Source organism: Thamnophis elegans, chromosome 5, assembly GCF_009769535.1.
Source record: "Thamnophis elegans isolate rThaEle1 chromosome 5, rThaEle1.pri, whole genome shotgun sequence".
NCBI lineage: Eukaryota > Metazoa > Chordata > Lepidosauria > Squamata > Colubridae > Thamnophis > Thamnophis elegans.
In genome coordinates this window covers 25279119-25350781 of record NC_045545.1, presented here as the reverse complement: position 1 = coordinate 25350781, position 71663 = coordinate 25279119, and the positions used below count along the sequence as shown (strand labels likewise).

Here is a 71663-nt window from a genome sequence, read left to right as displayed (position 1 = left end):
TTTTAAACTTTTGTTGTCATGGATGAAGCCAGCCTGAATGTTTTGTCCATCATTAATTAAATAATCTTTGGGAAGACTGGCTTTCCTTTTAAACAAGAAGATGAATAATCACTAGACAATCAACATTTAAATGAATAATACTGTATTACTAGTAGTTAATTCTTAGTTCTGCTTAGATAGATAGCAGGTGAAAACCACAACCAAGGGACATGCCTTTGTTGGTCTCCAGCAAATGTTTCAGTTGCAACCCTAATTGGGCTAATGTGCTATGATCACCTCACAGTTGGATTACTGGACTATACTATACATGGGTTGGAGACAAACTCTACAGCTAGCAGAAAATACAATGGAAGACTGTTAATTCATCAAGTTAGAATAAAAACCTATTTTAAGTCCTTATTACCTGTTGGCTTTTGAGCCCAATTTAAAAAAAGCTTTAAATCCCTGGTGTTGCAAAACATCTGGATATGTTAGGCAACATCTTGCAAGATCTGCTGGCCTCACCCAGTTACTAAGGGAGGGCTTGTCTCAACTTCCTTGACCATAGGACAGTTTCTGAACAATATATTTATGTATCCTCAGTCAGCAAGGAGTAGGTTAGGATGCTGAGTGTTTAGCAAGGTACATCCTTTTTCTTCTCAGCTGTTCTTTTCTCTTGAAAATAAGTTTGCCACATTGAATCCATCATGTGTAGGGAACATGATATCTATATATTGTTTTTTTTTTTAAATCAGAATGAACTTTTGTGTGCATTTTTAATAGAGAGCTTCCACTGTATAAATAATATTGGAAACAGGAATACTTTGTCACATTTGTACAAATCACAAGAAAAGCCTACAATTAAATACAGTCTTTGGCTTTCAAGATGACAGCTCATTAGAGAGTTGTTTCAGTGGATATACTGTTTCAGATTTCTTCTTTCCGGACTATAGAAAAATATTTTTAATCATTAATTTTCAAAAATCTGGCAAAACAGCAATTTTCTTTCTGTGGAAGACTAGAAAACTATACAATCGTCAAATATTCTCTGAAAGCCCTCTACAGTTTTGGTAAGTGGTGAGCAATGGCAGTCAACTAAGGTGCCTTTCAGGTTTTAATTAAAATGTCCATTTATTTTTCCTTTCATTATATCTCTTTTGAAGTCCTCTCTTTGATTTTGAGATTTATGACTGTATGTTTCTGGGATCTCAAACTGTAATTAACTTTTCAAGCTGATTCTGGGTTTATTTTTTTCCTTCTGATTGTTCAATTATTAAACAGATCTTTGTAACAGCTTTAGAAGTGCATTTACTTATAAAAGGGAAAAGGGCTGTTGTGAGTTATACAGTAATTGATCAACATACATAACAAGGATTTTTATGAGGAGAAGCAGGGGTGGGTCCCTGCCAGTTCTAACCTCTCCTATAGAAGAGGTTCCACAAATCTACAGTGCAGTTTAGAACCGGTTCCAGCTCCCTCCCCCCGCCCGTCTGCACATCATCAAGATGAAGAGCGAAAGGAGGAATTCTGGGAGTTGAAGTCCACAACTTAAAGCTGTCAAGTTTGAATACTCCTGGGATTTTTTTTCCTAAAGGGTTAGGGGTGCAAGGATCTTGTAACTTGACAGCTTTAAGACTTGTGTGCTTCAAATGCCAACATTTGGTTAAGCAAGAGCATTGTTAAGTGAGCTTCACCACATTTTACAAGTTGGCCACGCCCACCCAGTCACATGACTGCCATGGTCCTCCCACCCAGTCACATGGCCAGCAAGCCACTCCCACAAAGTAGGCCACACCTACAGAAGAGGTGCTAAAAAAAATTGAAACCCACCACTGAGGAGAAGGCAGTATTCTTTGGTTTTGTTTTACTAATTTTCTGTGTGAAAGCCAAAGAGAGACATGGATTGATTAAAAAAGACTTCAACTATACACTATTAAAACTGTCCTGTGGGGGTTACCTCTGTCTATTTGTACCTTCAAGTTAGCCCAAATGGTACATTATACTGCAATTATGTTTGAATCACGGTACCTAAAATCCACTAACTTAAAGAATGCATAAAAATTCAGAACTTTTAATTTCTATGGAATTGAAATTTCCATGTTGGTCAGACCAATTTTATACATGAAGTCATGGCTGTTGTTCTTCCAATATTTCTTGTCAATTTCACACAAGCAAAGTCAATGGGAAAACCAGCAGGAAATAGGACATCATTCCCATGTCTACTGGTCATTCTGTTTAGGTAAGTAATTATTGGCTTACTATTGAAGCCATCACATTATTTTTATTTATGCTATGTGCTCTTCTTAAATGATCTTAGATCTTCTTAGAAGGTTATGGGACCATCCAGCATTGGGGTTAAAACGAAACTTACAATCAGCCTAAATGTTAACATATATTTCGATCACATCCTGTATGAGCTTTCTCTCAAATAATAACACAGCAGATCACATAGTTATCTAAGGTTCAATATTATACCAATGAGAATTTTACCCATCTGTATTTTGGTTATGATTCTCTTTGCCATATTTGGATTTACTTTCCTACATTAATCATCCCTGCTGTCTGTTGACAACTTCTATGTCTTTCTATTTTTAACTGCAAGAGGGAGCTCCAACATAAAGAATTAAAATTTTCAACATTGAACCTAAGAACCTTTGCACTAGAAATGGTATAAAGAATGCCAGCTTTTGATGTAAAGAATGCCAGTATTTAAAAAACTTCTTTTAAGAGTTTAATGGGTATAACTAGGGTGTAGCGTTAAGATCTGAGGAATCAGATGTCAGAATTTGCAAAAGTGGCAAAACTGACCTGTTTGATCACAGAAAAAGCAACAAACTTTTTTGAAAGATTTAAAACCTTATAAGAACATTTTCTTGAAGAAGAAAGAAATGACATCATGATCTATTTCTCCAAATCACCTGAGAGCAAGACAAAAGTAATGGGATGGAAGCTTAACAAAAAGAGCCAACCTAGAACGAAGGAGAAATTTGCTACCAGTGGAATGGCTTGTCTTCAGAAATTGTGGCTGTTCCATCCCTGGAGGTTTTTAAGAAGAGATTGGACAGCCATTTGTCCAGAATGGTATAGGATCTCCTGCTTGAACAGGGGGGGGGTTGGACTAGAAGACCTCCAAAGTCTCTTCCAACTCTGTTATTCTGTATTATGGATCTGAAGACTATGGATTAAATAAGGAGCTAAATGGATTTGTTTAATACCTAATGAAGGAAGGACAATAAGAATCTCATTATCTGTTGAAAAAGTCAGAAGTCACAAATTTCTTAACTTTACTTTTTTAAAGTCTTGCACTTTTTGTTTGTTTTCCTTTTTTGATTTGTCTTTTATTTCTATATAAACAAAATGTCAGTTTCTTTTAACATTAAGTCTTAATATTCTAGCTTTCAATGCTGTGTTAAATAAGAATAGACTTCAATAGCTAAGAGAAAATTATTATAAGTTTTCATTTTATTTTATGATTTAGATGTGCTGATTGAAGGGAAGGGAAAGGAAAGGCTTTCTTCACAAAACTGATGGAGAGATGATGTCACAGACTTTTCTACTTTTTATTCTACTTTTAAATATCCTTGTCAATAAAGGTAAAGGTTCCCCTCGCACATATGTGCTAGATATTCCCAACTCTAGGGGGCGGTGCTCATCTCCATTTCAAAGCTGAAGAGTCAGCGCTGTCCGAAGAGGTCTCCGTGGTCATGTGGCTGGCATGACTCAACGCCAAAGGCGCATGGAATGCTGTTTGTCAATACAGAAGGCCTAATAAGCTCTATATTTTTAATAAGAATTGTCTAAAATCTATTTGCTATAATAGGCATTGGTTTTGCCTTGAAAGAAGCACAATATAAATGATACCTGAATTCAGGATTCAGCTAATTAGTCCCAGAACTATTGCTTGTTCAGATAAGATTTTCAGGATTTATTTATTTATTATGAGACACCATGGCTAAAGATAATTCTAGGTGGCTTACAATCCTAAACTTACATTTACATGTGTAAGTAAATTGTGGGGCTTGCAAGGTTGTTGTTGTTTTTCTGGAAAGAGGAAATTAAAGAAATTCCCATTTCCTTTTAGAGCGGGACTGTGTCTCACTGTTTTTATATCGTATCCTTGCCAGTTCCTTCCCTCTGATATGGGATAAAGAGCACCACTCAAATATTTCTACCAGTAAACATAAAAATAAAAAAATGATTTACAGCTCTCATTTTAAAGAAAGATTTTTTTTTCTAATTATGGTTAGTTACCTTTTATCCTGGCCAATTGACCGCAAATGATCTTGAGTAGGATCTCTTCTGGCCTCAGCATAAATAGCAGCTTGATTTATTATGTCATCTGAAACAGGAGATTTTATTTTAAAAATGCAGTGCTATCAGCAAATAGAAGCCATTTGTTTCTCTCTCACACAAAAATGCTTAGTGTAATCATTTCAGTTGGACATTCTCATCCTAATGCCTTTTAGATACCGTGTTTCCCTGAAAATAAGACAGGGTCTTATTTTTTTGACACACCCCCCCCAAAAATAAGCATTTGGCCTTATTTTCGGGGAGGTTTTATTATTTTTGAGATGCAGAAGGCCAAGAGCGTGGTCATCTCATGGCTGCTGTTGTGTTGCAATATTTTCAGGAAGAGTTTATTTTCGGGGGAGGGCTTATTTTAGCACATGCATTCAAAAGTCCAATTGGGCTTATTATCCAGGGAGGTCTTATTTTGGTTCCACCACAAAACCGCGTTCGACTAAACTGCACTCGACGAAACCGCGTAGCTGACGTCATCAACAGGGCGACAACAGCGCGGAGACAGAAGCACGCTGTAAATGCTAAACCTAAAATTAACCCCTAAACCTAAACCTAACCTCCCTAAACCTAACCCTAACCCTTAACCTAACCCTAAACCTAACCCTAACCCTTAACCTAACCCTAAACCTAACCCTAAACCTAACCCTAAACCTAACCCTTACCTTAAGTTGAATCGGCTTGCTTTCAAAGCGCTATTTAAAGCACCCTTCTTTCTCCGCGCTGGCTGTTGTCACCCTGTTGATGACGTCAGCGACGCGGTTTAATCGGGCTCGGCTTATTCGAGCGCGGTTTTGACGGGTCACGCTTATTTTCAAGGAAACGTGGTATTTTGCACTACAAGTGATTTGAGAATTAAAGGGCCTGAATTCTAGTCTACCCAGACAGAAACCAAGTTAGGGAAAATTGGCTTACAGTTGGATGGACTGTTGGAAAAAAGTGGAGAAGATATAACTAAAGGGAAGCATAACTATGATTGAGATTGATCTGGGATTGATTCACATGCTATCACAATGTCCAAACTACAAGCTGTTTACCCTGTGGAGCCAGTGAGTCACAAAGACAGTTTCAGGCCTTTGGTCCATTTGTTTGCATTTTAAGATTAGGCTAATTCACATCTAAGAATGTTTTCATCCAGAATTAAATCTGTCACTTTGGGGAAATTTGTTTGGATTGGCATCTTGTTTAATGTTTGAGTTAGTCATTAGGAAATATTCAACATTATCAGTAACATTTGAACTGAAGAAAATCTCCAGCATTAGTTTATCTGTATTTGTTAATTAATTAATTAATCCATTCATTCATTCTCTTCTCTGGTCCACGTCTTGTGACTGACTCCTTCACTTCCAAACTTTGCAGCCTATTGTTGCTTATTCTTGTAACAAAATTACAAGCAACACACTTGTTTGAATCCATGGTGCATATTGAAATAGATGATTATAACAAAATATTATGTCTTTACATTTATTTTAAATGCATCAGTCATAGAAAATAAAGTACATTTAAATAAATCAAATTTAATCCAAATGCTATTTGTTCAGGAATTCAAGCTATTTTTTTTTCAGCCTTTGAAGTTCAATCTTAAGATATACAATGCTAAAACAATTCCTTCAGCTGTATTGAATATCTGAACCAGTTCTCCCATTCCTGAAATCTATGTGTTATTTGAATGCATTTGCTGGGGTTCAAGATGAGTATTTATTTTCTCCAACCTTTTCTCTCTCTGATAGATGTCTCTCCATCCCAATTAATATAGGTTCTTGCAGGCAACAAATTCAGCTGCAAAAGATGTTAAATGTAAGTTCAAAGTATCACTAGAGGTAGATGTAACGCTATCAAGCAAAGATGCTTTTACACATCATGAATGACCATGTTCAATTATTTACGATCATCTTACTTGGTGTTATGGGCAGGGAAGCTATAACTGTATGATATATGATTGCAATGAACTCATGTGACACATTTCTGGGTTATCTGTAATTTCCTTCCCTCAAAGTCCTTCCATGATTGACAGTGGACTTCACTAAAGTCTAGAGGCATAGATTTCATTACAACTGTTATCAACGTGTGCAAACAAGGCATCACTTTTTGATATTCCACTTTTCTTAATATGGGAAAATTCTCAGAAAATCTTTTCTAAACAGTTCTAAAATCATGGTTGTCATCAGCCATTCAATCGTGAACAGCTCTCGGCCACTCTACGGTTCTGATATAGCAGATTCTTATTTGCAGGAGCCTTTTAAAATGGCATTTTCCCAGACACATACTTGAATGTACTCTCTTATATAATTGCATAAACCCGCATTGAAATGGCAGTATTAGAACAGAGGCCCTGTACAGTGTTATTTTCTGTTTGCTTACAGGGACTGTTGAAAGAGTTTATTATCTGTTATTATTCACTTTTTCTGACTACTCATCAGATTTTTATCTTTCTCTTTCTCCTTGCTGTCTCCAGCTAATCTGTCCATAGCAAAGTTAATGAAAGCTTAACTGCTGGGATTTAAATCAGATTGTGATCATGTCTTTTGTGTGTGTGTGTGTGTGTGTGTGTGTGTGTGTGTGTGTGTGTGTTAATTACGCCAGGACTAAATGGGTAATTTCATTTTAGTTGCTATCTTATAAAGACATACAGTCTACGTATTAATTTCAATTAACAGATATAGTTGTTTGCATGAGCTATCTATTCAGGAGCGTTCATTGGGTATGCTCAAAAAAGTTAGGATGGCAGCCATGACTGAGAGCTTTGATCATACCATTACAGCCACCATCTTGACATTTTTTAACCACACTTTCCAGGAACTGCATTATCCAATCTTCTGTGCCTAAAACATCAACAATTTCCTTTTATTTAAGAAAGATGATGAAAAGGGAGAAATCTTACAGTTATTGTTACCTGTCATAAGGGGGAAAAATACCTCCACCCTTTTGAACATAAATATTTTCTACCATTATCTTTTCTCTTGGGAAAGAAATCCAAAATCTGTTCTTTTTGCTTCACGGTGTAATACGGGAGAGCCAATTTTGTGTAGTAATTAAAGGCTAGAAACCAGGAAATGTTAAGTTCTAGTTCCATCTTAGGAACAAAGCCAGCTGAGTGACTTTGGGCCAGCCACTCTCTCTCTCAGCCCTACAAAGCGGGCAATGGCATGCCACGTCTGAAAATGTTTAAAAAATGATATGCGTGGGAACCAAGACCGATGTGAAGGGACAAATAGAAGAATGGGGTAATCAGAGGCAAAATTATGGCATTTCAGCAAACAACTGAATATAAAACAAAACATTCAAAGGAGAATAAAGGAATAATTCATATTACCTCTGTGTATGCATGCTTTATAACTGATACATTGATTAGAAACATTCCACTGTCAATGATAAAACCTTGAATATTGCAAGTATGTGAAGATTTGATAGGGAGTTTCAGTTCAAAGGTAGTTCGATTAAACTCTTTGAATCAAATTAATTTTTTTCAATTGGTTCATTGATCCAGATCAAATTATTGAATTAAACTTGTTGTCCCTGGATTGAGTTGAAAGGTAGTAGCCTTCTCACATGTGTTGAAAGGCTCCGCCCTAAAATAGTCTGAATCAACAATTTAATTCAGAGATTTGAATCAAATCAACTTTGAGACCCAAATCAAGTCAATAGTTTACATTGGATTTCTTTGATTATTCAAGTCTAAACAATGTGAATCTGCTCTGAATTTAAGATGTTTTTAATCCCTGCCTCAGAATTTACTTTTTTGAATGTGGGGAGAGTCTTCTGCTGATTTGCATTTAAAGCTTTATTAACCCCTTCAACTATTATCCTTGTAAGTGCAATATTCCCTTTGCACCACTTTTCAGTTGCTTGGTGCCTCAATTTTGGGATTCAGTAGATTGCATTTTGGTTGTTGGCATGTGAACAAGATTATGTTGTTTTACAAGTAATTGCTAGATTAGACATGCCAATTTATGCATACAGTAGCAATGTGATAACCTTGGGGTAAAACTAAAATTTTGGATGAATTAGAGGAAACCTGGCCCAAAATGAGAGGCACTGACCTCCGCATTAGTATGGATAAAGGTGAAGGTTCCGCTCGCACATATGTGCTAGTCATTCCCGACTCTAGGGGCGGTGCTCATCTCCGTTTCTAAGCCGAAGAGTCAGCACTGTCCGAAGCTGTCTCTGTGGTCATGTGGCTGGCATGACTAAACATCAAAGGCTCATCGAACACTGTTACCTTCCCACCAAAGGTGGTTTATATTTTTTTACTTGCATTTTTACATGCTTTTGAACTGCGAGTTTGGCAGAAGGTGGGACTAGTAACAGGAGCTCACCCCATTACGTAGCACTAGGGATTTGAACCGCTGAACTGCTGACCTGTCGATCAACAAGCTCAGCATCTTAGCCACTGAGCCACTGTGCCTCATTTTTATTAGTATGGATAATCTAAGCTATAGCTTCTTTATCTTATTATGAATCTTTAGGTGGAAGCTTTGATAGAATGAAGCTGTGATGAATGTTATTACTTTATATCTTTCTGGGAGAACAGTGACATATGGAAGATTATGATTTGGAATGGAAGAAGTAGAAATGGTAGAATTTAAATAAAATGAAAGGAAAAAATGAAACAAAACTGAGATCATCACGTGTTCCTTGAGATGACCAGCTGTAAAAAAGAAAAGAAAAACATGTTTAAAAAGGCATTTTGCTGAATATTCTCCTAAATTGAAGTGGCATCAGATTTCATTTATTCTTTTATCACTTTTTGAGATCATGCTTTGTAGGTTGATTTTAAAAAAAATTCTAAAAAGGAAAAGAAAAAATTAAATCTTGACATACAAGAGCAAGGGGCATACATACTGGCATTATATGATAAATTCTGTGGTTTTCAAGAAAACAGTTATGACATTCTCAATAGTACAACTTACATCTGATGTTTCTGGTATTTTCTGAACTTTTGAGGTGGAATAAGCAGTATTTTGCTTTAACTTTTCTTTCAGGATTAAGAAGCTCCCATCTGCAGTCTTCAAATTAGCTTTTAGAAATACATTATGAAAACAAAAGCCAGAATAAAACAGGAATAAATATCAAATAAGTGCACAGATCTATCAGGAAAAAACAAGGCTGGCCTTGCCTTAAAGAGGGCATCTCTACGTGACCTTGGCATCAATCTGGAATGCTTAGACAGATTGTCAAACAATATACTGAATTGGTTTTTGAGAAATGAGATATTTACTCTAGATCAGTGACGTGCAGTCAGGGGAAGCAGGGAAGGCAGAGCGTCACCACTGTCATCATGAAAAGAAAAAAAAATTAAAAGGAAAAAGGCTGAGGTAGTTACTGTCAGAGTCACAGTGGATGACTCTGCTTAGTGCTTAACTGTTTAAAAAAGCCTCTAAAAAAGTGCCCTCTACAGGAGGAGGCGGGAGAACCACGTGCCTCATTTAGTCTGACTTTATGATCACTTGAGCAGAGTTAAGCAAGGGTTAAAAGCCGAAAAATTCCTTATGTAGATGAGGCACGTGGTTCTCTTGCCTCCTCCTGTAGAGGCCGTTTTTTTAGAGGCTTTTTAAACAGTTAAGCAGAGACATTCATTGGGGACTCTGGCAGCAGCTAACCCAGCCTGACCTTAGCAGCTCTTGCTTTTTTCCTTTTATATTTTTACATTTTCATCATGGCAGGCAAGAGCAAGTTGAAATCCTCTGTGATTGTGAAACAGCTGGAAAAGGTATGTGGGTTGGAGGGAAGAATTCAAAATTAATGTAATTTGTAAGTAATTGTAAGTAGTGTGTGTGTGTTTGTGTGTGTGTGTGTGTCCTTTTCTTCACTCAGAGGGAGAGGCAGGGAGGGCAGCTCTCCATCTTTCTTTTTCTTTGTCAGGGAAGCCCGCCAGCAGAGGTGGGTGTTTTACCCGCCGTCCCGGCGCTATGTCCGACATAGAGGCGGAACGCCTCTATGTCAGACATAGCGGCAGGGCAGCTTTTGCCCGCTTTCAAGAAAGCCTCTATGTCAGACATAGCGCCAGGGCAACAGGGCGACTTTTGCCCGCTTTCAAGAAAGCTTTCTTGAAAGCGGGCAAAAGCCACCCTGCTGCTATGTCCGACATAGAGGCGTCCCGCCTCTATGTCGGACATAGCGCTGGGGTGGCCGGGCGGCCAAAAGCTGCTTTCTTTCTTTTTGCCTCAGAAGCCATATACCGCATCGCACATCACTGCTCTAGATGGAAATTATGGAAAGTGAAATCTAATACCTGAAAATCACATTGGACAAAGTTGCTCTACAAGTAGAAAACACATTACTGAATTTAGGGAACATTATAAATGTTAATGCCAGTTACATATTAAAAGGGAAATTGGTATTTCTTTGTATGTACTCAAAGGGATTATGTAACACATTGCAAAGTTTTTATCAGCAATGTTTAAAAAGTACTATCCCACATCAAAAGAATTGCTGATGTTAGATGGATTGTAAAAAGAAGTACATAGAATTATATTATAACAAGAAATGTAAATGAGGTGGCACTTTATTTCAACCACAACCTTCAAATTATATAGAATTTGAATATATTTCTCATATGACAAACTTCTCTTTTCCCAGATACTAACACCAACATTGGCATAGGCTTAAAAAAAGGAAAGACAAAAGCCATACGAAGCAGCAGGAGTGAAAGAAATGAGTTAAAAATTGTGGAAGATAGGTAGGTAAGTAGATAGAACACAGAGAGGGAGGAGAGGAAAGAGAGAATTTAAAATTTAGAATCCTTCATTAATTATAAAATAATTACCTTGCAAGTTTGGATTTCCACTTCATGGTAAACTATTACTTTGTGACTTAGTGCTTAAAATGTGATTTTCTTAGTGAGGTCACATAGTTTTTCCTTTTTTTTAACCAAATCAGTTTTATACATAAAGAGTAGAAGTGCAGTCAGAACTTTGCTGGGGTTTCTTGCTTTGCCCAAACTCCTACGATATCTAAGTGCTTTTTAAAAATTAAATTATTTGGCATATTTATTTCTTTGTTTCTTGCCCAAGCCGAATCCCAACAAAATAATTCATTTCCTTTTGGGATATGGGGGCTCATGCATATTCATTTATTATTTTAGGGACTGAAAAGCCTGAGAATCTCTGCCTTAATGTATTATGTGAACCCAGCTTTCCTCGTTTGAAAATATGTTATTTATGTTTTAGTGCAGAAGTTCTTAATCTGGGGTTCATGGATTATCTTGGGGTGTATAAGCAGAGGATCCATGAATTTAGATAGGGAAAAAATTGCAACTTGATTTTCACTAATTCATTTTAAGCATTTAAATATATATTTTTTCTGAAAAGAGGTCCATAGTTTTACTAGATCTTAAAAGGGTCCATCCCAGAGGTGGTATTCAGCAGGTTCTGACCAGTTCTGGAGAACCGGTAGTGGAAATTTTGAGTAGTTCGGAGAACTGGTAAATACCATCTCTGACTGGCCCTCCCCCCATCTATTCTCTGCCGCCCAAGTCCCAGCTGACCGGGAGGAAATGGGGATTTTGCAGTAACCTTCCCCTGGAGTGGGAAGGGAATGGAGATTTTGCAGTATTCTTCCCCTGGAGAGGGGTGGGAATGAAGATTTTACAATATCCTTCTCCTGCTACGCCCACAAGGCACACCACACCACATTAAGCCACACCCACAGAACCGGTAGTAAAAAAAATTGAATCCCATTAGTGGTCCATTCCCCCCCCCCCCAAAAAAAGGTTAAGAAACCTTGATAGAGTGGATTATGTGATCCCAGGCTACTGTGATTTATTGCATAAACGTCGATTAAGTAAACTGTGGCTGGCAATGATTGAAAAGCCAGTTATAGATTCCCAGTTGAAAACTTACTAAATAAATATAATGAATATGTCTTTCAGATCATTTGCCTTACATTTCAGATAACTTGGAGCACTAGATGGCCTCGCAGCAGATTTGTCAGAATAATTATTCCTAGAGAAGTGTGTTGATAATGCAGAACTTGAAGTTCTAGAACTATCCCAGCTGTAAAATACAAAATTGGCTTAATGTAAATGTCCTGCAACAGTTCAAGAAAAGAACTTCAATAATTTGTGAGCATTTAGGATAGATTCACACACACACTCGCATGGAATTAGTTTCTAAAGAGCTCACAGGCCTCTGTAAACAAATATTATTTTTTATTTATTATATTAGGAACTGAAAGTATATAGGTAGTGCTCCCTCCTCCTCTTCCTCTCCCCCCCAACTACAATCCTGTGAGGAAGGTTGGACAGAGAAAGTATGAGTGACCGAAAGTCATCCATGTTTTCTTGGATAAGGGTGTTCTATGTGGATGAATATCTCAAGGTTCTTTCTCCTATTTTTGCAATGGTTGCATTGTTCATTATTGTATTGCATTGCATTATATTGTACTGGTTCCACGGTGAAACCTGTCTGCCTTTACATCACATGTCAGCTTTCCTGGCCTCCCAACTGCAGCCAACCCAAGTTCTGAAAGATCTGCACTGATCTGACCAAAAATATGCACATAGTACAAAGTGAATATGTGTATGAGGCATATGTGCACAAGCAGTTTGGTTTATATCATTGTTGCATGGAGCGGTAACAAAAGAAACTTTATTTCTACTTCAGCAATGTTTAATGTAGTGGTGATTCTTGGTTCCTTTCATTCAGCTTTGTGATTCTGATGGTAGTGAAGCTGAAAATATGGAGTGGATTTATGTAATTACCCTGAGTTGTATAAATGTGTGTGTAGTTTGGAAAGGTGGGTGGCTTGCAGATGTTTAGGACATCCCTTTATACCTTTTAAAATGGAAGATCTTTCATAAAACCTTTTGCTACTTTTAAAATGTGGCTCTTAACATGACACTCAACACTCATTGTGATCTTGACAGAAGTGGACAATACATAGCAAAACTGAAATACTGCTCAGATCAGATCAAAGAAGTGTTACCTTTCAGGCATCATAGTCAAACTCTGCTCCTTTTCTGTAATGTATGAATTATGTAAAGACGGAATTGCTGGAATATTTGATTTCTTAGTTGTAGGTTCATAAAACAATTTAAAATCAAATGTCAATGGAGTTCTGTGATAGGGTTGTAATTGTATTTTCCCAAGATTCTGACAATGATTTAAAAAACACACACATAGATGGAAATCATTAGTATCTCGCTTGTAAACTCACTTTTCACTACTATGTAAAGCACCAGAGTAGTTTTTTTAAATATCAATACTTATACAGATTGTGTGAGTAGCTAGCTATAGTTTCAAGTAACTCCTTTTTAAACAAGCCCTATCAGGAAAGAGGCAGCCTGTTGTTCAAAAGGTTCATTTTTAAGGGCATAAAGGTAAAGGTTCACACACACATGTGTGCTAGTTGTTTCCGACTCTAGGAGGCGATGTTCATCTCCATTTCTCAGCCAAAGAGCCAGAGCTGTCCGACATCTCTGTGGTCATGTGGCCGGCATGACTGAAGGCAGAAGGTGCACGGAGCACTGTTATCTTCCCACCAAAGTGGTCCCTATTTTTCTACTTACATTTTTACATGCTTTTGAACTGCTAGGTTGGCAGAAGCTGGGACAAGTAACTGGAGCTCACTCCATTACATGGAGCTAGGGATTCGAACTGCTTAACTGTCAACCTTCTGAGTGACAAGCTCAGCATCTTAGCCACTGAACCATAAGGCATAAATACATACAAGGCATAAACACATGCAAATGAAGGTAACATTTTAGAGAACACACAGGTAAAACAACAAATTCAGATCATCCAATGTTGAAATTGCATTCCAATCAGAATGGGGCAAAAGATTCACCCTCTGCTCTGCAATCCCAAGTATTCCAGGACAGTTTTTTTGTGGGATGTATGAAGAATGAAAAGAGATGAAGACAAGAGTGTCCACAGGATGCGATGGGGAAAAAATCAAGATGGTGGCCACGACAGTCTGACTGAAACTCTATCCATTTTTATGTGATTCACATAAAACAGAATTTCAGTTGCACAGTTGTAGCCACCATCTAGCCGTTTTTTTCACTTTGTGGATCACAGGGAGGAGGAGACTCACTCCTTTCCATTCTGCTGATAGAAGCAATGCCATTGTTCAAATGGGAACCCAGTTATGAAACATTAATTGTCCTCAGTAAAACTGAGAGGTACTTTTAGGTTTCACCCCACATTTTATTTATGTACAGGAAGTTTGAATCAGTTCTCAGAATCCTAATGAATCCAAGTTCCTGTGGTTTTCTTGAAGTTCATAGGAAAAAACATACTGTATGTTCTAAAAGCTGAATCACAACTTTCTGCTGTATATTATCTCAAAAATTACCTCCACCATGTCATATTTGCTCAGTTTTTTCTTCTCATATCGCTTCAACACATCTAGTTTTACTAGTACTCTCTGGGTCATATTTACTCTTTTCTCTAGAGAGGCAGTTCTTTAATTCTGAAAGAAATAAAACAGATAAAACTCAGAAAAAGTATTGTGTAAGAATCTATTGTGCTCATGAACAAAAACCTTCCCTTTTTAGGGATTATTTTATGAAACTGGCCTAGTTGATGCCCTACCCATGGAACTATGGAAGAAAAGTTGCTAATCCAGAATGCTAAAATATGCAATCAAAGTTTAACAGAAAGATTTTAGCTAAAAGGATGTCACTTCTTTAAAAACAAAAGTCTCTGGACTTGTAGAATGTATCTCTTACATCTTCAGTCAGAAGGCAGAGGCTCTTAGCTGTCATTTACTGTCTTGTTACCTGAGGACGGATACTGTTAGATAATTAAGTTTTATTGAATGAGTTCCTTTATAAGTTAATTGCAGTCATATGCCTTTCTCCACATAAAGTGTTAAATGGATCTGGTAACTCCTGTCATTAAACAACATTTATGAATGTGGAGTGCCAAACTGATCTAGGTAGATCTCTACACTGCCAGTGATGCAGCACATAAGGGACCTTCTAAATCAAATGTCAGTGAAATTCTGTTATATGTGTATGAGGAAGGTTTTAGAACCTTCATAATGCCTCACAGAAGAGCCTTTGCCCTGGCAATGGAAGTGCCCTCCCTTCAGTGGGGCTAGAGGAGAAATATCAAAACAATCCCCTAGCAACTAACAATGGTGTCCCTGCCAGGATAGAGAAGCAGGAATAACTCAGCATATTCTGCTTGATAAGAATTTTATAATCCTGTCTGGTTTCTCTATTGGACGATTGCTAGTGGGCTTTCCAGGTCATTTCTGTGCATCTTTTTTATGTTCTGACAACAGCTCTATCATAAAGTAATCTAGGTACATTTTGTGTGGAGCCATGTAAGATTAGGAAGATATTAGTTCAGTGGTGGGTTGCCGGTGGTACGCCCCGGTACAGGTGTACCAGACCCTGCCCGGAGCACCGGCTACTGTTCCGGCACAGTGCTCTGGAGGGCCCATCTGCCCGCCCGAGCTCCTTACCTGTCCTTTAAGCCTTCGGCGCTTCCGCGCACACACATGGTGCATACAGCACCTGCGCAACACTCTGCCGAGCAGCTGGAGCATCGCAGAGGCTTGTGGAGGCATTGCAGGTAGGTACACCGCATGCGTGCACTGCACATGTGCACATGCTGCACGCATCCATGTGGGCGATCCCAGGCCCGTTCCAACTAGTATGGTTGGAACGGGCCCGGCGTCGCCCACATGGATGTGTGCAGCATGCGCACATGTGTGCTACATGCAACACAGTGGTGGGTTCCGGATCCCATTCCAACCAGTACGGTTGGAACGGGATCCGGAACCCACCACTGTGTTGGTTCCTCCAAAATGTCATGAATAACTGCCCCCCCCCCTCTTAGACAGTTTTTTGTCCCTTTCTTGTGAAGCGTCTTTGTAATAACTTTTGTGGAATAGTTATGTTTTTCTTACATGCATGCTTTTGTGTAGGGGCAAAAAAATTTGAATCACTTTTTAATAAACTGATACTCTCCTATCATTGAAATATTTTATAAGGTAATTTTTAGTGGTTCAAAGTTTACCCAGATAGAATGCATTTTGTCTTCATCTAGAATTAGGCTACCAATTACATATTCTTATAACTCTGAATTTATACTGTTCTACTATTAACTATACTATCCAAATAGTATAAAGTTTATACTATTACTATCCAAATAATATAAAGTTAACTATTCTCTGACTGTTTACACTATGTTCCACCCATTTTATCATGTGACCTATTGTTTTAAAAGTGTGTGGTTCTATATTGGCCACAGATCAAAATCAAATTTAAATTTCAATAACCCAAGATGCATGTGCTGTGTCCACTAAAACTTTACATGTGTTCTTTTAACCAATATCTCATAAAGACATTGCATCTACTGTATCTTATCAAAAATCACTCCATGTAAAGTATGATTAGATTGGTCCAAACCACATTTCCTTCAGTCCTGAAATCTTCTAGTATGCAGAAAACCCTAAGAAGCAACTTGATCCAAAGGGCTCCCAGGTTCTTCCTTTGTAACAATCATCCTAGGGACACCCCAAATTTCAGAATTATATTCTCACAAGATTAGAATAGCAATACTGGTACTATCATGTGTGTTTCCCCATAAACACTTAATTACGGGCTTATATCCTAATGATCACAGAGATCATTTTGAAAACAAAGTGTAACTTTCTGTAACTGTTGCTAGGAACATCATGTACAGCACATCCCAGATAATGATCTGGCACATAATATGTCACATATTTTGCTTGATTTACTAACATTGTGTAGTTTAGACAGTTGCAGAATCCAGCATAGATATAGTTAATATTGTGCAAGAAGACGATTGTGTACAGTTCAACACACTAATATCACATTAGGCTAAATAAAGATCTCATTAGAAGAAATAAAGGTAGTCCTCGACTTACAACAGTTCACTTAGTTACTTACAACCGTTCAAAGTTACAGCAGCACTGAAAAAAGTCACTTACGACTATTTTTCATACTTATGACTGATGCAGCATTCCTATGGTCACAAGATGTACATTCAGGTACTTGACAACTGATTCACATTTATGACTGCCTCCTGCCAATTACCTCCCAACGACCAATTAGATCCCACAGATTAGGCCTCCTCCGAATACCATCAGCTAGCCAATGTCGACTGTCGACCCCTCAGGGGAGGGCCTTCTCTGTGGCTGCTCCAGCCCTCTGGAACGATCTCCCCGTAGAGATTCGGACCCTCACCACCCTTCAGGCTTTCCGCAAAGCCGTCAAGACCTGGCTGTTCCGGCAGGCCTGGGGCTGATGAGTTCCCAGCCCCACTTGAATTGTTGTGATTGTTGTGTAGCTTTTAATCTGTTTTTTGTATCTTGTTTTTGTCTTGTTTGTTTTTTTCTATCTCCCCCTTCCCCACTTGTTTGTTAGCCGCCCTGAGTCCCTCGGGAATAGGGCGGCATACAAGTATAATAAACATAACATAAGAAACAAACATGACGGTTGCAGTGTCCCAGGATCATGTGATTGCCTTTTTCAATCTTCTGACAAGCAAAATCAATGGGGCCACCAGACTCACTTAACAACTGTGTCATTAATTTAACAACTGCTATAATTCACTTAACAAATGTAGCAAGAAAAATCATAAAATGGGGCAAATCTCACTTAACAAATTTCTCACTTAGCAACATAAATTAGTTGGGGTCATAAGATGAGGATTACCTATAATGAATGAATATTTTTTATTCAAATATTTGATTGCTTAAATTATGAGAATATGGCAAAAATGGCTTGTTATAACAACAAGAACAACGTTAACATAAAAGAAGCTAAAAGTCAGCCTTTATTTCAGTCCTGGTGGCAAAATTATTGTATGTCAATTTTCTGGTATAATTGACTTTTCTTCACCTTGAGAGATCTATCTTCATTTTCCAGTGTTATATTGCATATATACTGTACCTTCATATTCAAGGGAAAAGTGATTGACAAGTACCAAATTTCATGCTACAAGAAGCAACATGGAGATTTTCAATACCTACATCATTAGACAGTAGAAAGATTTCAAGAAAGATTTTTCTCCAGTCATTGTTCAGGGTTATGAGATTTGCAGTGCAGATGATCCACTGACCATGTCTGGTGAAACAGTCTAGAAACAGCCTTCGGGAAACTCAAGCTGTTCTGAACTAAAGGTTTGGGGAAGGTCAAATGTCAAGGACTTGCTCTTGAAAGCAAGTTAAAGGATTAGAAAAGAAATAACTTGGACCAAATTAGAGGACAGATGTGTGACAGACTCACCAGAGAATCTTTAATCTGTAATGGATTGGCTTCTGTGACATAGCTTTAGGTGTTCTCTGAAGGTCATAGTCTGATAGAACTCATTACTTTTATTGTGTCATCATTACTATCTAAAACTATGGTGACTAACTTACTATAAGTTGCTACTCTTAAGACAGCCTTGCTAGAATTTTCCAATGTTGTGTGGAGACAGTGCACTAAAGGATCTTTGTGACATAGGTTGGGAACATGTCTATGCAAGCAAAAAAAAAGTTAATGAGATGAAAGTTATAGTTTATTGAGGTATGAGTATACATACAGTGTCAGGGAAGAGCAACAAGCTTGTTTTACATGAAGTGGTCTCCATGTAGGGGCATTTTATTCAATTTTTGGTGGGGGTGGTAGAAACAGCCTCAAGTTGTAAACCTGAGGAGGGGGTTGGACTAGACTAGAACGTGACCCGTCAAAACCGCGGAGGACAAAATCGCGCTCGACGAAAGCGTGCATTTGACGTCATCACAGCGCGACGAAAAAAATTAAAAATTGAAATAAAATTAAAATTAAAGGAAGCCAATTCACATAAAGGTAAGGGTTAGGGTTAGGGTTAGGGTTAGGTTAAGGGTTAGGGTTAGGTTTAGAGTGTTAGGGTTACGTTTAGTGTTAGGTTAAGGGTTAGCGTTAGGTTTAGCATTAGGTTAAGGGTTACGTTTAGGGTTAGATTTAGGGTTAGGTTTAGGGTTAGGTTTGGGAGGGTTAGGGTAAGGTTTTTGCTTTATTTTTACATTTTTCGATCACAGCACGATGTTTTCGTCGCACTGTGATGACGTCAAATGCGCGCTTTCGTCGAGCGCGATTTTGTCCTCCGCGGTTTTGTGGTGGAACCGACTAGAAGACCTCCAAGGTCTCTTCCAATTCTGTTATTCTGTATCAAGCAAGCTTGACTACACACATGCACAGAATTATGCTTGTATATTCAGAATAAAATATTGAAGCATCTAGAAATATCTCTATATCTCATCACACATTATAAAAACTGAAAAGCATATATATCCAATAATACCACAATGTAAAATGTAAGAGTACTTCTTGTTATGTACCATTTATAGCTTACATAAATATTAAATGTTCTGATAATCACGTTTTTCTTATCAGCTCCTTATTTCACAATCACATGTATGCTTCTGCTATTCTCTTTATGTGTCAGCAATTCAAGGAAATTAAATCCACAAGTTTAGAGACTGGAACTATGTTTAATGATACAAGCTATGGTGAAGGAATCTTGAAAGCCTGGCTATGCGTTTCTTCCTGCCCTCTTATATCCCAGGGAAGCCATTTTAGCTTCTTCCCGATGTTTTCTTTGTTTCCTGAGCTTAAAAAATGTTTTTGTATATGTTGTTGTAACCCTTTCTGCGTAATTTTTCTGAGGTAACCTCTAAGACTATATTATGGAGTAGATTTTTGTCACACATACAAAAGCATCAGCTATGTTTTCTAATGGGTCACGTATTCCATATAGATCTGGCCTGTGAATGTGCACAATTGTTCTCCATGTGGATCAGCTATTTCCACTTGGTCCATGTTTGAACTGAAGCATACTTGTTTGATTTCAGGGATGGAGAATGTTCCACTGCATGTTCCACTGAGTTTTTTCAGAGAGGAAGAAGCAGAGAAAAAAAATCCAAGTACATTGGAAGTAGTGGGGAGTAACTAGAGACAGGAAAGGAAAATGCTGGGGAGATTAGAGAACTGGCAGAAAAGCATGCAGAGAAGAATGGGAAACAAGTAAGAAGCACACCAGCCTTGATGACTCTAGATTTTGGGGAAAAGCTAGAATAATCAAAATATACTAAAATTTGGTTTTGCTGAATTGTACCCACCTGCATGGTAGAATTTCTAGAATACAATGATTATATATTTCAGTTTTGAAACTATATATATTTCATTTTATGCACAGGACTAATTTAGATGTCCTTCCTTCTTCCCTTCCTCCCACCCTCTGAGTTTTCTCAAGGAGCCCAGAGCATTAACTATAACACTCTTACTTCCAACTTTTCTCACAATAGCCCTGTAGGAAAGGTTGGGCTGACAAAACATGATTTTCTCAAAGACATCCCTTGAGTTTCAGTGGGTGAAGGTAATTTTAACCTGGGATTCCCCAGCCTAAATTCAGCATTGTAAGAACTAAAATTGGGTCTCTCTTTTTTTTTTTGCCTTACAAATCCTGCCACCACCCAAACTTAGCATCTCAAAAATTGGTTCATTCATTTCCTGTTGAACTTAACACATTTCTTTTAAGTAAAAGCAATCATCCAGCTTCAGGAAAAAAAACAAAATCAATAAAGGATGAACTCACTATCACCATGATTCCCTAAAATCCTTTGAGATATGTCTATATAACTCTGAAGTATATAAAACAGTTTCTTATATATCTATAAAATATCATGTGGCACTGTTCCCATACTAAACATTTACTATGGAATTGCTGTTCAAAGTTGTCGTGTCCAATGTTTTTTTTTTCACTCTAAGGTATCAACAGAAGTGTTCTGAAGTTAATGTTTCACATTCCATAGAAGCGTGATGGCAAACATATGGCACGCATGCCACAGGTGGCACACAGAGCCCTCTCTGTGTCACCCTAGCCCAGCTCCACCATATGTCAACCTCTGTTTTGCTGCTTGCTTTTCGGCTGCCATTGAAACAGGGAGGGAGGGCATGGTATTTGGGAGTGGAAATAATCTGTACTGGAGGACTGTTAATTGGGAATTGTTCTCACCATCTATTGCGCATTTGGCAAGGAGGGGAGTTTCCCGCCAAAGCCAACTGTCTGGCATACCAACCTGATGATGATTTTTGAAGATGTGTCCCAGCTGACAGCTGTGGAGATATTGGATTGGGCTATGGACTGGGGTTACCAAGGGGAGGGGAATGGGTCATGTATTGATATCAACTCCTTCACGCGCTTTTGCTCAGATCCAGCTTTGCTTAGCTTCTATTTATTTATAGTCAGTAAAAGTACTCTTATTTCTGCAAAATGGAGTTGAGTGGTTTCTTTCTTGGTTATTAAGTGAAGCAGCCTTGACACCATGCATGTGTGCACATTTCTCCAGCCAGTTGGTCTTTGGGTCTCTGCCGTGCATGCATGAGGTTGGGGTGCATGTGGGGGATGCTCACATTGCATTTTGGGGGCTCACACAGCGTCCCCGTGCCCCATTTTCACTTCCATGGTGGTGTAGGAGGCCTTCTAGGCCCAAATCAGGGCAAGAGCGGCTCCCCGTGTTCCCTGTTTTGAGCCTAGAAGGCCTCCTGCACCAATCTGGAAGCAAAATGGAGCACTGTGGTGCCACACGAGGTCCCCCAAGCCTCATTTTGGGCCTGGAAAGTCTCCTGCACCAATCTGGAAACCAAAAATGGGTAAAGGGGGGTTGTGCATGCATGCACAGGAGTCGGGCATGCATGCACAGGGGAGGGGCATGCGGGGGGGTCACATCTGCATTGCATTATGGTGTGGTCGCGTACGCTTGCTATTGCATGTGGGCACGGGTGCTCTCGGCACACAGCAATAAAAAGGTTAGCTATCACTACCATAGAATATAGAACAGTTTTTAATGGCTTTGCTGTTCCTCAAGATGCAAGAGAAAAATAATGAAATATCCTATGATATATTTATTTAAAATATTTAACGTTACGGAATTGTTTTTATATATAATACTGCAGTGAGACTATTATATGCTCAAAAATAGAAAGGCTTGACAGAACTTGCAGAGATGGCTAAATTAAACTCTTTGATTGAGAAAAAAAATCTTCATTTATGTTCAAATAGAAAATCTTTTATAGACCTTTTGTGTGAAGCAAAAAGATGGTTCTGATGATTAGAAAAAAGTTAGATAATAAAGAAAAGTGAGGTGAGTTTTTTTCTGTAATCATAGAAAAAGAGAGAACTTTGTTAATGTACTGACTTTTTCTGCAAAGGAAACAGCTTGTTCTTTTTTTTTATGATTCTTTCTAGACATTTGCTTATATTTGTTTCCTTTATTGCTTCTGCTCTCTTACTTTTTGTTTGTTTTTATGTCTTTTGTAAAACATAAGATACATACAGATATAAAGAAGTGAATCCTTTGCTATGCAAATAGCTGAGCTTTCTTGTTGCTGTTTAGAGGTAACCTTGCCAATAATTTTTTTGGGGTGCCAATGTTAGCTGTTTTGCTACTAACTAAAATTTCAAAGAAAAATATATACAGTAATTTTGATCAGACAAATTGATCCAATCCTTGTTTTCAATTTCTCAGAAATGAATTTTTAACTCAGCTCTGTACTATAAATACAGAACAAACTTTATTCAGATGGAACTGATAGAACCTGGAGGACATGAGAGGAGTGGGGAGAAAGCAATAGAAATTTGATAATTGTGGGTTTCCCCACAGAGTGACTCACAAAATAAACATTTCTTAAGCAAGAAACACTGAAGTCTTAACAGGTTCTTCTTACTCAAGTAGGTCATGACTAAGAAGCTGCCTTTTTCTCCTCTCTTTCTATTGGGGCCTCTAGCAGTGAATTCTAAAGGGCATACATGCAGTAAGAAATAAGACTTTCATTCAGCACCTGCTAGGAGTGAAATCAAGTTCAAACACAGAAATGAGACACGTGGCTGTATGAAGAAAAAGGTAAAAATCTATTTAAGTAATTGATGCAATGAAACTATGAATTCTTCTTTTCTAGACAGAATGGGAAAGGGGGAGGGAGCGAGAGGGGGAGGAGGGAGGAGAGGTGTCTGCAAATCTTCTACAGCAATTTATTTATGTTTATTTTTAAAATTTGAGATAAAATAATAGTAAATGAGAAGGGGTGAAGGTTTAATTTACATTTTTTTCAAAAAGTTAATGTAAGTCTTCTATTTTCTATATTTAACTGCTTTTCCAAAATACAGATTAGGTTTAGTTCCTTTATTCTTTTGTGTTGAAAATATCTTTATGAAGCATTTTGAGCAGATGTTACATGATTACAGCCTTTTCCTTCTGAGTTAACTATGTTGATTCGCTAACAAAAGTATATTGCATGCAAAAGTATATAGCTGCAAAGTCTACTTTTTCAGATTGCAGATACTGCTGAATCTATTTAATTGTGCCAGTTCTTATAATATGTTATAGTATAAAGTGTATTTATAATAAAATTGATTGTATACTTATATTTACTAAGAACTATAATAAATACAACCAGTTGTTTCTTCCGGTAGTGGGATTCAGCCAGTTCATATCACTTTGGGAGAACCAGTTGTTAACTTACTGAGCGGTTTGGTTGTTAGAAGTAATCATTAGGGCAGAGAACCGGTTGTTAAATTATTTGAATCCCACCACTGGTTTCTTCCCAATAAATACAAAAGTAAAAAAGTATTTTTATATATTGAGCTTCTCCTTCCCTTTCCCCTCTCTTCCCCCTTCCCCCCTCCCCTTTCCCCTTCCCTTAACCACTATACCTTAACCACTATACCAGACTGGCTGTCTCTTTTCTACCTACTGTTAGTGTATAGGTTAAATGTTTTTAAGATGAACAAGTCCATTGCCATTACTATTACTACAATGCTGGGAGGAGGAGGAGGAGGAGGAGGAGGAGGAGGAGGAGGAGGAGGAGGAGGTTATAGCGTTGCTATTGGCACTATTGTAGAGATATGAGATGTTCTGTCTTTGTCATAAAACACATCTGTATCATAGAAAAATCTGCTAAGAAATCAACTAAAAGAAAGAGATCCTTATCTGAATCCTAGTTGCTTTCATCTTATACCATGAAGCAAATGCTACTGAGTCAATTGCCCAAAATGATAAATTTAGGGGATTGCCAGTTACGTTTGATTTCCAAAGTGAAAATCTGGAGAGAGAAAAAACACCTGAATATTGATAAGAAGGAAACTAAAAGGGCAAATCAAAGCATTCAGATCTCTAAAGAAAATACTAAAGCAATAGACCTTCAGCTACAGTCTAACATACAGAAATGGAAAGAATTTTCATGTTCAGGAATTCTTCAGCATGATTTCCAAACCAAGTGAACAAGTGAATGAGAGAAAACGATCCCTTCAGAAAAAGGAAATCTTGCATTAATGAGGGGGATTGGAAGAGAACTCAAAGCCTTTCCACCCTGGAATTTGCAATATATGTTAAGCAGCTCCAATTTTACTCCTTGTTCTGGTGACTCTGACCCTTTTATCTCTGTGATTTAATTAATCTTTATCCCCAAGCACCCAATCCTTTCTCCTTAAATTGTAAAACGCTCTACGATAATAGAACAAAAATGAAGTATTAGTCACCTGTTTGGGGCAGCACTATCCAGAGGTGGGCTTCTACCAGTTCGGACCGGTTTGGCCGAATAGGTAGTAACTTGGTGGCCTGGGTCACTGGAACCGCCAGCAACCTAGGCATGCCACGCCCCTGAACCGGTTCTCTCGGTGGCACCATAGGTGCCGCCATTTTGTTCTGGGCTTTTGCGCATACTCAGAAGCATTTTTAGTACTGCGCATGCACACGTAGCACACATCAAGCGTGCGCAGCACATCCCTGAGTGAACTGGCAGTAGCAGCAGCCGGAACCCACCCCTGGCATTATCTATGTCATCAGCTCATCTTTGACTTTCATTAGAAATTTCCCTCCTTAGATAACCTCTGGGGAGGTCTTTGGGACACAGGGCAATTTCAAATTTATGTTCACCTTGTACAAACAAGATATTTAACATAGTAATAGTTTACTATGAGAATGATAGAGACATAGCACATAATACAGAGTTACATAGAGGACACAATTTATGGCAGGTCATTACATTGTTATGGCAAGGAATGGGATCCATTAAGATTGGTGAATACGCATGTACACAAAATAAAAACGTAAGAAGAAATGCAAAAATGATAACAATGAAAGTTGTTTAGCTATTCAGCCATCAATGGAAGGGGATCAAGTATTAAACTAAGAAGAAGAAAATTGCAAAGAAGCTGAACTCTTTGCATTGGTCTTCACTGCAGAAAATGTTGGGCAGTGCCTAAACTGTTTGTCAAGAAGATAAACCGTGTAGATGATTATCCTGAAAATAGATTAATTCTACTTGATGAAGAGGGGAAAAAAAGCACCAAACCTATCAGGTCCTGGTAATACCAAGCTATAAACTTGCTTCCATTATTCCAGAAGTGGTATTCAGCAGGTTCTGACCAGTTCTGGAGAACCAGTAGCAGAAATTTTGACTAGTTCAGAGAACCGATAAATACCACCTCTGACTGGCCCTGCCCTCATCTATTCTCTGCCTCCCGAGTCCCAGCTGATCGGGAGACAATGGAGATTTTACAGTATTCTTCCCCTGCCACACCACACCCACACACCAAGCCACACCCACAGAACCAATAGTAAAAAAAATTGAATCCCACCACTGCATTATTCCAATGTGAAAAGGAGTTAATGTTCTCATTCAAAAGATGAAGCAACTTCCAAAGATTGGCTTTGTCTCAGTAGATTGTAAAGCAGACATTCTAACAAGATTTTTAAAAACAGACTGTGGCAGGGAGGGGTTGAGGACCTTGCAATTTACATTCAGTTTTGCTTAATACCTTTTGGGGATAAATTAAGAAAAATCATAAAAATGCAATTATAGAGCATACATACAGGTAATCCTTGCTTAACAACAGTTTATTTAGTGACCATTCAAAGTTACAACAGCACTGGGAAAAAGTGACTTCTGACCATTTGTCACATTCACAGCATCTCATGATCACATGATCAAAATTCAGCCACTTGGCAACTGACTCCTTTATGACAGTTGCAGTGTCCAAGGTCATGTGATCACCTCTTGCAGCCTTCTGACAAGTAAAGTCAAGGGGAAAACCAGATTCACTTAGCAACTGTATTAATAACTTAACAACTGGGGCAAGAAAGGTAATAAAATGAAGCAAAACCCATTTAACAAATGTTTCGCTTAGCAACAAATTTCGGGCTCAATTGTGATTGTAAGATGAGGATTACATATATGCGTTTTTGCTGAAGAGTCTGCTACTGCATCAGATTAGAATCAGGGACAACAGATTCAAATCTTTGCTAAACTATGAAGCATTCTGAGTAATTTTGGGCCAGTCACAATTTTTTATCAACTGTTCTTAAAGATATTAGTGATATAAGATTAGAAGGCAAGAAGGGCACTCGTATTTTGCTCCTGAAGAGAAAAGGTTAGCGAAAAATGAAATACATAAGAAAAGTATCTTCTTACAAATAAAGGACAATATTTGCAGCTCTGGGTTGTAATGAGGGGTCTTTGGTGCTCTGGTTGTTGTTTCTTTTCAGATGTTTCATTACCAAACTAGGTAACATCATCAGTGCACTCTTTGGGTAATGAAATGTCTGCAAGAAAACAGCCAAGCTCAGAGAACACCAAGGACCCCTCAGAATCACCTTAGGTTTATAAAACAAATGTCTATCAAAAATCACTCAGCAAGAGTAAATCTGTAAATTTGTTTCACTTGAAAAATATTTTAACAAAAGTTGCTCGCTATACAACCTTGTTGCCCGGGGTTGGTGGTGGTGGTGGTGGGCATGTCAGCTAGTAGCTTGCTTGCAATAGCAATAGCAGTTAGACTTATATACCGCTTCATAGAGCTTTCAACTCTCTCTAAGTGGTTTACAGAGTCAGCATATTGCCCACAACAACAATCCAGGTCCTCATTTTACCCACCTCGGAAGGATGGAAGGCTGAGTCAACCCTGAGCCGGTGAGATTTGAACAACCAAACTGCAGAACTGCAGTCAGCTGAAGTAGCTACAGTGCTGCATTTAACCACTGCGCCACCTCGCCTCTAATAAATTGCAGTAGCTGTAAGACAAATGTCTTAACTAATTCGGTCTCTGCCCCCCAGCTTCCTTTTCACCACATACCCAAACTGCTGATGAAGCAGAAGGAAACCATGAGCAGTTCACTAAAGGGATTATTAGACAAAGGACCTAATTTTGATGGGCCCACTCATGATCAAACAACAGATCAGGACCTTTGCAACTGCATGAACTCCTTGCTTCAAATGGATATAGAAATCCCACTTCAACACAGTTGCTCAAAAGCACCCATTCCCAAACCAAGTTGTCTATTGCTCTGCTGATAGCTAGTCTATTGCTAATGACCTTTGGTCAATGTCTGCTGCTCTTGGGCAGCTACATCCATGGAAAGGGTTGCAAAGAAAAGCAGAATAGAGCCACAGGAAAAAACCAAATGGCAATGATAAGAAATTGAAGGGCAGGAAAGGAATCTTTATGGTATTGTAAGATATCTGTTGCCCTTGTGCATGGTTGCTGTGAAGAAAGCAAATTCTCTTTTGGAGAGACTAAAATCATCTGAGAAGTGAAAGCCATGCTAGGAGTGGCTGATATACTGGCTGATATACATAGTTTGTACGGTTATGTGCTCAGACCAGCCATCTTTGTTCTAACGATGGTCTTAGAAGTACTTACGTAAATGTGCTCTTTTATCAACCATGCTTTTCAGAACAACAAACCTATGGCCATGTTGGTTCAATAAACCAAATCAATAGCAATAGCAGTTAGACTTATATACCGCTTCATAGGGCTTTCAGCCCTCTCTAAGCGGTTTACAGAGTCAGCATATTGCCCCCAACAACAATCCGGGTCCTCATTTTATCCACCTCGGAAGGATGGAAGGCTGAGTCAACCCTGAGCCGGTGAGATTTGAACAGCCGAACTGCAGAACTGCAGTCAGCTGAAGTAGCCTGCAGTGCTGCATTTAGCCACTGCGCCATCATTTCAAGAGATTCTGATTTTGAAGAACCTTAACAATTTACATCTTAATCTTTTTTTTAAGTTGCAACTTTTTATTTTTTTAAAACTTGTGTAACTCAAGAATGTCATTCTTCCTTTTTTTAAAAAAATTCTTTGGGATGATGTTAGCATCTTGTAAAATTTGTAAATCAATCTGGCAAATTGCCTAAGAACTGCCTTGCCTAGAAACTCCTAACCTCATAGCATCTTTGATATTTATCTTAAAATTAAAAAATGTGCAGCTTAACCTAAAATAGTAATTATATTTTATAGCTGCTGACAAGCAGAATGAAATGTTTGAAACATTGTTTGCTGTGCTTAGACATGGTTCAAAAATGTCATAGTAGTAAACCAACACTGGTATTGAGTTTTGTTAAGGAGAAATATGGGAAGCTAAATAGAAACTTCAAAAAAGAATCAAGGAATTTATTTCCAAAGCTAAATTTGTCCTTCCACTTGTTTCATATTCCCCATTCAACATTCTGGTAGGATTATGTTAAACATTTTTTAAAGAAATATTGGTAGAGAAAATCATATTGGTGTTTTTTTTCTTTTAGACAATGCCTTTTGACAAAGGTCCAACATCTTCCAGATCATGGCAATATCTAAAGTATTGTTGATTTTAAACGTACTTTTCTGTAAGATCCCCCAAAGCCTTCTTTCTCATCGGTGCTTAGCTAAAGGGCCAGGTAAGTATTATATCCTTGTAGGCATGGGACAAACTAAATACAGGTAGTCCTTGACTTACGACCATAATTGAGCCCAAATTTTCTATTACTAAGCAGGACAGTTGTTAAATGAGTTTTGCCCCTTTTTATGACCTTGCTTGCCCACAGTTATTAAGTGAATCCTGCACTTCTTAAGTCAGTAACACGTTTACTGTGAATCTGGCTTCCCATTGACTTTGCTTTCAGAAGGTCACAAAAGATGATCACATAATCCTGGGACACTACAACTGCCATAATAATATATGCTACAATTTTTGTGTAGTATAACAGTGATACTGTGATGTCATGCTGCACATCACATTATTTGCCTTCTCTATGTACAGCCATGCCTCTTGTGTTCCTAATCCCAGCCAATCAGTATTTTACCAGCTAGATTCTACTACACTTGGATACCCAGCTTGGTTCCTAGACTGCAATGTACCCATAAGTTATTTCCTTTGTGTGCGCTGGTTTCCTGCTGCACCTTACTCTTACATTTACATACCATTGATTTTATTTATTTGTTCATTTGGTGGGTGGGTGGGTTGGCTGGCTGGCTGGCTGGCTGGCTGGCTGGCTGGCAGGCTGGCTGGCTAGCTAGCTAGCTAGCTAGCTAGTTAGTTAGTTAGTTAGTTAGTTAGTTAGTTAGTTAGTTAGTTAGTTAGTTAGTTAGTTATAAAGGAACCAGCCTTTTGTCAAGCAAAATGCCAACCTCTTCTGGAATTATTTTAATTCCAAGAATGAATTACTAGGTAAATACTTTTGAAAGATTATTTATTTATTTTTATTTATCAAAATTTAAAACCGCCTCTCTCCCTCACAGAGAGACTCTGGGCACTGTAGAAAAGAAAATATTAAAAACCATAAAACAATATATAAACTTTAGAGTGGCAAGCAACATTAACAATTCATTGAAAGCCAGGAAAGGGCTTGCAGGACAATGACTAGCCCTACAACTGTGCACACTGTGCTTCCCCCAAAACATGGAGAATTTACCTCTAATGAATTGCTAAGGTATTCATAGTAATCCTCCCTCCTCCTGTTCTTCTTTTTCTTTTCAGGTATCATAGAGTGTTCTGGACGTGTGTGGACAGAACCAGCCCCAATCATTCAAATGGGCCAAAATGTTTCTATAAATTGCCATTGCATGGAAAACTGTCAGAAAGGAAAACTATCTCTGATCTTAAATAACAATGAAGTTGAGGATACACTCCTGTCAGTTATTAACCAAACTACAGTCCAGCTCAACCTTCAGAATTATAATAAGCCCTTTTCCACAGTGTCATGCCTTCTCAAAAGTGCTAGCCGACTGATCTGTGGAACACAATTTTGCATGGGATGTAAGTATCATGGCTATGCAGCATGAGCTAAGCCGTTCTAGAATACCTTAATTAATTTAGTATAGTCAATTATCTAAAGGTAAGTTTTTGAGGTGGTACTTATGTTTTTTTTAATAGTCCATTTTCAGGAGGTATTATAGCTTGGTTTGTAGTCTAAGCATTATCTAAACTAAGGGAGCAAGCCAAGCCGTGTAGTGCAAAATGAATGGGGCTTAATCCTGGGTAAATATGCACATGTTGCACTCTAAATTGCATCTACTTTAAAGTAAGTATCACCAAAGTCAGTAAGACAGACTCCAAAACATGCATAGTCCAAATAACTTACATTATATGCTCCCAGGTAGACGTATTAAAGATTCCATGTTTATTTCTCAAATAATGGTAAACAAGTATTGCCAACAATAAATTTTAGCCTATGTTGCTAATTATACAATAGGTAGAAATGTTATTGACAGCAATTTCACATTAATTGGGACTGATTGTATATGCCATCTAGATGTACTTTTTGCTCTATATATAACCATTGGAGAAGTAATGGGAAATCCTGGTCACTGATTAAAGATAGTTAAGACAAATGAAAAATGACTGAGCTAATAGCCATTTTCTGGGGGGTGGTTTATAGCACTTTATTGCATCATCCAACTACTACTATGCCAATCATGGGGACATAGCTTATATTGTCAGAATGATAGTGGGGTGACATGACACTCAATGCTGGATAATAGTTTTTAGGAATTGTTTTGACACTTTTCTGAAAAGACCAGTATTGATACAATTTTAGAGACAAAATTACAAAAAATGCTAGCCACAAAGGAACTAAATGCTGTTTTTAGGACATTTAATTGCTAGACAATAAAGTATTTTGTGACAAATAAAAGTATTGTAAAATCAATTAGAGTATCAGTTATATTTTAAGATGAAAATTGCAAGTCTTCAAATGAATCTTATTCAAATTGAAGCATTTGTGTTCATTGGCACATCTTAGACGAAAAGGGGACTTAAAGCTACTTTGAATATATTCATTTAAAATGCCAAAGGAGATAGTGAGGAAATGTTTATTTAACAGAGATATATGATTATGTATTGTCTGGGTATGTTTTAAATTAGCATAATTTTACAAACTCTTTGATTTATAGATCTGCCTGAAAAACCAGCCAATTTAACCTGCATTAAACCTGAGCAATCAAGTAATATGATCTGCACTTGGGAACCAGGAAAGAAAACACATTTAAACACTAACTACATTCTGTATGTGAAAAGGTAAGAAAAGTCTTTATCCCATGCTAGACATTTTATACCAAGTATTAGCAACTTTTAGAGTTGACTGGCATGATTACACAATTTTGCACAATGTTGTAGGTGCACCAAAATAAAAGTAAAATATCTGACCTTTCACAAGCATTCATATATTTTTGCCTGAGATCTTATGAGACCTCATGCAAGAAACAAAGAATTCACAACATTTGTCAAACTCCAAGATTTTGGCCACTCTTGATAAAGCATAAAAACAACAATGGAATAATATCAGAAATATGCTCAGACACCCTTCTTTCTGTTTTTAAGGGAAGTTTCAAGATCTTTCACTTTGGTCATGTCCTTTTACTTTGAATTAATTAATAGGTTCATGTTAACATTCTTATCAGATCTTAAATGTTTTTATTTTCAATTATCAGCTGCCTGAATGTCTTTTGGATAAAATGATGCACTCTCTCTCTCTTTATCTCCCCACCCTCTCTCTCTTTCTCCTTTCTCTCTGTCTTCCACCCTCCTTCCCTATTTTTGAAGCTCCAGTCATCATTCATGTTAATTATACTGAGGATGAGATGCTTAGCAATTTCTCTGAAAAGATAAACTCCAACATTTTCATAGGTCATTCTTTTGACCAGCAGAGGATTGAGAAGGAAGGGAATTGTTTAATCATCAGGCATTTTACTATACACCTCCGAGCCAGATGGTTTCTGATGTAAACATATATACAAGCATAAATTTGTATCTGGAATTTTTGAGAAGAGTGTTTTGGGATGGAATTTTATGGGGAAAAGTAATTGCCAGGATATCATTAAGCATACTATGACTCCCCTGCTGACAAATGCAGCCAGCAGAGTCCAGTTTTGATTAAAACAAGCAAAGAGTACTCAACCACAGCAGGGTTGGGACTTTGTGATATGTATTTGCTTAAAGTATTTGCTTAAAGTCTCATCCTAAAACTAGGTTAGCTACCAATTCAACTAAACTTTGACAAATGTGAAAGAATGGTATCTGTGCTGTGGTTTCCCTGCTTGGAGCCACAAACCAAGGTCAAACATTTTAATGCCATGCTTTTGATGAGTGAAAAAGAAAAATGTGACCCACTTACATTTTCTGCAAAAAAAAAGAGGTTACAAAGCTTATTTTTAAATCTAATTTAAGGAAATAACAAAATAATTGTTTTTGACTTGATATACAATGCACACTTTTATGCAACTCTGGCACCACTCATGAGATGCAGCACCTCCCAAGTTTATGGGTTTTTCTTAATTTCCTGAGAACAAGGCAATGCATAGCAGCAGCTTTCTCCCAGTTGTCTTCATATGAATTCGACTAGAGTTCCCTTCACGATTGCAATATAGCCACTGGCTAGACTAACTGGGGTAGTTGCTGTGTGCCATGGCCATGAGTTCTTGGGCAAGTTATCCTGACTATAGGTCTAATTACACCATTGAATAAATAACCGAAAAATAGAGTTGGAAGCAATGTTCCCTCTAATTTTTTTTCAGTGTGAGCAGAAAAGTATAGTGTTTGAGCGGCATATTTTCATGCCTGAGCACCTGAATTTTTTTCACAGATGTCACCTAAGACAACAACGAAATCAGTGTTATTTGAACCTCAAAGTTATGTTTATTCAAGGTACCCGCTTAATTAAAAGTGTTATATAATATCAATATCACTTAACAATGCTCCTGCTTAGCAACCAAAATGTTGGCTCAGAAAGTCTGGCATTTGAAACAAAAAATAGCCTTTAAAGTTGTGGTGTGTTAGGAACATTTTTATTCCTGCATTTTAAACATACACACACACACGGAGAGAGGGAAACATAGGAACTTCGAAGGGTGAATAATTTGAAATGGTAGTTGGAGAAAATAGTGTAAGTAAAATAGTGCTTTATATAATTAATGAACAGGTTTTTTTTAATAGTTTCTTTTTACATTCATTTCTGTGTTCATTTTCTTGGGAATGAAATTCCTTGAGGCTAACTTAATTTTTGGAAGAAAAAAAATAATGCCTGTAAACCAGCAAGAAATTTAAGACAATCTTTAAAATTTGTATTCGAAGAATTTAACAAGAAGGCATTTCTGCATTGCTTTCAGCAAACATTTCCTATTTTTACTGCCTTTCATTCACCCACTTTTCACTGATATGTTTATACATATTCATTAAGTGGCAGCATTTTGGCAGACAGCATTGCTTTTTCTACATTACTGTATGAAAATGTCCTTCATCTAAAAATGACTGATCTATGGCCTTATCACTGCTGTGACGAGCCCCCCCGCCCACCAGAATAACTGCTGCCGCCGCCTCCTCCTCCTCTAACAGCACCACCACATTTGCTGCCCGGTGCTGCAGCTGAGGTGAAACCGCCAAAGCTCCCACTGGCGCCCACGCCCATGGCAGCAGCAGCGGTGCCTGCCTCCCCCTCCGCTCGGAACACCTCACCTAAGCAGGGGTGCTGGCGGGAGCTTTGGAGGCTTCACCTCAGCCGCAGCGTTGGGCGGCAAATCTGGCAGTGCTGTTGGGGGAGGAGGAGGCAGCAGCAGATATTCCATTCGAGCAGAAAGCAGGGCAAGGGATGGGAGGAAAGAAAAGAGCCTGAAGCGCCCGAAGCGATGGGCTTCCGGAAGGCGGAAAGCGGGGGGGCGAGATACCGGCAGGTTGGGCATCCAGGAGAGCCATCTCGGTTCCGCCCAGGGGGGGGACACCAGGTGCTGGGCTGTCTCTGACTCGCCCTCTCCATGGCTCCCCAGGGCTGCAGCAAACCAAGCAACAAAGCGAGCTAGAAGGACCGCCATTTTTGTTTAATATCTCTCCCAGTCTGGGGAAGTCCTTTGTGGGCGGTCAGTTCTAGCCGCCTGCAAAGGACTTCCCCACGTTTACTTTGATAGAAATCTCTGCGTAGCAGTTAGAAACTGCTGCGCGGGGGTTTCTTGCCACGTGCGCGGCCACGCAGCCGCGCACCTTAGAGGGAATAGTGGTTGGAAGGGACTTTGGAGATCTTCTAGTCTAAAGCACTTCTCAGGCAGGAATCCCTATACCATTTCAGACAAATGGTTGTCCAATCTCTTCTTTAAAAATTTCCACTGTTGGAGTATCCATAGCTTCTGGAAGCAAGTTGTTCCACTGATTAATTGGGCAGAGTAAGATAGCCATGCAGACACCAGGTTTTGGATGCCTAGAAAAAGGCAGCAACACTGTGAGGTTGTATCTCTCAGATGCCAAAATTGGTTTGTATATTGTGCAGGGTGACTTTTTTCTGTTTTGAATTTTGAATAGCTTAGAGAACCGGTAAATACCACCTTGACTTTCCCCACCCCCATCTATTCTCTGCCTCCTGAGTCCCAGCTGGTCGGGAGGAAATGGTGATTTTGCAATAATCTTCCCCTGCCACACCCACCAAGCCCATAGAACCAGTTGTAATAAAATTTGAATCTCACCACTGCCATAGGACTGTGTCCTGAGTCTGTTACTATTCACCTTGATGACCACAACTGCTATGCCAAGTCTGCTACGAATCATATTGTGAAGTATGGGGATGACACAGCAGTGGTGGGTCTCATCTGGGACAACAATGAAGATTCTTATAGGGAGGAGATGAAGGCTTAGGTGGACCAGTACAATAAAAATAACTTGGTTTTGAGTTTTAATAAAAGAAAATAGATCATTTTAGAAAGAGCCAGCATAATCATACTCCACTTTGTATCAAGGCTGTATCTGTGGATGTGGTCAACAGTTTTAAATATCTGGAGGTGCAGATAACTAACAACCTGACTCAATCTCTTCATACGTTATCTTTAGTGAAGCATGCAAACCAGCATTTGCATTTTCTGCAATGGATAAGGAGAGCACATCTTTCTCCTTCTGTCATGGCCCCTTTTTACAGAAGCACGACTGTGAGCGTTTTAACAAACTGCATCACTTTGGTTTGGTAGTAGTAGTGCTTCAGAAAGAAGGTCCATACAGAGAGTGGTAAGGACAGCTGAGAAGATTATAGGAAGCTCACTTCCTGTTATTCAGGATACTGCTTTATAAATGCTATGTGCTTAGAGTTTGAAGCCCTGTTAGAGATCCCACATACCTACTTCACAGTCTTTTTCATTGCTCGCCTCTGGGAGGAGGTTTCAAAGTATTTACAGCAGGACTACTCGATTCTGTAACAGGTTTGTCCCTTATGCTATCCATCTTGTACATTTGCAGGATTCTCTCTCTTTTTGCCATGTATATGTATATATTCAGACTAGACTGTGATGTTTCTCTGTGTCATTATGTGGGTATATGCATAATGGCTATTTTTTTGAGAGCTGAAATGCAATGAAATTTCATTTTAATGTAGATTAGTGTACATTTAAAGTGACAATAAGATTCTATTCTATTCTATTCCCATTCCGTTCCATTCTGTTCTATTCTATTCTATTCTATTCTATTCTATTCTATTCTATTCTACTCTACTCTATTCCATTCTAAATAAAGTGGATATTTCCATACAAATAGAAGCCAAAATAAAGGATATTGCTTAAGTTGGATTTCTGCTGCCTTCTTTTGGTTTAGGAATTATTGTGAGAATGAGAGCCGAGGTGGTTAGGGTGCAGTGGTTAGGGTGCAGTACTCCAGACCACTTTAGCTGACTGTGATCTGCAGTTCAGCGGTTCAAATCTCACCGGCTCAAGGTCGACTCAGCCTTCCATCCTCCCGAGGTGGGTGAAATGAGGACCCGGACTGTGGGGGCAAATTGCTGACTCAATTTGCTAAAAAAAATGTAAACCGCTTAGAGAGGGCTGAAAGCCCTATGAAGCGGTATATAAGCGGTATATTTATAATAAATAAATAAATAAATAAATAAATAAATAAATAAATAAATAAATAGAGAGCTGGAAATCAGTACTTGCTTAAAGAACACACAGAGGAAATGAAATAAAAAAGCAGGTGACTATTCCACCGATTGACAGTCAGAAAGGTTTCCAGTGCTGCCATCTCCTTAATGCTGACTGTATACATTCAAGATGAAAAGGGGTTGTCATGCATGGAATGGATATTCCCCTTCCAGCAGAAAATATATCTCAATATGTTCTTCCTACTTCTATGTTTGGAGGCAGTTCTGGCTTTCACATTGGAGAGCTCTATATATAGTAGACTAGTCAATAATCCGGTATTGCCTAGGTATTTATTTATAGGGGGGAAATGTCCTGACCAAATGTAATTTCTAATGTTGGATATTCCCCCTTACCAGAGCCCCCTTGTGGAGTACTGTGAAGCTGTTACCATGGCAACTCACTGCACTGCACAGTAGAATCCATTTTATGGCAATACAATAGAAGGCATTTTAAGGCACAAGAGGCTGTATCTTAACAGAACACACACACCAAGGAGTTTTAGGGGTGCCTTAACCCCCACAGTGTTTGTTTCCAGAGAGTAAGTCATCTGTGTACCAAGTTTGGTTGACATTGCTTGATGTGTTCCAGAGTTATGCTGGAACACACACACACACACACACACACACACACACACAGAGCGATTTGTATATATTAGTAGAAATATAAGGCTGCTTCAGCAGTATCTTTTCAGTTTTATAGTATTCATCCTTTTATCATTCCATCCAGCCTTTTTGTCCCCCAGCTTTTCAATCAGCTCTGAGCCCTTGTGTCCTGTATTATCATACCCTCATTATGACTGGGCAGTGAAGTTGGAGGAAGGGGGCAAGCTTTCTATTGCCAGTGCTGAAATTTAGTAGAGCTTTTGACATGTTTTATTATTACTATCATTAGTGGCAACTGTTTCTTCAGACAGTTTCCCTGGTTGCCAACTAATATTGTAACCTATTTACAAAGGGAAAAGTGGCATGAGGGCTTGGAGAAACATGTTTGTTTCTGAACTATGACCAGACAAATACACTTTGTCTGTCAAAATCCATCTAAAATGCAGCTCCCAGTTCAGGCTAATTTGATAGTTTATGGCCCTAGCAATTATTTGAGGCACAGTAACCTAGATATGAGCAGTTGAAATTAGCAAGAATCCTATCTTCCTTTCTCCTCAGAGTGCATATTATGTAAATCAGATAAATATACACTTTATGTAAACTAAATTTGGATGAAGGTATTAACAATGCCTGTTTTTGTGGCGTAGCGTAGAGAGTAAGGGAGTTGTTTCACAAACGTTTAGGAGTCAGGACATTGAGAATATTATATTTGTGCAACCTCCTGTTAGTCGTTTAGAATGAAAACATAGGTTGACTCATCATATTCTTTGACTATTTTAATTTCAAGGTTAACCAAAGTGAGAAAAATTGCAGGTCTTCCAACTTTTTTCTGTGGGTTTGGGTGATAAACAGCAGTGTGGGATGATTTTAACTCAAAGGAGAAAAAGTAAACAAACTTAATTTGTTACTAAACTCTCAGGAATATCCCTAAAATAGGATATTGATCCCTCTCTACATTTATAACTCTAGTTTGAATTTTAGGCAGAGAAATGAACAGTTGTTTTAAGTTTTTCAGCAGGAAAAACTTATTTAATGGCCAAAGAAAGAAAATTTATGGAAAAACTATCTGGCAGAATAAGAATTAAGTATTTTTCTGCTATTTTATTTTAAATTACAGATTGTTCTCTCTATTTGATGAATAACATTGCCTTGGAAATGATAAGTTTTGCTGCGCTGAAATTTTATAGGACTATATTGTATTACAAAGCAGCAGAATATAAACAAAATTATCAATGGTTGGATTATGCTTAACATGTGGGGAAAACATGCTGACCCCGAATAACAATGATTTTAGTAGAACAGTATTTACAGATCTTGTTTTAATTACACATTCAAATATTTAACTAGCTATGTTTTTATTTAAGATCTTCTTTGATCTTTACAGTTTATTCACAGAAGAGAACAAAGAATTTGTCTCAAACAATAGCTCAATTATCATTCCGTTGAATCAACTACAGAAAAACCAAACTTTTTCCATCTCGGTCCGTGCTGAAAATTATTTGGGTGGAATTCGTTCAGAAGAACTTCATGTTGATCTCAACACTATAGGTAATATATGATTCAGGTTTTTTTTAAAAAAAGAAAAAATTATTTTTTTCTCTATCCCGCTCCCAGACATACATGTTACAGTTTCTATGAAATTTGTCACTAGTATTTTTATAGTAAAAACTTTTAAAGGAATTTTAGAAGTGGCGGCTTAAGACTTGGAAAATATATTCTTGGATACCCTGATTCTTCATCTGATGAAAGTTAAACAATATGTATCATAAGCAGAGGAATCCAATCTTTTTATACACATTTACCATTTAGGGTTTATTAATTTTATTATTTCTTTGTTCAGTTGTGAACTGCTCAGAGTTGGGGTTTGTGGCTTACAGATTTAATAAATTATAATGATGATGAGAAAGAGAAAAAAACCCAATGAAGATTTGTACAGTATATACAAAGGAGGGGGGCACCAAGATTTGTCAGTGCTTAGAGCACCAGTGAGCCTTAATCCACCACTGGTGCCATGTATGATGTAAGCTGGAGTGACTTGAAAAATATTAATGAAAAATAATCCTATCTTCTTCTGTTTCTAAGTATGTGAGGCTGAAGAAGGTCATTTTCCTACTAGTGATTTTCAATGTTTTCTACAAGCATTCAATCACCTTTTTGCTAAAATAATCAGAATGAGGTCAGGGTTAAAGTTAGGGTATTACTTCAGCAATGTCTGGGCAATGGTATGAAAATGCTATAAATCTCTAATGGTGAAACACCTTAGATTGGAGGGTGTCATCTGAGCTATAATACTTTTGATATTTTTCTTAACAAGCTATATGAACACATTGAGGATTAATTTCTGCTATGTCACAGGATCTCTTTGAATTGAAGTTCTATCCACTGATTCTTGTATCAGCAGAAAATTATATGGGCTTCACATTTCCATTGTCAATCTCTGTCCTATGGCAGCATTGGGTTACTGCCACTCATTCAACCTCCCTCCACAGTAATTGAGAAATCTACTTTTGTACACTTCCAGAGAATCTTTGGGTGGATAGAATAAGAGGAAAGATTATGATCTAACAATGGTACAGTTAAGAAGAATGTCTGAACCAATAAGGGAGAATATTTGTAGCTCAGGTTTGAAATGAGGGGTCCTTGGTGCTCTCTGAACTTCCTTGTTTTCTTGCAGACGTTCCGTTAACCTAACTACGTAATATCACCAGTGCTCTTATTCATGGACTTGGGGATAAGCTGAAGGCAATATTGTAGTGACAAGGCAGAAAAAGACTCTTTCACATAAAATGGTTAAGTGCAATTATAGAAAAGCTCATAGCCTTTGGTTTGGATACTTGAACAGGGCAGCTAATTAAATTTGAGTGTCCTTTTTTAAAAAATGTCTCACTTTACTTAATGAAAATTCTTGAATTAGGTTCACTTGGATCATCAATAACTATTAAGTGAACTGTCAAAGTAAGAATAAGAATTCTGGATAGTGATAGCATTTTTATAAAATAATCTCCCTTTGGAAAACACAGTGGAACTGATACATAAATATTAACAAAACAATGTGTTTGTGGAAAATAACTATATAGCAAAAGATCTAAGAAATGAACTGATGCAGAAACTATAGCCGCTATTACTGTATTTCTTTTGAAGTATAAAACAATCTTCTAAAATATGTATGTTGGGGGAAATGCTAACAATGTTATTGTTGTAAATTTGATGTGCTATCCTCATGTTTCCTTTAGTAATACCAGCTGTCCCAGTTGTTGTTCAAAATAAAACAATGGAGTCTCCAGCATTCAAGACGATAATACATTGGAAAAGGCAAACAGCAATCAATGAGACGCATTGTGAGGAGCGATATAAGGAGACAATAAGTGAAATTTGGCATGTGAGACATTGGCTTCCTTCCTTCCTTCTTCTAATTAGCAGTGACATTTTTTATTGATCATTCCATTTCATAATTCAGTTGGATGATAATAACTTTGTAGGCTCAGCGTTTTGATTTTGCGGTGAAACATTTCCTCTACACACATGGTTCATATTACGCAATTCCTGTATTTCCCAAAAATGGATTTTAACTTCATTATATATGTGGTAGGAGCTTTTGCCCAAATATTATCTTCACAGAAATTACAGAAGTCTTCAGATTAATGGAAGTTGGCAAAACAATGGATCCTGGCAGTTAATATTAGCAATGCTTAGTATTGTTCATTTTGTATAATGGTTAGTGTGTGTGTGTGTGTGTGTGTGTTTGTGTTTGTGTTTGTGTGTGTGTATGAAATGTTTATGCATATATATGAAACTAAATATATATGTGTGCATGTGGATGGGTGAGTGGTTTTATGATACACTTTAAATATTTAGAAACACTACACTATACAAATGTATAGGAAAAGATATAGGAATATATATTTCCTATATTCCAGAAAAAGCAATAGACAAAACAACACATAATTAAACTTGTTTTCATATGCATAGAATTCAGATTTATAGCTTTTCAGCCTTTGATGCTACAAAGATAGGTTTACTTTTTTAAAACATACAAAACTATGAAACAATTCAGGTTCACATTAGACCCATCCATATTCAGTTTGTCTAAAACAGCTTTCCTCATCTTAGTATGCACCACTGTTGTAGGACTTCATAATCCACAACCCTTTTAACTGCTATTGTGGCAGTATATGAATGCAATCCATCAATAAAAATCATATGCTTGGCCATGATGAATGGAGATTATAGAAACTGTAATCCATCATGCTTGAAAGCTTATCAGGAGGGCAAAGTTGATAAGAATATTTGTCCTATGATCAATTTAGTGAATTATAAGTGATTATTCTTTGATATAGTCCCTGTTATATGGTTTGAAAAGATTTTAAATTGTAAGAAAAATAAATCCAGGGAGTGTCTCCAATATTTTTTATAAATATATAATAGAGGAGTACATTTGTTAATACAATTGAAAGAATGCCACCCCTACCGTATATATTCTTATATTTTCAATACACCATGCAACTCTTAGACTGATTGAGTTGAATGCTTGGCTATTCTATGATTTAACAGGCTGATATAGAAAACTGATGGTGCTGGGATGCAGTAGATCTTTCTTTACCCAATCTGTGATGATTCTTCTTTCACCAGAAAGTGTATCATCTCCAGAGCAACAAACTAGGAGACACAGGAACACGTGAGGGTCCATAGGGGGAAGCAAGGGGGAAAGTGACTAAACAGGTTTCATATCATGGCACTAAACACACAGCTAACATACTCAGATCTTGGGAACAGTGTAGAAAAAAAGAGTTTGCATGATGTTTGTCATTTTTGATGTAATGTCAGTTGTTATAGATAAGTATGTTTCCTCCCTCCAGCAGTGTGAGCAAAATGTTGCTAACCACATAATAGGAAAGAGATATTTATTATCTTCATATTTTATTTTTAGAAAATTAAATATATACATAGCTGTAAATGTAATGGAAAGATTGTTTTAAAGCTTTCCTTTAGCACTACTTTCGCTTAAATTAATGTTCTTTTTCAGATAATCTCAAATCAGAGTGAGTAAGCATCATTGCTCCATTAAATTCAGGTACATTATCTTAACAGACATGTTGAGAGACCCAATGATGTACATATAGTTTGGGATTGAACTTCAGAAACCTCTGAGTTTCTACTGAGTGTTATTATCCAAACATGACTTTGAGGCAAAAGTAGGTCCCATTAAGTATAATTAACAGGAATATTGCCAAATGCAGCTAAAATAATATTTATTGCCCTCTAAGTCAGTGATGAAATTCATTTTTTTTTCACTACTGGTGCTGTGGGCGTGGCTTGGTGGGTGTGGTGTGTCTTGGTGGGTGTGGCAGGGGAAGGATACTGCAAAATCTCCATTTCCACCCTACTCTGGGGCCAGACAGAGGTGGCATTTGCTCAAAATTTCCGCTACCGGTTCTCCAAAACCTGTCAGAACCTGCTGGATTTCACCCCTGATCTAAGTCATATACATCCAGAATCTAACATTATCCCCTATATTGCTGCTTTTAATTTCCCTGTTTAAGGAAGCTAGCCCTGAGAATGCTCTATTTATTTTTGATTTATTCAATTATCACTGATTTTAAAAAGAAGTTGACTGTTAGGAAAAGAAGCTACAACAGTAAATCAGAAATCAGTTTCAGATGGAGGCCTTTCACACAGGGTTCACACCACGCTATGTAGGAACCAAAGATTTAGGCTAAGACCAGAAGAATGCTAAGGTGCTGAGCTTGTCGATCAGAAAGCTCTGCAGTTTGGCGGTTTGAATCCCTAGCGCCATGTAATGGAATGAGCTCCTGTTACTTGTCCCAGCTTCTGCCAAACTGGCAGTTCGAAAGCATGTAAAAATGCAAGTAGAAAAATAGGGACCACTTTGATGGGAAGGTAACAGCGTTCCATGTGCCTTCAGCGTTTAGTCATGCCGGCCACGTGACCACAGAGACGTCTTCAGACAGTGCTGGCTCTTTGGCTTTGAAATGGAGATGAGCACCGCCCCCTAGAGTCTTGAATGACTAGCACATATGTGCGAGGGGAACCTTTACCTTTACCTACTACAGAAGAGTGCAAAATTGGATTTCACTGTTTCTGTTTTAGGTGAGAGACTGGGATGCTAATTTAAGAAATGAACTTAACACCGAGTACAACTTAGATGCAAATACGAAGTATGAGTTTCAAATTAGATGCAAATTAACACAGCCCAGAAGTCTGTGGAGCAGATGGAGTGAATCTACAGTATATATTACTCCAGAGAAGGGTAAGTTTCGCTGCTTTTTCTTGAACATCTTTTTCAAGTAAAAAAACAGAGAATGGGTAGAGAATTGAAGCCGCCACAAATCAACTAATTACAGGTTTCTGAGTATTTTCAGCAAAAAAGACAGACTAGAAAATATATACAGCAAAAGGAAGCTGTCACTCAGGAACTGGAATACTAGATTATATCTTTTTGTGCTTGTTTCCTGTATTATATTCATCATGTTATATATAACCATAGCACTGTAGTCTTTAAGAATTTGATATGTTTGTGGAAAATGCATGTATGGAATATTAACCCTATCATTTTCCAGTCATGTGTGCTAGAAATTCATTAAAATATTTGCAATCAACAGGATTGGCCAGTTCTGCTCCTCAGGTAGTAGCAGATCTATCAATCACTTCCTTTTACACAGGCAATCTTTGGGGACATGAACTTTCCCTTGATAGCTCTTTTCCATAAGACTCTTCCTATTTATCTCCCCCTCAATGCTTTCCCATTCCCCTCTATCTGCCACTGAACGGGTAAGCATGGTGTCAAATACACTTTTACCCTGCTTTTTGCTATAGGGCTTAGGCAGAGGAAATTGGCAGAATGCTTATCAATTCCATCTGGTTAAAAAAATGACAGGAAGGATCATGCTTTCACAGATTAATTTGTTAAAGAAAAAGTCTACTTTTTCACCAGTCCTCCACCAAACCCTTTAAAAACAAGTGGAGGGCAAATGTCCAGAGCTTTACTGGTCCACAATAAGAGTATCCTTTTAGAAGGAGCAGGAAGCCTTCCATGAAAAGCCCATGGAAGATAGCAATCAATGTGTGACCCGTCAAAACCGCGGTCCACTAAAGCGCGCCCAATTAAAGCGCGTACCTGACGTCATCAGCAGCGCGACAAATACGACCGCGGAGAAAAAAAGGCGCTTTAAAAAGCGCTTTTAAAGCAAGCCGATTCACATAAAGGTAAGGGTTAGGGTTAGGGTTAGGGTTAGGTTAAGGGTTAGGGTTAGGTTTAGGGTTACGTTAAGCGTTAGGGTTAGGTTTAGGGTTAGGTTAAGGGTTAGCGTTAGGTTTAGCGTTAGGTTAAGGGTTAGGTATAGGGTTAGGTTTAGGGTTAGGTTAAGGGTTAGGCTTAGGGTTAGGTTTAGGGTTAGGTTTGGGGGGGGTTAGGTTTAGATTTACGCGTTAATTTTAAGTTTACCGCTCACAGCGGGCTGTTTTCGTCGCGCTGTGATGACATCACGTACGTGCTTTTGTCGAGCGCGCTTTAGTCTACCGCGGTTTTGTGGTGGAACCAATCAATGACCAGACAGATGGTGGTCTTCTTACCATGTTGGCCAACTGGAAGAGAGATATTTGTCTAGAAAGAAAGGATGCTCAACCATACAACAATGTCTAAGGCTGGCTGGCAGAAGTTGTTAAATATTATTTTTGAAATAGAATCTCCAGTAGCTGCTTAAAGATGAACAGTCCATAACTATAGCGCAGGTGGCCAGATTCTCTGCAGCAGCACTGGGGATTCCTTGCAAACACGTGTCTTCTCCATCATAGTGATGTTATATAACAATTGTGGCAAACCCTTTGCACTGCATAGTCACTTCGCTTTTAGCATTGAACCTACAATGGGCTACACAGTTTAGGGATGGCAACTATCTTATAATCAGACCATATATAACTGACACTGGATTTTATTATAGTTTTTAGTTGTTATTTATTATTGTATAGTAGAAGTTTTAAGTGTATATATACTGAGTGCTTTTATTTGTTCTGGTCGCTGGTCTAAGACTGTCATAATAAATTGTTGTTGCTGCTGAAATGGAACAAGAAAGAAAGGGTGGAGGTTGCCTTTATGTATGATGGGGACAGGTTGAGGACAATATGTGCTCCTGTCTTTGAGCAACCCCCCTCAAACTGGGAAAAGCAAGACATGGGAAGGAAACCAATCCTCATCATTTGATAGAAATAATATGTCTAGTATAATTCATATCAAATTGCAAAGGTTCAAGGTAAGAAACCCTATTCTCTATTTGGTCCTTGCCAATCCTACTACTGTCAAAATTAAGGATAACCCATTCCGCTTTTTGCTCCCTCAATTCACCTAAGTAGTTAAAATAGCAGCAACTGAGGACAAGAAAGCAAGTTTAAAAACTGAGTTGACCTAATCAGCTAAATATTCTACAAAAGAACAAATATAGCAATAGCAATAGCAGTTAGACTTATATACCGCTTCATAGGGCTTTCAGCCCTCTCTAAGCCGTTTACAGAGTCAGCATATCGCCCCCAACAACAATCCGGGTCCTCATTTTACCCACCTCGGAAGGATGGAAGGCTGAGTCAACCCTGAGCCAGTGAGATTTGAACAGCCTAACTGCAGAACTGCAGTCAGCTGAAGTAGCCTGCAGTGCTGCATTTAACCATTGCGCCATCTCGGCTCCATGGTTCTCAGTGGGATCTCACTGAGGAACAGGAGGAAATTTTTAGTGGTAAAATACCACCAAGCTTTTTCTGCTCTTTCCCTCTGAAAGTTACCACAAGCTCCATGCTCTAAGGAGAAACTTTCTAACCTCAGTAAGAAATGCAACATATTGAGATAAAACTCTGATTAGCCCACGGTGTCACTCTTGTTTGCCAACATCAGATAAAAGTTGGCACATTACAAGAAGCCATATATTATCAGAGAATTAGTGACCCCTGCTGACAGAACTGGGTTCTAAGTAAGAAAAAAATATTTTTCTTTTCCCATTCAAGAGTTGTTTAGCACCTTTATTTTAGCAAGCCCTCTTTCCCTTTAGTAGCTACATTCTGATCTGAAATTCATCAGGTGAATTCTTTCCCATTGCTGTAATTTCCGATTAAAACTGTCATTTCCTGAATGTATTAGCTATTGGGAGCCCTTATATGGCAAAGTCAGTTTTGTGATACTTTTTTATTGTTATACTGTTGTTGTTCTGTTCTCATTGTCAGGAAGAGGGGAGAAATGATATTTTCAAATACTTAAAAAGTTTCCCACTACAGTACTATCACCCAACATATTTATATAAAGTTAGTTTACACGATAGACTCAATTTTCTCTGAATAATACATTGAACTAGAAAGTGATAACAGTGAGTTCACATAACACACTAAAATTAAATGTGATTGACTAGATTGTGATTCCATATGTCTTGTGAATAAGGACTGCCTTTTATGTTTCAACTGAAAGTGTGAACTTGGGTTGATAAAGCAGCAGCTAATAGTTACTTACTGATCTGCTACATAATTTATTAGTAATTACTGGGTATTAGTAATAAGTACTGTCATACTTATGGGTAGGTAGAAAGTTATAGGTAGTTTTCTTCTCCAGCCAGCTGGCAGAGAAGCTGTCACTCTCCATATAGAATTGAATTACAACTCCAAGGGAATTCAAACAATGCAGGTTCAGTGACTGATATTGCAAGTTATGATACAGCAACGGTTCTAGAAAGAAATGAAGGAAGCATCAGTTTACCATTGATTGGAGAATGGAAATATGGCCATCCCATAGATTATAGTATATGGTTGGATTTTCTACAGCTCTTGAAGTTAAATCTATTTGCTGTAATAGAGTAGCCTCCTATATAGTGTAGTACTATAGTAGCTTCCTACACTATCTTTCCAAAATCAACATACTCTCATTTTCTATGCTTGCTTATTATCTTTTAAAATCTATTTTTAAAAATAGTTCATTTGCTCCATTTTTATAATTATTCCCCAGTGTAAGAGCAATGCTATAATAGAAGTCATTTTATATACTTTTGTCATATGTGTCTCTCCTTTTTAAATACAGAACCAGCTGCGGTACTTGATGTATGGAGGAACTTCGGCCCACTTTATCCCAATAGTACCCAAGAAGTGACTGTCTTGATCAAGGTGATAATAAACACCATTTAAAAAAAAAATAGAGATTATCATTATTAAATGAAAACCAGGCACCACTGTGGGAGTGTCAGTCAAAAAAGTAAAAAGGGCAGATTTGACCACACAGTCAAATCTTTTAAATGTTTGTTGGTCATGCAATGCACATTAAAAAGGGGTGAAGACTGCTTTATGGGTTGCACTTTGAAGCAGACCTGATCTGTTTACCTCAGTAGTTCCAAAGGATTGAAAGAAAAAGGCTGGATTAATAATCTAAAATGGCTGTGAAAAGGGGCACTGGGTGAGGTGGTAATTTCTTCTCCTGCTTCTGTGGAAAAACAGTGGAAAACATATCTGGGCCAATGAGGGTATAGCTGGTTATTCCCCTGGTTTATCACCTGAGAGAAGGGTAGTTGGGAGATAATGTATGGGATGGAGTTGGATGTCTAGTGTCATATGAGCAGATGTCCCACACAGCAGATGCTGAGTGCTAGGCAGAAGAACCATGATGTGTGGGTGTGTCTATCACATTGCACTAGTATGTGCGAGGGTGTGGCATGGAGCAATGCAGCAGAAGACAGGTGTGGGCTGTTCTTAAAGAAAATACCTATCTATTCTATATTATTGAAACCTGGTTGGATCCAAAGGTGAAGGGTTCCCTACTTAGAAATTTGCCTTTCTGGGTTTTGAATGTGGCATCAGATATTACTCTGGGAAAGAGGAGGAAGTGTGGCTGTAATCATTCAGGAATCTTTGGAAGTTTTTAGAGGTGCTGCATTGGATATGATAGACTATGAGACCTTGTTTGTGAAATTGGACTACAGGGATCAATTGGGATTGTTGCTTCTGTACCAACTTTCCTGTTGTGTAGCAGCTTCCCTGCCTATACTTCTCAACTCTGTGGGAGAGATCAGGTGGAGTTTTCTAGGCTCATGATTCTGAGGGATTTCAACCTGCCTTCTGTGGACCCAGATACAGAGGCATCTTGCATCCATGGACTTCATCCAGATTATTAAGGACCGTACTCAGAGGTGGGGGGGGGAGCCCATATTAGATCTGTTCTTCATCTCAAAATTATGGTGTGCTTTGATGTTGAGTATTGACATCAATATCTTATCAAGGAGAGATCATGCTCTCCTAGTCTTGATATTCTATGCCGCTAACTCCCACTAAAAGAAGGAAGTACCAATTCAGTTGGTCTGCCCCAGACAATTCATGAATCCAGTTGGATTCCATAGAGACCTTAGATTTATTCCTAAGCTCTGTTGCATGGCTAGTGGAAAGCCTTCACTTGGAATGAGCAGGCAATAATAGCCTTGGATCAGATCATTCCTGTTCTGGCTCTCTGCATTTGTGGATTTGAATTGAATTCATCCAATTTTTAGAAGGATTTCCTGAGATGAAACAATGCAAGACATGCCTGAAGCACCAATGGAGGAAGGCAAAGAATAAATCTGTCAGAGACTAGCTAATAACCGTTGTTAGGGCGTACTTTGTGGCAATAAGAGCATTGAAACTGGTGCTCTTATTGAGTGACCAGATAGCTGGCTGGCATCTTCATTTTGAGTAATCAGATCACTCCTTGGGAAGGAGGAGCAAATGAACATCTGCGAAGCCATTGTGAAAACTATTCTAAGCATTTAATGGATAAAATCTCTCAGACTTGGACCTTGTATTTGATTGGGATGGTTCTATGGAATAGTAGAGTATAAGTAAAAATGTCCAGAAATAAAGTATGATTACAGTCTTGCTTGGTTATCTAGGGAGAGTTCCAAACTGTAGTTTCTGAAGAAGTGGGCAGAGGATGTGGCCACCTGTCTTTTAAATCCAATTCCCTCTTTGCAGGTAAAGACCTCCCAGGTAATGGTGAGATTGAACATAGACTTCTTTATAGAAAGAAAAGTTCCACCTGCTTTGAAAGAGGTGGACTTATCCATATTAAGATGTTTTTTCTTCTCACTTGATTTTGAGAACATCCCAAACATTTCAAATTTTTAAAAATCCTACTAAAATTCTGCTTGGGGATACAATTTGAAGAGCTGAAATGGCAGACAGTCAAATACTTAAATGGCTCCCCACTTTTTTCTTTGATTCTGATTAATTCTTCGTGAATCTTTTCAAATACTACTGTTACCTGGGCTGGGTGGCATTTCAGGTGTAATTTAGCCCTCCCAAGCAGCTGTCAGTTCAATCTTTTTTTTCCCTTTGGATTTCACATTTCTGCACCTTTTGGAACATTATATGTACAAATAATGAAATATTAGTTTTTGCTGTTCTCTAAAGGCAATTCTGCATTTCTCTAGCCGCTGTCTCCAAAGGAAAGCAGAGGAAAAATTCTGAATTATAGAATATTTTATGAAAAACAAGGAAAGAAGGTGGATTTATGTAAAACAACAGAAATACATTGCAAAGTGAGGGTGCCCCCAGCGGTGACCATTATTTATGTGACAGCACACAATTCCAAAGGAAGTTCCAAACCAGCAAATATTATAGTGAAACAACCGCCTCACAATTACCAAGGTAAGATATCACAAAGCAGGCAAATTTTTCAGAAATTGGTATTGCGTTATATTATGTTAGAACAGTGTTAGAATAATAAGACACTCAGAGTCCTCTGGAATGGGTGGCCATAAGAATTTTTTTTTAAAGATATTAAATGGAATGGAATAAAATATCCTACTGGGGACTCCCTTACATTATTCTCACACTTATTTATGTCCCAATTGTAATATTACTATTTAATATATTACAGGTAATTCTTGACATAACGATCATAACTGGAACCAGAATTTCCATTGCTAAGTAAAGCAGTTGTTAAATGAATTGCACATACTTTTGCAAAAACTTTTTTGCCACAGTTGTTAAACAGATCACTGCAGTTAAGTCAACGTGATCATTAAGCAAATCAGGATTCCCCCATTGACTTTGCTTATCAGAAGCTGACTGGGAAGGCCACAAATGGTGACCACATGACCCTGGGACACCGCCACAGTCATTAACAGATTAACAGAGTTGGGAGGGACCTTGCAGGTCATCTAATCCAACCCCCTGCCCAAGCAGGAGACCCTAGGCCTCTACCTAGGATTGAACTCACAACCTCCTGATTGTAAGGTGAGAGCTCCATCTCTAGGCCACAGCAGCGGGTGTATAAATACATGCCTGCGGCCAAGTGTCCACATTTTGATCACATGGCCTTGAGGATGCTGCGACGGTCATAAGTGTAAGTCACTTTTTTCAGTGCCATTGTAAATGGCAATGGTCGCTTGTAAATATTTATACATTTTGAATTTTGCCATCTTCAGATTGAAGCTGTTAAATTAATTCAGACAGATTACTTCCTTCCAATATGACTATAACTGCAATAAAGTATGTATATTTATATATACCCAAATTTCGGAGACATCCAGTTGAAAAATATACAATTCCAATGCAGGCATAAATATTATAGCAGGAAATTGGGATCTAAAAATATATTTAAAAGATTAGTTTCCTGTCATTGTGATTATTAAAACATTATCTATATAAAAATGTGTCTGCTAAATTTCAGGCCACAAATGAGTTAATAGTCATGATACTGCCTTAGAAATATGCCTTTGCAGTTCAGCCTATAGTAGTCAGACTGATATTTTTATCATTTCCGCACTCTAAGAATTACAATTACATAGCACATGTCTGTCTCGTTTGTCGACTAGTTTTCCTACAATGCCCTCTACAGGTTCAATCTAAATATACCATTCTTAGAAACATTTCAAAAAACCATTCTTTGTTAAGAGTGCTCCTAATAGAAACAATATTTTTTTTTAACTCACCTCTGGATACTGTACAAAGTTCTATATGTTTGCCTCATTGAATCAGTTTATAGACATTAATGACATAAACTTTTCTATCAAAATGTACCCTTTTGACCTACCAGCAATTATTCAACTCCTGCAGCTTCTGAAAATACAGAAAACTCATAAAATCCTATCCCAATCGATGATTTGCATTGGAATATATGAAGCCACCCTTTAGAGCAGTGTTTCTCAACCTTGGCGACTTTAAGTCCTGTGGAATTCTGGGAGTTGAAGTCCACAGGACCTAAAGTCGCCAAGGTTGAGAAACGCTGCTTTAGAGTTTTAGGTGGGATGCACAGAGAAATGTTACCACAGAGGATAACAGCATGGGAAAGAGTATCGCCAAGCCTAACGTGTTTCCCCGAAAATAAGACAGGGTCTTATTTTCTTTTGACTCCCGAAATAAGCACTTGGGCTTATTTTTGGGGAGGTCTTATTATTTTTGAGGTGCAAGAGGCAGCGAGTGTGGTCACCTCATGGCTGCTGCTATGTTGCAATATTTTCATGGAGGGCTTATTTTGGGGGGAGGGATTAATTTAATACATGCGCTCAAAAGCCCAATTGGGCTTATTATCCGGGGAGGTCTTATTTTCAGGGAAACAGGGTATTTCACCTTGTGCATTACAACAGAAAATGAGCAATCCATCAAGCTGAGTCCTAATTTCTTTTAGCTATGGCTTGTTGAATATAGTGTTGCATACAATACATGTATGCCAGGAGTAAAATGCTACTGGTTTGGGCTGGTTCACCCAAATTGGTAGATAAAAAATGCTTTAAAGGGTTTTTAAAAAGTTCTGACAATCGTGCAGCGCAGCTGATTGTCACACAGCTGATTGTTGGAACTTGTTTTTTTACTTTTTTTAGCATTTAAAAACTGCTGGTTCACCCAAAAGGGGGGGGAGATGAGACAGCAAAGTCCAGAACTGCATCATGGGAAGAGGAAGAGATTGAGCATAGCCACTCCCTACAATTTCCCAGGCAAAATTCCATAATGTCTGAGGTGGAAATCAATATATATGGAGGTCACCACATTACAGAGATGAATCTATAAATTGTTCACTAATTTCAAGAACACTTTTAACTATGTCAATGCAATCCTTTTGAATGATGTCAATATACAGTATAGTTATGGAAGTATGCAGTAACAAAAATGATATGCTGACATATAAACCCCTCTGTGTTTTCCCCATAGCTTTCCCACCCCCTACTAATATCAAAATATTATCTGATAAACAGAAAGGAATTTCTGTTAAATGGGAACCTCCTAAATCTATTGGAAAAACACTTTTATGGTACATAGTGGAATGGATTTCTGCAAACTTCAGTCATTTTCATCATAGCATTGTTGCATGGAAGAAAGTCCCTTTCCAAAATACATCAACTTCTATTGAAGGTAAGCTACAAGTCAATTCTTTTGGTGTCTTCACAATAGAAATGAAAGATTTATAGATGATAGATAGATAGATAGATAGATAGATAGATAGATAGATAGATAGATAGAGATAGATAGATAGATAGATAGATAGATAGATAGATAGATAGATAGATATGTACAGGTAATCCTCAACTTATAACAGTTCATTTAGTGACTGTTCGAAGTGACAATGGCCATGAAAAAAGTGACTTATGACAAATTTTCACACTTATGACAATTACAGCATCCTGATGGTCACATATTCAAAAACTTGACAACTGACTCATAATTATGACGATTATGGTCTCCCAGAGTAATGTATCTCCTGTTTGCGACCTTCTTACAAACAAAGGCAGTTCACTTAACAACCGCCTTACTAACTTAACGACTGCAGTGCTTAACTTAATTCTGTGGCAAGAAAGGTCATAAAATTTGGCAAAATCCACTGAACAAATGTCTGTTCTATTAGCAACAGAAATTCTGGGCTCAGTTGCGGTCGTAAGCTGAGGACTACTTGTACAATGTCTAATAACACAGGATTACCTCTAGTAAATATATATATATATATATATATTGAATCCTCAGTAATCTAGAATGCTTTTTCAAAGGTGTGATCTGCTTTAAATCCAAGAAAACCCCGATCTAATAAATCATTGATTTAAAAAAATGCTACTAAAATCATAAGAACATTACAGTTATTATGCTGGGTGAGACTGAAAGTCACCATTCATTTCTCACAGCAAGTAATCAAATGGAGGACATGTACAGTTGAGTCTTTCCATTCAAGACTCTCAACAACTGGTATTCATGGACATCTGGAGTTAACAGATGGCTGCCATAAGTATTATCATCAATTGTCTTATCTTCCATGAATTTGCCTGCTTGTCTTTTACAGCTACCCAAGTAGTTTTCGCATGGATGAATACAGCTATTGTAAGAACATAGTGAGAGAGCCATTTAGACCTCACTTGGATGGGAAGTAAATGGACTCATTAAAAGCATTTCCAGAATGGATGTGCCTGTGGTTAATGCTATTATTGCTCATGTAAAACAGTTAAATCATGATTTCCTTCTTAGAAAAAGGTTCTGTGGATGAGGACGATTCCTTTTAAGAGTATGTATTAGAACCGAACTTCCATAAAAGTTATGTGATGTTTTAAACTTCACCTTCACAGAAGGCATCGGAATGGGAGAGAACTCTGTCATTTCAGTATATGCTGTGTATCAGAAAGGCATCAGCCGAGCCAGCTCTATCCAGAGTGAGTACAACTCAAGCAGACAAATTGTAAAAGATTAATGATAGTTACTGATATAGAAAATTTCTAGTTACATTTCGTCCAAACCATAGATTTCTTTTATCTGGGTGTGTACTCTACAGATTGTGTGTGTTTATGAGTTTCTTTCAGTCAGTCTTGTCTCTAGATGATTGCCTAGTCCTAGAATTGAGAACCTGTGGCATGTGTGCCAAAGGGGGCACGTAGAGCCCTCTCTGCAGACAACCCAGCCATCACCCCAGCCCAGCCCCACCATGCATGCATGTGCACCTCCCGCCGGCCAGCTGGTGTTCAGGTCTCTGCTGTGCGAAGGGGCGGGGTGCATGCATGGGGGGCACTTGCATTGCATTTTGGGGCCTCGTGCATCCCCCTGTGCCCTGTTTTGGCTTTCAGGCTGGTGCAGGAGGCCTTCCAGGTGCAAAACAGGGTGCGTGGGTGTTGTTGTTGCACACACATTGCATTAAGGGTGTGCGCACTTTTGGCACACGGTGGCAAAAAGGTTAGCTATCACTGGCCTAGGCAAGTCCCTGCAGTTTTCTTAGCAAAATATTTGGAAGTGGTTTGACATTGACTCTGCCCTAAGGATGAGATTGAGTGACTATTCCAAAGTCACCCACTCGGCTTGGTGCCTAAGGGAACACTAGAATTCGCAGTCACCCAGTTTCCAGCCTGCCCTAAATAGCTACACCAAACTGGTTCTCTACAGATGGAACAAAGAATGACGCTCATCCAAAATAGTATTTTATTTTTAAGACTTGTCTAGACCAGAGTCTTACCCCCAAAGTATTTTGCATTCAAAATCTTAATGTTCAATCATGAAAGCATGTGAAACTAAATTCAGGTCTGTTTTTTATGTCATCCAGAAAGCAGGATGTGTGTGTGTGTGTGTGTGTGTGTGTGTGAGTGAGTGTGTGTGTGTGTGTGTGTGTGTGTGTGTGTGTGTGAGAGAGAGAGAGAGAGAGAGAGAGAGAGAGAGAGAGAGAGAGAGAGAGAGAGAGAGAGAGATTTGTTTTCAACCTCTCAATATTCCATGCGTATAGTCAAGACTATGGTTTTTCCAGTTGCAGTTTATAGCTGTGAAAGCTGGACCATAAGAAAGGCTGAGCGCCAAAGAATTGAGGCCTTTGAACTATGGTGCTGGAGAAGACTCCTGCAAGTCCCTTGGACTGCAAGGTGATCAAACCAGTCAGTCCTATAGGAGATCAACCCTAACTGCTCTTTAGAAGTCAGATCCAGAAGATGAAACTCAAATACTTTGGCCACCTAATGAGAAGGAAGGACTCACTGGAGAAGAGCCTAATGCTGAGAAAGACTGCGGGCAAAAGAAGAAGGGGACGACAGAGAATGAGGTGGCTGGATGGAGTCACTGAAGCAGTAGGCATGAGCTTAAAAGGACTCCAGAGAATGGTAGATGACAGGAAGGCCTGGAGGAACATTGTCCATAGGGTCGCGATGGGTCGGACATGACTTCGCAAGTACTAACAACAACAACAATTCCCTGCTGGATTCATGATGTAATGGGATGTATAGGTATTGTCAAGAAGGCAAAAGAATTAAAAATTCTTGTGCACCACTGAACATATCATCCAATCATGCAACCTAATGAAATACAGAGTAGTGGATGCAGACCTAATCTTTCAGTTTCTTGTCCTTCACTGAGAAGGCGGCATACAACAGTTCATTTAGTGACCATTCAAAGTTACAACAGCACTGAAAAAAGTGACTTATGACCATTTTTCACACTTACAACTGTTTCAGCATCCATATGACAATGTAATCAAAATCCAGGTACTTGGCTGCCGATTCATACTTATGACCATTACTGTGTCCGAGGTTCATGTGATCCCCTTTTGCAACCTTCTGACAAGCAAAGTCAATGGGGAAGCCAGATTCACTTAACAACCATATTACTAACTTATCAACTACAATGATTTGCTTAACAACTATGGCAAGAAAGGTCATAAAATGGGGCAAAACCCACTTAACAGATGTTTCATTAACAGAAATGTAGGGCTCAATTGTAGTCCTAAATCGAGGACTATCCGTAGACAGTCTGTTTTCAGACAATGAAATAGAGAAGAAGAAGAAGAAGAAGAAGAAGAAAAGCAATGAAATAGAAATAAATTCATAAGGATGTGCAAAATCCAATCACCTTAAGCCACTGCGATAATAAAAAGTTAAAAACAGCCATTCAGATTGATATCTCAGCTCTGGTGATAAAAAGAAACTGATTCTTATAAATAAAGTTGGCAGTTCTGATAAAATCATACATTTATAGTATTTTGGTAACTTGTGGAAGATTCTGAAGATTGAGTAAAATTTGTTCTCTAGTTCTACCCACAGAAAAATCATACTGATACTGAAAACACTGGAAAAACGTTATTATGATTCAGAACTCAGTAAAAAGGACATTGTATCACTTTTGTTTGCAATATGTCTGTACTGTAGTGGATGACAATAAAATTCTTTTATTTAAAATAAAATCTGCCTCCCAAGTCCCAGCTGATCGGGAAGAAATGGGGATTTTGCAGTAACCTTCCCCTGGAATGGGGAGGGAATGTAGATTTTACAGTATCCTTTCCCTGTCATGCCCACCAAACCATGCCATGGCCACCAAGCCACGTCCACAGAACCGGTAGTAAAAAAAATATGAATCCCACCACTGCCATAAACAGCTTTTAGACTACCATAAACCCACTGCAGTCATTATCTCTGAGCCATCCAGAATCAAATATCCTCAATTGATACTTGACAATAAACTTTTCTTTGAAATTATAACTGGGATCTTCCACATAGTTACATCTCACTCCCCAAAGCCATCAGTCTCGGTTGAGAATATTTCTGTAGAATATTTCTGTTCAGTAGGTTTTCCTATGAACCAAATCATAACATCCCCCAAGAGTTATCTTCTGGCTATATATAATAAGTATATTCTTAAAGCTCCTTCATCGTTCTTAAGAAAATCCAGTCCATCACCAACCCATTGTGTCATCTCCATTGTGATTAAATCTTTTTAATGGAAGACCTATTCAGCCTCCCCTACAAAGTTTCCAATTGTCAAACAATTTAACAATTGCAAGTCTAATTTAACTGCTATCACCTGTATCTGGTTTTCATCTTTAGATGTAAAACTGTTGCTAATTCATCAAATCTTTGTCGAGATTTTCTAGAGTTTATAAAAAATATATATTTTCAAAGAAAGTCTTTATCGTTAAAGTCATCTGGCCCCTGCCTCTCTTTTATATCTCTTTTGGGAGCATTGTAAAAAGTACATAATATATAATGTTTGGGATCTTTTATTTATTATTGCTATTTATTTTATTTTATTTATTATTGCTATTATTAATAATTATTTATATTAACTAATATAGTCCCAGTCCCTCTTAATGGGCAAACTTCCATAGCAATTTTTTCTCAAGACAAAGAAAGAAATGTTCCATCACAAAGTAAGTATAGAAGAAATTGAGATTCCCACGAATAGAAAATAAAGGAGGAAATTTCTATTTCTTTAAAAAGGAAAAAAAGACCAGAGATATAATATATACAAAAATAGAGTAAAACAACAAAATTCTTTTAAGAACAAGTGAGATACCAAATCCTTGCAGTAGAAATCTGATGTACTTCAAATTCAATTGCTTTCACGACCTAAAGGAAAGTCCTCGTGCCATTTACTGCCATGTGGCAAAAGAGAAGTTTAACTCCAAAATGGAAAAATTGAAAAGTTCACTTTTGTAATCTTACAAGCGATTGTAAGATAAATCAGCATTCATCCAGATGTTCAACATTAAAAATATGGACCAAAACAAAAGAAAACTTCAAAACAATGTTAAAGTAGAGGTGCGCCTAAAAAAAGAAACAATGACTTGAAAAGATGGAAACCATACCCTCAAGCTACACTTACTGAGAATCATGAGCTGCTGAATCCTCTTTCCAGGCAAGTACATAGTCATCTGTGGGTCATTGTGGGTCATTCCAAGTTTTTCACATTCAAAATCCAGGGATTGTGCTGCCAAAGAATCGGCTTTGGCAGCAAAGTCAGCTGTTTGTCAGTAGGAGAGAAAAAAATCACCCTACAACTCAGCATGCCATTTTCTGAAGACTCCCGATTGACCATAAAGTTCTGAGGGTTCAAAGGAAAAAAAAGAAACGTTGGGAAAAATTAACGTGAGGTTGTGTATTCATTTAACACAATTAGCAACAAAATTTGAAGCAAAGACTCTTGCCTTGAACCACCAGTGTTTTTCTGATGGGGTTTCATTACTATTATAAAATGAGAAATTGAATTGAGCCCAAGAAAAGGACTGTTCAAGGAAGAGACACTTCATGTTGTAATGAAAGAATGAAAAATATCTTCAAATATCCTCAGTAATCACAAGTGTCATATACAGATAGTGCTCACTTAACTACAATAGAACCCAACAATTTCACTGTAAATCATTGTGATTATTATGTGTGTTACGTGAAGATAATTGCTAGATACCTTTTTAGTGAAGGCTGAACTTTCATTGTACAAAAGCAATTGATGTGCCCTTAAAGAAGGAATTCTTCTATCCTCTATCATGCTGGAGTCTTACATTATGATCTTATACTTGTACTTCTTAAATTAAGCCCTTGTAGCAAGCTGAAAACTGATACTGTAGAAGACATTTTTCCCAAAGTGAAAATATGGTATCTCCATAGGTCCTGTAAGACCAATCAAGGATGGTAAATATTTTACACAGATAAAATCTTGCAGAAATGTGTTTTTGATATTGTTTGTTCATGTGTTCTTGTTAAGTTTTTCTGTGACGTTTAAACCTTGGTGACAGAATTTCCCTTTTAAAACTCTGGCAATTTAATTTTCATTCTAACACAGCTTTGAACAAAATGTCATTTCAAATTTAAGATGACATCTTAGTCCATTCATGTGAAAACTGAGAGAATTAATTATGTTCTTTAAAAGGAGCATTTAAAACTTTTTTTGCTGCTTTGTAGAAGAAATGAAAAAGTCAAAAAATAACTCTCTTTTCTGGATAAAATGATGATGATTATTGTTGTTATACAAGTAGTCCTTAAGTGATCTTACAAGTAGTCACTTAGTTACAACAGAGCCTGAAAATTTGGATTTGAAGTTCCAATATCTGCCTCTTTGTGGTTATGTAACCACATTTTGGGTGTCTGGCAACCAGCCTGCATTTATGGCTGTTTGGAATCATATGATTGCAATTTTAATGTTTTGCCAGAAACTGGCATTCACCTGTCACTATTTATGATCAAAATTGTGGGCTGAATGACAATTGGAAGTCAAGTGAAAGTTATTGAATCACATGATGACAAGATTTATGGAATAACCCAGCATTAATGCTATTTCTAAAGTTCTCTAGGCTTTCCCTCAAAAAACCTGATCAGTAGGAAGTGTGACTGCTGGCTGGATCTTATAGTAGTGCTGTAGGTCCTGCAAGCCAAAGATTTAGCATAGTGACTGAGTAGATGATTTTCATGCAAAATCAATATAATGTTTGCAGGATACTTTAAATGAATCATTCTTGTTCTCACATTACAGAGGAATTCATTCATTCTCACTGTCTTATTTTTTTTTCTCTTTTCTGGGTAGCATTGATGAAAGAAAAGAAAGAACTTGACATTTCCCAAAGGAGCCTTGCAGTCACCAGGGGTAGGAAAGAATTCTAATAATTGGAGGCGGGCAGGGGGAGAGATTTTCTGTCTGATCAGAATGCACAGCTTTTGCAACATTTGACATTTCAAAGTGGCAGTAAATGTTTATAGCATGCACTGACATGATTCCAAGAAAATAAAACTTCAGATTGCTTACACATGTTAAAGACCTAAAGATGTAACCTATGATTACTCACAACTTGGAACCATCTAGATTTCATACATACAGACCAGAGGTGGGTTCCTACTGGTTCGAACTAGTTCGGAAGAACCGGTAGCGGTATGGTGGCCTGGATCGCGGAACCAGCAGTGATCCAGGACTGCCATGCCCCCAAACCGCTTCCCTGGTCATCACCACCATCTTGTTTTTGAGTTCTGCGCATGTGCAGAACAATTTTAATTAAACTGCACATGTGCGTGCAAGCCCGAACTGGCAGTAAAGCCAGCCAGAACCACCCCTTGATTCAGACACACGCACACACACAAACACATATGGGCACCTCCACTGTTAAATTGTCAGTCATTGACCGAATTCTTGAATAGAAAATGTGTGCATCCAAACCAGCATGATAATTAAAATGAGTTCTTGGCTTGGTTTACTCTACGGTAGAGGTATCCAACCTTGGCAACTTTAAGATTTGTGAACTTCAACTACCAGAACTTCTGGATATTGAAATCCACAGTTCTTAAAGTTGGCAAGGTTGGACATCCCTGCTCTACAGGAAATGAGAAAGCTGTTTCATTTCCCGATAATATAATTCACGACATACTATAAAATCAGCTCCCAAGCCCTCCACATAGTCATCACTACCTGAAGATCTCAAACCCTTTCAGAAAGTCATTGTCTTGTATGTATGGAATTCAGAGACCACCCCACCAGTCAATTATTGTTTAGATTTGGTCCTTTGGATTTAGCCAAACAGTTCTAATTCTGCTTCAGGCTGGCCAATCACGATTGCACTATCCCCATCTGCCATCTCACCCAAGCTTATGGTGCTCTGTGAATTTGCAAAGGTCTCTTCACAAAGTAAAGTGAATCAAGATTATGGCATTCTCCTACTATAAATACATTTGCCTAGGCAATTTGCAAAATATTCTTCCCAATAAGGTTCCATATGAGCAATTGCACAGGAGCCTTGATGAGTAAAAACTGGGGCATGTGATGGTCAGCATAGGTAAAGGCTATTAAGCATTTCTCAAGGCTAGGAAAAGCCAGCTGCATCTTTTATTCACTCCCACTGAGAAGGCACCTTCAGACTTTTTTTTCCTTCTGGGTTGTAGCATCTGCTACGCTTCAATTAATTGTGGACAAACTTCTCCACACTACTTGATTACTGTGTGCTCTGGCAAAAATGTCTCCTCCCTTTTGGATGCTGGTCTTGGTCATCTGGGGCCCTTTCTTTTACAAATTCAGTAGTGGACTAGTGGAAAGCTGGTGTTTTTCCGTGGCCACTGATGAAACAATGAAATGGTGGCCCTCTTTTGTTTTTTACTAGTTCACCAATGAAATAATTAAAGGATAGACAAAAAAGTCCTTTCTCACCCATGGAGAGTATGTGTCTTCCTCAATCTTGAGCCTTCTACCTTATTTATTTGTTTATTGACATTGATGGAACAGTGAGGCAGGAGGCTGTCTTTTGTTTGTTTGTTCATTTATTTAACCAGTTGCATTTGACAAGAGTTCCATTATTCTCCCCTTTTTGCTCAAGAAACAGGAGAAATGGTAACGCTGTGGGAAGAGAACAATGACAAAAAGTTCTCAATAAATGTTGATTGGGAGATGGGAAGCAGGGATAGGACATAGGTCAGTCCATCAATAGGGAAATCAGAGGCCAAACGCAGAAGATGAACTTGCTAGATTCTAGGTTTTATCTACTTAAAAAGTAAGGCAACAATGGTGCCAATGAGTTTTAGGAAGGGGGAAGGAATTGGAGCTTTGAAAAATTACTTTGCAAGAGCACTTTTGAACTGGTGCAAGGAAAGATGGGTAGAGGCTGATTTTCTGGTGTTCAAGGATAAATTGAGGCAGTGGTGGGATTTAGCCGATTCACACCAGTTCGGGCAAACCAATTGTTAAATTACCACCCCCACCCTTATCAAAGTGGATCCTGGGTGCTGCACTGCAATGGAGAAACAGGCAACAGAGCTGCTGGCATAAGAGAAGGAGAAGACCGCGTTCCCTCTTTCTTCTCCATACTCCCCCTCCTTCTCTCATTCTGGCTGCTACATTTCCCATTGCAGCGCAGCACCCAGGGTCTACTTTGAGAATGGGCGGGGGATTTAACAACCTGTTCACGCAGGGTCAGTTTGTGCAGCAGAGCTGAAGGACAGAGACGCCTTTCATGGCCATGCCTCCCACAACAGACAACCTGACCCTGGGCAAACCAGTTGTTAAATGATTTGAATCCCACCACTGGATTGAGGATGACATAATGTGTTCATGTCATGTCATGTAAATGGTTTGTGGGACATCATTCCTCCAGGGCAAGCAGGACACTCAGAGGAGTCCGGGGGCTTTGATTTCCATTTCTCATAGGTCCAAGGGGAATTTAAATTATAAAAAACAAGAACTTCTACCACTAAATGTAATTTAATAAATTACTATAACTATCTTTGGAAACCCATTAATGACCAAAGTCAAGAAACTCATGAAAGGGAACAAGATAACTTAACATATTTATTGCACTATAAGATGCACCGGACCATAAGACAAACATTAGCTTTAGAGGAGGAAAACAAGGAAAAAAATTCTGCCTCTGCCTCCCAGCATCCATCCAGTATTCATCTGGCCAGCATCCTTGCAGCAAACAGCAAACAGCCTGGTCAGCACGTTATCGCAGCCCCAGCACATGGCTCGTCAGGGCTCCATTCCATTGCACCCACCACCAGTCAACTGAGCGGAGTTTCTGCTGCTGTCAGGGAATGCTGGGGCTTTTGCTGCTGAGCAGCTGATTGGTGGTTGGATCAGCCTCCCGAAATACCGCTGATCAGCTGTTCTAGGTGGCGGGGATCATCACCACCTATCACTGCTGCCGCTACTTTTGCTACTGCCTTTTGCTACTGCCACCATTCACCGCCATTTGCCGCCAATCACCACTGATCGCCAATGCCATTCGCTGCCATCTACCAGTGCCACCGCCAGTCACTGATGGCACTATTTACTGACACTCTCGATCACTGGCAGCAGTGGTGATCAGCAGTGATTGACAGCAGTGAATATCAGCGGTGAATGGCGATGATCAGTGGTTGTGATCCCTGCCGCCTATAACAGCTGATCAGCGGTATTCCGAGAGGCTGATCCGATCACCAATCAGCTGCTCGGCAGCAAAGGCTCCAGCATTCCCGGATAGTGGCGAACAGCGGCAGTCGTGACAAGTGGCGGCAGTGACAGGTAGCAGCGGTGATGACAGGCAACAGCTGTGAAAGGTGGCAGCTGTGACAGGAGGTTGCAGTGACAGGCAGCGGTGGTGACAGACAGCAGGGGCAAATGCCGCTGTCGCACAACCCCCCTCTCCCCGGGTGCAGTATTTGATCTATAAGTCACACAAACATTTCCACCCACTTTTGGGGGGGGTGCGTCTTATAGTGTGAGAAATATGGTAGTTTAAAAAAAAACCAAAATAAAAAGGTGGGACAATAAATATTACTTAAACCAAAAAAGACTTTTAAAAAAAATTAAAAGCGTAAGAAGTAATAAGACTTTAAAAAAAAAAGATTTAAATACAGACAGAACAGGAAACCAAATAGAAACTACGGTGAGATGAGAAAAGACTCTCTGCAGTAGGATTGCTTTCATTGCAACCCAAACATGTTTCTCTTCATCTTAGCCTCCTTAAGAAAGATTCCTCAATAATTTTGTAGTAAAATAACTCAACTATTCCTCAATAACTTTTGGGAATTCTTTTGCGTGGTCAACTGAAGTTTCATTGATTTCACTTGGTTTATTCCAAGCAGTTGTCTTTAGATCCCCTCCATGGAAAGATCACATTCATAACGCTCTGGATCATAAAATATTATTGCAACATTTCAAAAAGAGACAACCAAAACAATCAAGGAAATAAGCATGTTTTAATTTTAATAAGTCCTTATAACTACAATTCTACACATAGGTGCTTGGGAGTTCACTGTTCTCCATAATGTCTACTTTGAATAATATTGTTTCAACTTACATAGAACCATAGAAATAAATGGGATGTAATAATTTGAATGAATCTATCATTAGGGCATTACCAGAAATGACAAATCCCACATGAAAAGCTATTTAAAACACCTGCTGATCAATTGATAGCTCTGCTGAGCTCTTGGTCAAAAAATGTTACCATTACAGGGGGGGAGCCAGAATGCTAGAAAAAAAAATCCACTAACTTTATCAATTGATCTACAATGGGCTGTAGATTGCCCAAGCAGATTTGAAGCCACAACTCATTAAGCTTTCTGTTCTATGTATAAATCTGGGCACAATTTACTGAGTTTTATTCTTTGTTTAACTGAAAAAAAAAATGTTTGGCTGAAATCTTTGGCTTTTAATTAGAAACGCAAACAGTGTTGCGTTAAGCGGTTTACTGTTTAAAAAGCTGACAAAGAAAATGAAACATGTATCCAACTGCTCTTTACTTGCAGTATTGTCCCTAGTCTTCTGTTTCTTATCTGCCAGAAACAGTAGTAAAACTGTTTTAAAACAAAGGACCTTGCTAGAGTCTTATTTATTAGAATCTGGCAATTATCCTCTTCTCCAGCAGATGATAACACTTATCCAGTTGTTGTTGTTTTTTTAAAAAAAAAACAGGAGTTGCACTCTCTTGCTTGTTTTATTCTGAATTCATGCAGAATGCATGGATGTGATATAAAATTTGTATATTCATCTTTCCCTTCCCCTCCCCACCTTTCTCTCTCTCTCAGGGAATGATGATTACGATACTGGGATTCTGTTGGGAACTGGTGTTGGAGTGGCTTTCTTATCAATCTCTGTTTTCACTTTGATTGCAATTAAATCGTGCAGAAAAAGGTACCAATCACTCTTTGTCCCAGACTTTGGTTAATGAAAGTTTAGTTTTATTTATTGATGTGTCAAATGAATGTAACCGCCCATTTCTTGAGAGCATAATTTGGGAATGTACAGGCCCAATACAGGTAGGTCTCAAGTTATGACCATAACGAAGACCGCCCATTACAGGTACAAATCATGACAATCATTAAGGGAGGCACTCACATGATCCACTCAACAATTCCCATCTGCTCTCCCTGATATAGATGTTGAGCAGAGCCTAGGGTGCCTCAGGGGTAGAAGACATCCTGGGAAGTCTAGCACAGGCCTCAGAGACTGCAGGAGGCCTTGGGAGGCGTGGGGCTCCCTGAAGTACCTCACGCCATACTTCCCATTCGTTGGGCTCCCCTAAGGCTTTGTGCCTACTACCCACTCCACCCCAGCTTTAACTTCAAAACTGGTCATAAGTAGCTTTGGTTCATGATAATTTCATAAGAGCCGAGGTGGCGCAGTGGTTAAATGCAGCACTGCAGGCTACTTCAGCTGACTGCAGTTCAGCAGTTTGGCTGTTCAAATCCCACCAGGCTCAGGGTTGACTCAGCCTTCCATCCTTCCGAGGTGGGTAAAATGAGGACCCGGATTGTTGTTGGGGGCAATATGCTGACTCTGTAAACCACTTAGAGAGGGCTGAAAGTTCTATGAAGCGGTATATAAGTCTAACTGCTATTGCTATTGCTATTTGGTTGCTAAGTGACGAGTCTGAAGTCAAGGACTATCTTGTATCAATCTTGATTTCCTTTATTGAAGCAGGACAAGAATCTTTGTCTCGCAGTGTGAGTGACTGTCTTAAAAGCAGCTTGCAAAACAAGTTGATATAGAAAAGCATTTGAGCTGAATAACACTGCTTCAAAAAGAAACCTTTTGCTCCTAGCACTTCCTCTCATTCCTTTCGTATTCTTCCCATCATCTTTGAAGATAAAAAAAATGGTGAATGGAAAGAAAGAGGAGTGAAAAGAGGATATGCAAAGTTAGTAGCAGAAGACGTATTGGTTTAATAGCTGCTCATATCTCTTTACCAACACCCGTTTAGATCTGCATTATGATGATCTATAGTTGAAGACAAGAATATGCAGCCACAATAAGTGTTGAAAATTACATTGATATTTCTCTCTGTTAAGAATGTGAATTCTAATCCGTCATTTAAAAAGCAAGTTAACATGTTGTGTTTTTGTTTCAAGGGTTAACAAAATGGTTAGCTCGGTAGCACCAAAATGGCTTTATGAAGAATATCCCAAGATACAAAACAGCAAAGTAATCAAATATCTCCAGGTAATTCTTCGGATTCAAATATTTTTTTTAAAAAAATAGAATTTATTTTTATTTTCAAAACAAACACAACACATAAAATCTTCCTTCTTTACATACAGTAGAAAGTGTATCAGTTGGTTACAAAAGATTTTTGTGCATCTCTTCCACAGTCATCAAGCATAATCCATATTAACTCAAGTATTTTAACTCAAATATTTATACATGTTATCCTTATACCTCCATTTTTATTTAACTATAATTATTTAAACGTCCTTCATCATAAAATATACCAAGATTTAATACATAAACATATACTGGCATTTCATTTAATATTTCTAAAATCCTCCAATAACACTGAATCCTTATGTCCTATTCTAGCCAAACATCCATAATATTTAGTAACAAACTTTTCTAATCCTCCTTTCCAGATCACTTTTTGCAATTTTCATCCAGTTTCCTTTTATTGTACCCATACCTATATATAGGTTGTCATCATTATCTCTCCTTTATTTGACTATATCCTGTATCATAACAGTTTCCACCTAATAATCAAAATTTAACTGTATCTAATTTAGTTTTATTTTAATTAACCTTTGTATATAATCCAAAAGGATTTCTAATCTTCCTTTCATGGGTACCATTCAATATTCATATCCAATTATTACTTATCATAACACTACACATTGTATACATTATTATCATTATCAATTATTTCTTTAACTATATCTATTACCACTAAATTTCACTTTTAACTAGTTTTAAGTTATATTCCTCCATCTATCAATCTGTATCTTTCCAATAACAAAACAATCTCATATCTTCTGCCATTTGTGGTACCAATCCTCTAGTCATTTTCTTGATCAGCTTTGTATGGACTTCTCTTAGCACCTCCTGGCTTATAAGATCTCTCATATAATCTTGATGCCCTCTTTCTGTTTCCTTATTCAGTTTGTCTTTGATTGTCAGCAGTGTTATCAAAACTTTTGCTAGTGGAAGTCTTTCTTTAAGTCCATAGGTTCTTTAATTTTATCTTCTTCTATATCTTGAACTTTGAAATAGATTTCCTCTCCATTTAATTCCTCTTTCTGTATTCCAGTCTTTCCATTTTCAGGAACAAACCAATTACCATAGATATCAGCAGGTTTAGTCTCTTTATATTCATTTTCCATTTGGGTGTTTTGAGTTTCTATCACCCCGTTTTGCATTTGATGAACATTTTCAATTTTTTCATCATATTTTCTTGTTATGTGCTCTAGGTATTCCAGTTTTTTCTCTACTATATTTGATAATTTCTGTAGTTCTGAAAATATATTTTGCAAAGTCAAGACCTCTATTTTTCCTTGGGATTGTGTCATTCTGACAAACACAGCTACTCTAGCTTGAAATATCAACAAAATTAAAACATAGATTCACAAAGAATGCTGCTCTCACTTCTCTCTGGTCAAAAACATACTTCAAAGGGACATCTGTGTGCTCTTATCAGTCTGTAGCCAAACAGTAAAGCCTTGTGGCACCAAGTCAAAGCAATCCATGAAAGAAAGAAAAACATTCCATTTTGAATAAACAAAACTCCGATCAACAATACCTTCCAGCCTCTGGAGTGGAGACACTATTAAAGAGTTTCTTTTTGTATCTTTTTTGTATATCAAATTAGAAAAAGCGGTCCAATCTTTAAATGAGTTAGAAAAATACCCACAGCAATAAAAGAGGAAAACTTTAGTCTGTAAATTACAGAGAGTCACAAAGAGAAGGTAGAAGAAGAAAACTTAATCCATCAATTTCAAAAGGTAGATTCGATCCATGTAAATAACATGTAAAAAGTAAGATAACCACTGTCCAAAATCATTTCAAATTCAATTCCGCCGCTTGATTCTTCTATTCTTTAATTTAAATTGGTTTTTGAGTTTTTATAGGCAGTCTCTTTTTTAAAACAATAACAATTCCTCACCAGCTGGAAACACTTTCTCTTTCTGTATCCTTCTGTTTTGGAGCCGCCCCGACTTTGTCAGCCTTGGTTGGATTTTTTGTCACCAGCTTAAAGAACTTCTCTTGCTTCTTTCGAGGATTTTGCGATATCCCTGAGATCAGCAAGACATATTCTTCCTGTTCACTGTCTCTTTGGGATGGTTTAGGTCCGTTTGGACCACCCAGTGGCAAAAGTGTTGGCTGTGGTCTCAGAGCATTGAGACCACACAACCATCTTGTCGCAACATTGGCTCCTCCCTCCGGATTAAAATGTTTTTATGTTTGAGGAAACCAGGAAGTACTTAGATATCCTGTGGTCACGTAATCACAATTTGCAACCAATTTGGCTGATTTATGGCCAACAAAGGCAAAAAATGTCCATTGATAAGCAGAATTTACTTATCAACCTCTGTAAAAATTGCCATAAAATTGGGCCCAACTCAACTTATGACTGCAACAACTCCTAATTGTGATCATAAGTCAAAAGCTATCTATACTCAGAATCCTGTGATGCTGCTAGTACCTCAATAGGTGTCTGCTCCGTCCATTTTCCACCCTTTATGATGTGCCCACAAGAGTGCTAGAATATTCAACACTTTCTATGTTATTTTTCTGCTTAGGAAAATGATGCTGTGACAGACAATTTTTCCGAGCCATTTTTGGATGTTGTGGTAACTGAAGTTGAAGAAATATTGATCCAGGACCACTATAGGGCTGTGGAGAAAAAAAAGGAGGGAAGCAAAACAGTTTCTGAGGAAGTCAGTAGCTCAGAAGATGTACTGTTTGCCAGCAATTTGGATGTAACTACAAGAAATGGGTATAAACCTCAGATTTCTAATAAGGCTCAATTGAGAACTAGTTCCAGCACCACCGGTGAAACACCTTTTCAAAACTGGGGCACCAAATCAAATTCAATTGTTACGCCCATAAGCAATTTAAGAAAAGATTACACCAGTCCTGTGGCCCCCACGTGGCCTATTGTCGACCCAAATGAAAATAAGTCTTTATTTGATAAAATCAGCCTTATTCTCAGGAATAGTGGAAGTGGGCAAAGCAGGGGCGGCTCAAAAGATGAAGACCCAAGAACCCAAAAGACACACCAGTTGAGGCTTCTGCTTTCGGATGAAGATATTCAAGAACAGACTTTAATACCAGACAATCTAATTCCTTGCTTAAAAACAATGAATGAAGACCGGACCAACATGTCTTATTTCCCTCAAAACGCTGTTTACTATGACAGTTGAAGAAAAAGGATATATGCTTTGCACAAAGGACGGAAACTCTGCATTTTCAAGCAGCGTAACTGAAGGTTCTCCATTCATTGTTTGAATAAAATTGAAAAAAGTACGTTGCAGCCACAATCTCAGTTTTCCTCTGACAGGTTGATTCATGTTAAAACATATAAAAAACAGTTGCTGGGATTGGGTATGTCTAGTTTAATGAAAAGACGGACTAGGGGAGACATGATAGCAGTGTTGCAATATCTCAGAGGTTGCCACAAAGAAGAGGGAGTCAAGCTATTCTCCAAGGCACCTGAAGACAGAATTAGAAGCAACAGGTGGAAACTAATCAAGGAGAGAAACTACCTAAAACTAAAGAGAAATTTCCTGACAGAACAATTAATCAGTGGAATGACTTGCCTCCAGAAGTTGTAGGTGATTCATCACTAGAGGCTTTTAAAAAGAGATTGGAGAGCCTGTTTGTCTGAAATGGTGTGAGGTTTCCTGCCTGAGCAGGGGGTTGGGCTAGAAGACCTCCAAGATCCCTTCCAACTCTGTTATTCTAATTCTAACCTCTAATTCTAATGTTTATATTGTAATTAATGTGCACATTGAATTAGGGGAGATCCAAAAGTCAACTGAACAAGTCAGAAGGGAAAATGATTTATGATAAAGTTACTTTACAATTCAAGATTATGAAATGAAACTGCAGTATATGAAGCCCAACTTATTACATAACAAGGAAGTAAACAACTGAACCATAGCAACAGGATGCATGTACAAGATATACCTCAGGTCACAATCAATATAAAGGAAGGGGAAACCCAGTTTTGAGGATCAGCCAGAAAAATATGACTAAATCCAGATATGTTGTGTCCGCAATCTGGCACACAGTACCTCCTTGGATCTGAAGTCATCAAAGACCATGCCAAATATCTATCATTTTTAATGGGTAGCAGGAGGCTCCTCAAATTTAAAGTTCTGAGAGCCAAAGAAGTTATTTATCACTATTGACTATGATGTTTCATTACCCATCTAGGTAACATCATCAGTTCTGAGATAGCGTAGTTCAACCCTGAGCTACAGATATTCTCTGTTATTGGAACTATTCACTAGCAGTGAGAAATAAACTGTTGTGCATCCTTTTATTCTCATCATAAGGACTCAATCAAGCTGAACTGAGTCAAGCTTAGCCCTGAAGTTTAGGAGATGACTCATGTTGCTCCTCTTGGGCCAATTTGGCCTTGCTTGAAAAGCTACCGAGGACTGCTTAAGTGGCTATTTCTTCACTGTGGATGAAAGAGCAAACTGCTCTTCTTATCATCCTAGGAATTCTCCTGACCTCCATGACATGGATCCCTCTCTTCCAACCACCATTGCACTCTCTCAAAGGATGAGGAGGTGCAAAATGTTTCTGGTATCCAACCATTAAGGAAGCCTGTGTGTACCATGCCATAGAAATCTACAGTATGACTATATATGGAATAGATGTATGTAATTCTGGGTGCCCAATTGCAAACATTGTACTGAACATATCAAAAAGTTGGAGGAAAGGAGACTGGGAAAACTCACTGTCTGGTTTAGAAAAAATAATAGTTTATGAGAGACCTTTTAGAATTATAGACAGTTATGGTGTAGAGAAAATAGACAGAGATTATGTTGTTGTTATTTTGTCTTATAATACAAGGGATACTGAATGTTGAGGGATATGGAACAGTAAAAGAGCAAAACACATGAAATATAGTTGGACTATAAATTAACTTTTTCAGAATGTCATGATGGCTACCAATCTAGAGGGCTTTAAAAGGAAATTAAGCAGATTGAGGACATATTGGTGGAGGGCTACTAGGCACAATTGCTATGTCTAGATTTTGAGGTTAAGAGCACAGATTACCAGTTCCTGGATACAACAGTGGAGATATTTCTATGTGATGGCTTTCCTTTGGAAGTTAATCATTTGGAAAAAGAACATGCTGGATTACATGGGCATTTACTCTTTCCTATACATATTGTAGTAGAATCTACCCAGTCTTCATGGTCTTTTAAAAGAAAATTAGGTATTGATGAAGGAGCTCATTTTGAGAACCCCAAAATTAGCCTGGAAGTATCGTTCCCCTTAGAACAAGTCACCTTTGAACATTCTCAAAAACATGAATGGCTTCCTAGAAATGGAATACCTCAATAACTCTAGAAACTAAAATTAGTAGCTGTTGATGCAGGAAGGAAATTGTAAGACAACCGCAACAGCCAGTTGGAGTGGAAATAAAAGTAATAAAGTATCTTTTTTGTCATTCTTTTCTTTTTGAAACTTTAAATCCATAAAATAAGAATATATGTCAGTCTTCTTACAATCTGGGAATGATTTTGTTCTGGTAAAAGAAATTTTTAATGCTTTATACATTTAGGGTTTTTTTTTTAAAAAAAAGACTAGATAAATTCTCCTTGTATCACAAGAAGAAGAGGGTATTTTATGATTCAATAAAGACTTAAAACACAAGTTTTGTATGATTACTCAAAGTAAGTCCCATTGCTGTACACATCAAGCACAGTTTTAATAATATTTCACAGAACAAAACATAATGGTTCACATATAATGCATAAACCATGCTTTAGAAACCACCATGACAAAGAGTTCACGCATCATGTTAAGCTGAAAACAAGCCCCGGGTTTAATATGAGATATTAAAATTGGTTATTGTTGCTTACTATGTATATTTAAATACATAATCTTCCCTTTTGTGAATTAAACTCCTTCTCCAAGTTTCAATTTTATCCTCAACTTCAAGTAAGACCCTGATGAAGAGAGTCTATACCACCCCAAAAAATGCTACAATCCATTAGTTTTTAACATGCTACAA

At 38.1% G+C, this 71663-nt stretch overlaps 1 protein-coding gene across 1 annotated transcript; it reads left to right on the top strand.

Annotated features, from left to right (window-relative positions):
• Positions 1-28842: 28842 nt before the first annotated feature.
• On the top strand, positions 28843-68887 carry IL23R (interleukin 23 receptor). The gene is made up of 13 exons (XM_032217804.1): positions 28843-28936; positions 30016-30294; positions 31431-31554; positions 38403-38566; positions 40252-40397; positions 43127-43286; positions 47085-47167; positions 49456-49672; positions 52178-52378; positions 53575-53658; positions 64228-64333; positions 65551-65641; positions 68206-68887. Exons 1-13 carry the CDS (start codon positions 28843-28845, stop codon positions 68827-68829), a joined length of 2373 nt encoding a protein of 790 aa, XP_032073695.1. The 3' UTR covers positions 68830-68887.
• The last annotated feature ends 2776 nt before the right edge of the window (positions 68888-71663 follow it).

Bases quoted from the DNA above. Each gene is read 5' to 3' on its own strand.
- IL23R (XM_032217804.1), top strand. From the start codon at position 28,843: ATGGCAATATCTAAAGTATTGTTGATTTTAAACGTACTTTTCTGTAAG. The intron at 40,398-43,126 runs GTGAGACATTGG...TTTCTGTTTTAG, and splicing joins CAATAAGTGAAATTTGGCAT to GTGAGAGACTGGGATGCTAA. The intron at 52,379-53,574 runs GTAAGCTACAAG...TCACCTTCACAG, and splicing joins TACATCAACTTCTATTGAAG to AAGGCATCGGAATGGGAGAG.